This window comes from Aythya marila (assembly GCF_965140915.1).
Source record: "Aythya marila genome assembly, contig: HAP1_HAP1_SCAFFOLD_235, whole genome shotgun sequence".
Classification (NCBI taxonomy): domain Eukaryota; kingdom Metazoa; phylum Chordata; class Aves; order Anseriformes; family Anatidae; genus Aythya; species Aythya marila.
This window is the reverse complement of record NW_028136791.1, coordinates 178,513-244,000: the sequence shown is the minus strand read 5'-3', so window position 1 is coordinate 244,000 and position 65,488 is coordinate 178,513. Positions and strand designations below refer to the sequence as shown.

The 65,488-nt window shown below is 47.1% G+C and overlaps 3 protein-coding genes across 9 annotated transcripts; 2 read left to right on the top strand and 1 right to left on the bottom strand.

Moving 5' to 3' along the window:
- The first annotated feature begins 5,609 nt into the window (after positions 1-5,609).
- On the top strand, positions 5,610-21,990 carry LOC309891460 (major vault protein). Of its 4 annotated transcripts, none has more exons than XM_082785826.1 (17): positions 5,610-5,765; positions 6,491-6,666; positions 7,161-7,356; positions 8,425-8,548; positions 8,627-8,758; positions 9,753-9,847; positions 10,752-10,988; positions 11,684-11,809; positions 12,283-12,441; positions 13,364-13,614; positions 18,115-18,312; positions 18,871-19,009; positions 19,481-19,692; positions 20,329-20,445; positions 20,742-20,868; positions 21,158-21,346; positions 21,738-21,990. In XM_082785826.1, exons 2-17 carry the CDS (start codon positions 6,548-6,550, stop codon positions 21,879-21,881), a joined length of 2,565 nt encoding a protein of 854 aa, XP_082641952.1. In that variant the 5' UTR covers positions 5,610-5,765; positions 6,491-6,547; the 3' UTR covers positions 21,882-21,990. The 4 variants fall into 4 exon arrangements, with proteins under 4 accessions (XP_082641952.1, XP_082641953.1, XP_082641951.1 ...); XM_082785827.1 differs by lacking the exon at positions 5,610-5,765 and adding an exon at positions 5,884-6,017; XM_082785825.1 differs by lacking the exon at positions 5,610-5,765 and adding an exon at positions 5,884-6,017 and having other exon boundaries at positions 6,287-6,666.
- An 8,961-nt stretch (positions 21,991-30,951) lies between these two features.
- Positions 30,952-45,884, bottom strand: LOC309891461 (medium-chain specific acyl-CoA dehydrogenase, mitochondrial). The gene is made up of 12 exons (XM_082785829.1): positions 45,766-45,884; positions 42,809-42,908; positions 42,453-42,550; positions 42,275-42,344; positions 40,762-40,862; positions 40,594-40,674; positions 38,737-38,867; positions 37,428-37,536; positions 36,476-36,616; positions 36,303-36,398; positions 35,413-35,661; positions 30,952-32,280 (listed from the first exon to the last, which is right to left on the bottom strand). Exons 1-12 carry the CDS (start codon positions 45,787-45,789, stop codon positions 32,209-32,211), a joined length of 1,272 nt encoding a protein of 423 aa, XP_082641955.1. The 5' UTR covers positions 45,790-45,884; the 3' UTR covers positions 30,952-32,208.
- Positions 45,885-46,041: 157 nt separating this feature from the next.
- LOC309891462 (uncharacterized protein) lies at positions 46,042-57,480 on the top strand. 4 transcript variants are annotated; one of them, XM_082785830.1, is made up of 6 exons: positions 46,048-46,154; positions 46,602-46,659; positions 47,302-47,413; positions 53,510-53,645; positions 53,721-53,806; positions 54,985-57,480. In XM_082785830.1, exons 1-6 carry the CDS (start codon positions 46,140-46,142, stop codon positions 54,986-54,988), a joined length of 411 nt encoding a protein of 136 aa, XP_082641956.1. In that variant the 5' UTR covers positions 46,048-46,139; the 3' UTR covers positions 54,989-57,480. The 4 variants fall into 4 exon arrangements, 1 of the variants encoding a protein (XP_082641956.1); XR_014319509.1 differs by lacking the exon at positions 47,302-47,413 and having other exon boundaries at positions 46,042-46,154; positions 53,517-53,806; XR_014319510.1 differs by lacking the exon at positions 47,302-47,413 and having other exon boundaries at positions 46,042-46,154; positions 53,510-53,806.
- The last annotated feature ends 8,008 nt before the right edge of the window (positions 57,481-65,488 follow it).

The window sequence follows — 65,488 nt, the reverse complement described above, 5'->3', positions numbered from 1 at the left end:
CTGATGAATTTCTGAATATCATGATTTGTGTGTGTTTCATTGCACACTTGGACCTTTGTCTGTGCAGTTTCTATCCTTGACATTATAGAACCCAAATTTGAAGGCACCATTTGACATTATAGAACTCAAATGTGTAGGCACCATTTGAACTAAATTCTCCAAATCAGTTTCATTTTTGCACTTTCTCTGTGCAGTGGCTCTTTGTCATGCGTGACAGACCTACGTGTAATAGTCTGATGGAGAATGTAGGCAAGGTACAGGCGATACATTTGTAATTTTTTTATGTACATCTCTCATCTGCATTCAGCGTAGGAGTGCTGGAGTCAAAATTCTCTCTTCTGTGAATTTTCCTATTCCTGCTTGCTTGACAAATAGGTTGTTTTTATTGGGGGGTTTGAGCTTATCCAGGTTTGGCAAGATTGCTGAACACATCTAAATAAATATTTATGTGCCAGGAAAAGTGACAATTAGTGTGCCTGTTCTGTGTTTTTGAGTAACCTTACCCCTTCATCATCTGGTGAGACTCATCCCAAACTTCACTGGGCATCTGGAAATAGACTATTCCAAGGCAGACGTCTGAGTCATTCATAGCTCCTGGACGGATGGCAGTAAATCAGCAGCATGAAATACTCCTGCCTCTATATAGTAAAGGAGCTGCACTATAGGTAGAATGTTGGACTGAAGGCAGCCCTTGCTGCTGCACACAGACATTCCTCAATAAATGAAACTTTGTTGATTTAATATTTGTTTGTCTGACTTCAGGAATAGCTCCTGACACGCACTTGGTTGGACTCAAACAGTATTTTGTCTGGGAATATGCCCTGAGGAACAGCCACACCCCAAGTTTGTCCTGTTGCCCCAAAACTGAGAGACAAAACCTGCAATAAAAGTGAAGGGCTTGTAAAGATGGCAAATGAGATGACCAGAAGTGCACCTTGCTGTCTGTCTCTCTGGATGCTCAGAATCAACTGAACTCTGAAGGAAAGCAAATGTGGAATTAGTTCTTACAAAAAGCACACTTAAAACTCCTTGTAAGTTAGCCCACAACAAAACTCTTCATAGAGTTTGTTTGTGCAAAGGCAGTGCGGGAAGTGCAAAAGATAAAACAGACCTCGCAGCTCACACTAAATAAATATGTCACTGAGGAAAAGGATGTTACCGAATTCCACAACTGGGTGATTTAACAGGAGAAAATTGATCTTGGAGGATCTGCTGTTTCAAAGTAGCAGATGCCACCTCTGCAGACTGTGAAGCTTAGGTTAGGCATTGCAAACGGGCAAAATTTAAATCCAGTAAAAAAGAAGTCATGTGCCATGTGGACACTCTAATATAGCTTATGTGACTCACACAGAATATCCTACAAAATAAAATAATAATAATAATAATAATAATAATAATAATAATAATAATAATAATAATAATAATAATATAATGAAGAGATAAAGAAGTTACAAAAAGAAATCAAGAAACGAGGGGAGTAGGAAACTCCTAAATTAGCAGGACAAGAGGACAAGAAACCATCGTAATCAGAAGAGAGGAAGATCTTAGAAGCCCACAAAGCCTGTTTACAAGCCTCACAACTAGAGATGGAAGTTGGAAAAGTACGAGATTTAGAAACAGAAGTAAGGACTTTACAAAATGAGCTAGGGAAACTATAACAGCAGCTCAGAGCAATGTGAAATAAGTCATGATCAAAGGAATGCAATCATTGCAGGTCCAAGAGAAAAACTTTATTTGCGTGAAAGGTTAATAGCTGATATGAAGGCATCACAACAAACAGCATAAACAGCAAAAGAAGGCATTGAGTACTTCAGCCTTTTTCTTGTTGCTTGTCACTCATTCCCCAGTCCCATCCAGTCCCAGGCCAATGTTTTTCTTAGTCTTTCTTTTGCTGTTTATGTACTTGCAGAAGCCTCGCTTTTTGTCCCTCCCTGCTCAAAGCCCTCACTGCCTCAGTCTTTACTGAAGAGACCAGCTTATAGCAGCTGGGACAGGTTTCTGAAGGTTGGAAGTGAGCAAATGTCAGTTCTATCTTCAAGATAGGAAAGAGGAAAGAAAGATCCAGGGAAATAACAGGCCTGCCAGCCCCACCTCTATCCACAGAAAGGTGATGGGAGAAAACTCTCCTGGAAGCCATTTCCAAACACATGAAGGAGAAGGCGGTTGGGAGTACTCAGCATGCATTTACCAAGGGGAAATCAGGCTTAACCAAACTGATAGCCCATTACAATGAGGAGACTAGCTTGGTGCTGAAGGGGTGTGTATTACATGTGTACCTCCACACGTAAGGCTTTTCATACTGTCTCCCATAACATCCTCATAGAGATGTTGACAATGCATGGCTTAGACAAGGAGAGACTGATGTTGGTAGAAAAATGGATGAACAGAAGGACCACGAGGGTTGTGATCTGCAACTGAAAGTCTGATTGGAAGCTAGTAACTAGCTGTGTAGATCAGGGATCAACACTGTCTCCAGTCTTTTTAACATCTTCATTAATGATCTGGATGATTCTAGACAAATTCTGAATGAATTCTTTACCCTGAGGGTGGTGAGGCACTGGCACAGGTTGCCCAGAGAAGCTGTGGATGCCTCATCCCTGGAAGCATTCAAGGCCAAGTTGCATGGGGCTTTGAGCAACCTGGTCTAGTGGGAAGAGGGCTAGAATTAGATGATCTTTAAGGTGGCCTCCAACCCAAACCATTCTATGATACTATGATGGGACATGCCTCCTTTGCAACTTTGCAGGTGACACAGAAGTGGGAGGAGTGGCAGAAGCACCTGAGTGGGACCACAAACATGATGAAGAGACTGTAGCATCTCTCCTAAGAAGAAAGGTTGAGATAGCTGGGACTGTGATAGCCTAGGGGGGGATCTTATCAGTGTATATAAATACTTGAGTGGAGGGTGCAAAGAAGATGGAGCCAGGCACTTTTCAGTGATGCCCAGTGCCACGACGAGAGGCACTGGGATCAAACTGAAGCATAACAGGTTCCCTCTGAGCCTTGGGAAACACTTTTTCACTATGAAGGTGACTGAGCACTGGCACAGGCTGCCCAGAGAGGTTGTGGAGTCTCCCACCTTGGAGATATTCAAAAGCTGTCTGGACATGGTCCTGGGCAACTGGCTCTAGGTGGCCCTGTTTGAGCAGGAGGCTTGGATCAGATGACCTCCAGAATTGCCTTCCAACCTAAACCCTTTTCTGAATCTGTGTCTCATGTCCAGTTTACCCTGTTTTCTGTTTCTGAGGCACCTAGGTGACCAGGGTGCTAACATGCATGGCTCCACTTATATCCAAGGAATCTAGGTGTCCAGGTTTGCCCTCTCTTTCAAATCACCTCAGCTTCTGTCCAGGGGATCTAAGGCATCTGAGAGATCCAGACATCCATCTGCCTCCTGCCCTCTAAACAGCCTTGACATGGGCCTGGGGACCTCAGAGTACAGGGAACCCCTCTCCCCAAAGCCCCTCAGTTCATATCTGGAGGATCCAGGCATCCTAGAGATGCAAGGAGGGCATACCCCTTCCCCCATCACCCCTGGACCCAGGGTGTCTGGATGCGCTGTAGCCCCTGCACCCAGGGACACAGGAGCAGGCTGATGCCACTGGAGACAGGCTGGAGGGACCTGAGGTTGATATGGGTGTCCCCCAGGTGCTGGGCAGGTTGGCATGCAGAGAGGAGAGTGGCAGTAGGTGGCATCTGTGTCACCCACTTGTCACCTGCTGTCACCCCTTTCACCATTGTGATGCGTACGTCACCCATGCCAGCGACGTATCACCTATACGACCTGCGTATCACCCACTCACGTCTAGCACTGCAGCCACCTGCATCACCGAGAAGCTCAGCATCCTAGCCAGGTCCTCCACCTGCAGAGCATCCAGGAGTGTCCCGGGGACACCTGCAGGTAGCACAGTGACCCTGGGGGACACTCTGGTAGTGCAAAAGGGGTTACAGGCACAGCGAGGAGGGAGATAGAGTCACAGGGATGATTGATGGTGGGGACATAAGTAAGGCAAGGAACCCCAGGGGCTGGCACTGGGTGACGTGGGGAATATGGAGAGACACCAGCTGACCCAGAGGGTGACAGGCAACCACTGGATATGGTGTGGGGTACACCAGAGGACCCTAACATAGGCTGCCATGGGACATGCCAGGGACTCTGGGGGCTGGCATGGGGTGAACCAAGGTTCCCCGTGCAGTGCTAGAGAATATCATGGAACACATCAGGGGATCCTGGGGTGACACAGAGGGCACCATGGGGTGGCATGGGGTTACCCAGGAGCCTCTGCAGTGGCACATGGTGGCCTAGGTCACACCAGGGGACTCAGACCTCAGGGTATAACAGAAGGTGATCCTGAGAGAGACAGAGTGTAAGCTTGGGACCACAGGGATGATGTGGGGCAAGTCAGGGTAATACAGGCTTACAGGGGTGACATGGGATCCCAGAGGGTAACACAAAGCAAACTGGGGGACGCCGGGGCAACCAACAGGCCAGCTGTGGCACCCCAGGGTGACCCTGGAGGTAGCAGGGTGACACAGGGCACCACAGTTGGTGACACAGGCCGAGCAGGGATGCCCTGCCCACACTCACCACTGCACCCAGGGGTCCCTGCTGCTAAGCGTTTGCAGCACTTGACCCTGGGCCCCTGCCAGCAGGTTGGGGTGTAGGGCCACATCCCAGGGGGTGAGCCCTGGGGACACAGCAAGGGCCCCATCATTTATGGTCCCTGTCCCCAACCACCCTCCTGGGTGTCCCCACACTGTGTCCCTCTGTCCTCCCCTGTCCCTGCATAACCGCCTGTGCCCCTCCATCCCCACGTTCTCAGCCCGTGTCACCCTCCTCTGCCCCCCACTGAAGCCAGGGTTAGAAGAATGGGGCTTGTTTAATCACATTAATGATTTCTAAATAAAGTAATCATTATTGTTAAAGCCAGGGATGGAAGAACGGAGGCTTGCCTAATCACATTAAAATAGACATCGCTGAGTGTCTTTGCTTACTGCTGTGCAAATTAACCAAAACAAGGAATCTCGGGGCCCCTCACAGAGGACGTTTCCTGACAAAAATGGGGAACGTGTCTCAAAAAACCAGCTGAGACCGACCGTGTGGTTTGGGCAAGAGCCAAGGAGCAGCTGAGTCTGTCCAAAGCCGGAGGGGAGCAGCTAGTGGCGATGAAGAGGAGTTATCAGCCTTCATCCCCACGACCCCCCTGATGACCACTGCGATGGCACTGCACAGGCGCAGAATGGAGGAGTTTAAGGAAATAACTTCTTGGAGCTAATTTTAATACAAAGCGGGGATAGGTTATGAATATGCATAGGCGTAGTGGGAAACTTCCTGCGTGCCTAACTTTTTACTGCATATCACCACAGCAAGTCGCTGCTTTATGCCTTTGGGACACGCCCGGCGCCGAAATAAACCGCATGCCTACTTTATAACTCATTTGCTTTGAGTTGTAGAGTTTTTCCACAAATCACAAACCTCCCCCCCCCCCCCCCCAAGCCCCTCCCAATGAGAGAGGAAGGGGGCAAAGGGAGCGGCGCCTGCGACCGGCAAAATGGCGGCGGCGGTCGCCTAGCGACGGGCTGGAGCCTGCCGGGGGGGGGCCCGGCCCGGCCCGGCCCGGCCCGGGGCTGTGCCCGCTGCTGGAGCCAGCCCGGCCGTGCCCCGCGGCCCCCCCGGGGTGTGCCCGGAGAAACGGGGAGCCGCCCGGGGCAGATCCGCCTCGGGGAGCGGGGGCTGCCCTGCGTCAATCCGCGTTTACCTGGGGGTAAATCCGCCTTGGTAGGGGTAGGGGGGGTGGGCACGCCCTGCCTGGGGTCAGTCCCGCCGCGGGTGGGGGGCAGATCCCGGCCCGTGGGGCGGCCCCGGTGGGCTGGGCTCTGCCTTGCGTGCAGGGCTGGGCCAGGGCAAAGGCAAAGAGCTCTTCCGGGCTCCCTCCGCTCCGCCGCCTGCTGCTGTGCCCCAGGGCAGATCTCCTGACCCCCCCCCCCCGGCGAGCTCATCTCCTTCGCCGCCCCAGGTGAGGTCTCCTTCTGCCCCGCGACGGGGCCGTCTGCCCGGCAGAAAGCTGTCCTGCCCCGGGGCGAGGTCTCCCGGCCATTTTGAGGTGCCGCAGCCCGTGGCGAGCTTACCCGAGGCACGGTGAGCTCGTCTTCCCCGTGGCGAGGTCGCCCAGCCCACGGTGTGAGCTCGTCTTCTCCCTGGAGAGGTCCTTTTGCTCTGCAGCGAGCTCATCTGCCTCCTGGAAAGCCCTTCTGTCCCATGATGTAGTCTCTCACCCCACCGCAGAGCCCGTGGCGAGGTCTCTCAGTGAGCCGTGACGTGGTCTCCTACCCCACGGCGAGGTCTTCTGCTCTCCTGGCAATCTCATCCACCCCGTGGCAACTTCATCTGCCCGCCAGGGACTTCACCTGCCCCAGGTTAAGCTTTTCTGGCCTGTGGCAAGGCCTGCCACTCCCACGGTGAGCCACAGCAGGCTGTTCTGTCCCACAGCAAGCTCGCCCGTCCCCGTGGCAAAGTCTCCTGTTGCACGGCGAAGCCTCCTACCCGATGGAAGACCCTGTGATCCGCATACCCCCCTACCACTATGTCCACGTGCTGGACCTCAACAGTAACGTCACTCGTGTGGAGGTTGGGCCCCACACCTACATCAGGCAGGACCACGAGAGGTGGGTGCTTTGGGGCAGTCTCCTTCCTACAGCGAAAGATGTGGATGCTATGGCGGGGGGGGCAGCTGTGGGGTGGGAGTGCCATGCTGTGGTTGGCAGGACTACAAAACATTCGTGCTATGGGGTGGGGGGGGATTTATGTAGCTACAGAGTGATCTGGATTTACAGGGCTGTGAGTGATGTTTGAGGAAGCTCTGCGGGGGCTCTTTAGGACAGTGGGAGGTGTTGGGGGTCTCTATAGGACTATGTGGACTTCATGGGCCCTTGGGACGGGGAAGGTGTACAGGGCTGCAGGGGCTCTGTGGGGCTGTTGGGGGTTTTTTGAGGGTTCTGTAGGATCGTAGGACCTCTATAGGACCGAGTTGGTTCCATAAGGCTGTAGAGGGCCATAGGAGGGCTGTGGGGCTAGACTGGGGCTGTGGAGGACTTGAGGGGTTCCATAGGGCCCTGGGGGCTCTGTAGAGCTGAGGGGAGCAGTGTGGGGGTATCCACAGGGTGGTGTTTGCGCCCAAACGCATGGTGATGGTGCCCCCCCGCCACTACTGTGTGGTGCTCAACCCCGTGGCCCGGAGCCCTACGGGGGCTGTGCTGGTCGATGGCGCGGGACAGGTCCGTCTGCGGCACGCTGACCTCGATGTCCGCCTGGCCCAGGAGCCCTTCCCCCTGTACCCTGGCGAGGAGCTCCAGCAGGTACCTGTAACACCGCCCTCCCTGCAGTGCCCCCCCCAGGCCCCTGTAGCCTTCCTGGTAGTTACAGACAGCCACCCAGCTCTTGTAGCATATGACAGTCTTCTATAACTCTTAGCCCCACCGTGGCCTGTTATAGCTTAGTTGCAGTTTGCTGTGGTCCCCTATAGCTGCTTCAGCTATTTTAGCCCTTCATGACCCCTGGAACACCTCTAGCTCACCAATGGCTCTCTTAGAGTTCCTGTAGCCCACTGGGTTTTTCTGTAATCCTTCCAGCTACCTGCTCATGTATTCCTGCAGCTCTTTAGAGGCTCCTCAGCACCCCTGTAGCTCCTACAGTTCATTTGGCACCGCTGTACTTCCTCTGCTCCCTCCCACTCTCCCACCCCCTAGCCTCCTGTAACTTCTCTAGACTCCACAATCCCTCTCTGTAGCACATCTCTGTAACCTTCCATGGCTACCCATAGCCCCTAGAGCTCCTCTAATCCCCCTCTTGTTTCTCACAGCTCCTATAGCCCCTATAGTTCCCCGTTCTCTTCCATACCTGCTCTAGCCATCTCATGGCCCAGAATTTATCCTGTAGCCCCCTCCCCCTCAGTGTGTCATCCTTGTCCTTGCGCTGAGCCTGTGTACCTCTCCCCAAGGTGTCCCTGCATTGTTTCCAATCCCTTCAGTGTGTTCTGTCGCCAAAGTGTCACTCGTGCCCCTGTACTGTCCCCATCCCCAGCCTGTCGCCCACATCCCACATGGTGAAAACCTGTGTCCCAGTCCCCAGGGTTAAACTCAGGTCCATCACAGTGACCCCCATGTCCACCATTTCCCTGCAAGGACCCTTGTACCCCCCTTACCCTCACAGCCCTGTTGTGACCCCGTGTCCCCACCTAGTCCACAGTGACACTTCCCATCTACGTCTCCTGCAGTGACCCCTCTGTGTCCCCGTGTCTTCTACTGTGCCCCCAGGACAACCCCTGAAAGCATCCCTCTCACCCTCCACATCTGCCACACCTCCACTACGATGCCCATGCCCCCACGTTGTCTCACTCAACTCTCTTCTGACACCTGTGTCCCCAGGGTGTCACCCCACTGCAGGTGGTGCTGGCTGACACCGCCCTGCACCTTCGGGCCCTGCTTGACTTTGAGGACGAGGATTCTAACAAGTTCGTAGCAGGCGACGAGTGGCTCTTCGAGGGTCCTGGTGAGCAGGGACACCTTCCTGAGGACCCCCTGGGGAGAGCTCAGGGAGCTGGGGGCTGATGGTGCTGCCTGCATGCAGGTACCTACATCCCCCGCAAGGAGGTGGAGGTGGTGGAGACGCTGCAGGCCACTGTCATCGGGCACAACCAGGCCATCCGCCTGCGGGCACGCAAGGAGTGCCTCGACCGTCAGGGCATCCGCCGCGTCACAGGTAGCACTCGTGGACACCCCGTTGCACCCGGTGACACTCCAGGACTCCCTGGTAGCCACGGCGGCTTCCTGGGTTCAGCCCTCACTCAGTGTTGGCTGGCTCAGTGTCACCCTGTGCCTCTGGTGTCCCCCCCTCAGTACCCAGTGTTGCCTGAAGGCAGCCCTGGGACACCACACCCCATACCCTGGGATCCTCTTCTCCCCCTCCAGCCCCTCTGTGATTCCCATGTCACCCTTCAGCACCCATGGGAGCTCTGTGTCATCTGAGAGTGCTCCTGGAGCCTGCAGCACCCCAACCCATCTCCCAGAACTTCTGGGACCCCAAGCACCCCCGCAATCCTTGTGTCTCCTCTAAGCATGCACGCACCTTCTGTGTTGTCTGACAGCCCTCCTGGGACTGCCAGCATCCTGAGCACCCATGGGACCCCTCCAGCACCACTGGGAGCCCTGTGTCACCCCCTAACACCCATGGGATTTCTGTGTTATTCAGAAGCACGCCTGGGCACCCCTCCCCATGCTGCAGCATGTGTGGGACACTTGCCTCATCCCTCAGCTTGCCTGGGGTTTCCCGCATTCCCATTCCACTGTCCAGCACTCCCTCTCACCCTACAGCACCTCCAGCATCCCTGTCTGACCCCACTGCGCCCCTGTGATCCCCAACACATCCATCCAACCCCCCCCCCATAACCTCCCTCCTCTCCCATAGCACCTGTGGGACCCTGTCTTAGCCCCTAGCCCCTCAAGATTCCCAGCACCCACAGGGCTCCCATAACTACCAGTACCTCCAGCACCCTTAGGATTCTCCCATCTGCCCCCTAGGGCCCTTTGCTCCCTGCATCTTTAGGACACCTAAGATCTATAGGATGCTTAGCACCCTTAGGACCTGCATATGCCCAAGTCCCCTCAAAACCCATCCCATCCCAGTCCCCCTGGGACTCCCAGTCCCCACCCTGCCCAGCACTGCAGCATCCTTAGCCCCATCCCTCTGCTGCCAGGGGAGGAGTGGCTGGTGAAGCGGGTGGGTGCCTACCTGCCTGGTGTCTACGAGGAGGTGGTCGACGTTGTGGACGCCTACGTCCTCACTGACAAGGTACCTGGCATCGTGACGCTTGCCCGTGGTTTCCCCTGCCCCTGCAGATGACAGGGACTCTCCAGGACCTGAGCCAGTATCGTAGCCATGCCCGTGGTGCCTCTGGAGGTCCCTCTGGACTGGGTTTGGGGGTCCGTGTACCTATTCTCCTGCAACCGTGGGTGTGACAAGGATCCTCCAGGGTGGGTGAAGGGTCTTATCCCCCTGATCCATCATGGCACTGTCCCCATTGCACCCATGGGTGATGAGAACCCGCTGGGGGACCTTCCAACCCACCATGTTGCCATGCCCCCTGCACCCATGGGTGTTGAGGACTGTGTGAGGGGCACTGTCCCCCTCAGCTATGCTGTCTTTGTTCCCCCTGCCTCAGGGGGTGATGTGGACCCTCTGGGTATCCTGTCCCCACCAGCTCACCATGACCCTATTTCTGCTGTACTGATAGGTAACAAAGACCTGATTTGGGGGTCCTGTTACATGCTCCGGGCACAGACAGGTGTTAGGGACCTTTCAGGATGGGTTTTGGGGTTCTCTGTCCCTGTTCTCCTGCACCCAAGGTGGCAAGTGACCTTCCAGGATAGGTGTGGGGTACCATCACCCCCCTGTGCCCCCTGCACCCGCAGGTGACGAGGCTCCTTGGGGATATGTTTGAGGGTCCCATTCCCCCTGCTCTGAGCCCACTGTGTCCCCTTTTTCCCTGCACCTGTGGGTAACAAGGAATCTCTAGAGGGTCCAGCCCTGCTGCAATCCACCATATCCCTGTCTTCCCTTCACCCACACATAACAAGGACCCTATGGGACGAGTCTGAAGTCCCATAACCCTGTCACCTTGCCCACACAGGTGACAAGGCCTGGCGGGGCCAGCTTTTGGTGTCCCATCACCCACTGTTGTCCTTCCCTCCCGTAGAAAGCCCTGCACCTGCGAGCTGTACGGACCTTTGAGGATGCACAGGGCCGGGTGCGCCGCACGGGTGAGGAGTGGCTGGTGACGCAGCAGCAGAGCGAGGCCTACGTCCCAGAGGTGTTTGAGGAGGTGGTGGCTGAGGTGCAGGTGACGACGCTGGGTCCCCGGCAGTACTGCGTGGTGCTCGACCCCGTGGGGCCCAACGGGCAGCCCCAGTTGGGCCAGCAGCGTGTGATCAAGGTGGGCACCCCAGGGACTTGCAGGTGACCTAATGTGGCCTTAGCTTCTCCACAGGTAGCAAAGGTGTGGTCCTGAGCAGCTCTAAGACATAATGTGCCCCTAATGTATCAGCGGGGGACAGTAAGGTGCCCCAGGGGTTCCAAGTGTGGACCTCAGGACCTGAGGGTTGCCCCAAGGGCCACACAGATGCCTCTGAGGGAATCTGGTATATGCATAGGTGTCCCCAGAGGTCTCAAAGGTGGCCCCAAGGGACCCTAATGCATCTCTGAGGCATCCCTTAAAGTCCCAAAGTTATCCCTGAGGGATCCTGGCATGACCCCTGAGGTGCCCCGAGTGCCCCCAAGGAGCCCATGGGTGGCCTTGATGTACACGTAGGCATCCCCAAATATCTCAGTGGTGGTCCCAAAGGACCCTACAACACCTAAATTAACCTTAGTGTGTTGATGAGGGATGCTAAGCTTCTACAGCAGCCCATGGTTGGTCCCCAGGGACTTGAAGTTGTCCCTGATGTACCTGTATACTTCCCTGAAGGTCTTAAAAGTGGTCCACAGGGACCCAAAGGAATCCTTGAGGGGCCCTAATGCCCCCTTCCATATATCCCTGTACTGTGTGTCACCGTACCCCATGCCCCTGCCCCGTGTCCTCACCACATTGCCATTCCTTGCCCTGCTGGTGACACATTCCCACGTCCCCAGGGGGAGAGGTCCTTCTTTCTGCAACCAGGCGAGCGGCTCCAGGATGGCATCCAGGATGTCTTTGTGCTCTCTGAGGATGAGGGTCTACTGCTTCAGGCACTCCAGACGATCAAGGACACCAGTGAGGTGACCCAGGGGGCACCCAGGCTTGCAGGATCACCTGGAGGCACCTGGGAGAAACTGGGGGTCCAGGGAGCCTGGGATGCCCGGGGCAACCAGGAGTGATTTGGGGACAAAGGGGACAACTGGGGGACCCACCGGTGGCTGGATGTCATGGGGGATGGTCGAGTACCTGGGGGCAGGTGGGTATGTGGGGGATGTCTGGGGGATTATGGGGGTCTCAGGGGACACTTGGGGGGACATCTGTCTTTATCATTGGGTCCCCAAGCCAGGTGGGTGGCAGAGGACAATGGGAGGGGGTGCTGTCCCCAAGCTGGCAGGCTGTGGGGGTGCTCCCTGTCTCCATGCCTTCAGACTGGCTGGTAGCAGAGGGCCATGAGGTGTGCGTCTGTCCCCATGTCCCCAGCTAGGGGTTGGGTAGGGGGCCGTGCGTCCCTGCGTCCCCAGGCTGGTTGCTGATGGTATCCCCACATCTCCAGGAGGGGACAGAGGTGATACGGCGCGCAGGTGACCGCTGGCTGGCCCGGGGCCCCCTCGAGTACGTGCCGCCCGCCGAGGTGGCTGTGCTGGAACGTCGCCAGGCTGTGGCCCTAGCTGACAACGAGGGCATTTATGTGCGCGACATCCGCACTGGCAAGGTGCCTGCCCTGCTGCTCTAGCTCCCCTGGAGCTCGTAGCTCCCTGTAGCTGATTTTCCTGTGGCCTCCTATAGCCCATAATGTCTCCTATAGCTGCCTTATAGCCTCCTTTAGCTCTCTGTGGCTCCCCATAATCCCATTACTGCTCCCTGTAGACTTCTAGCAGCTCCTTATAGCCCCCAGTAATCCTTTGTAGTCCCATATAAACGTTTCCCACTCACCCACAGCCCTCTATAGCACCGTGCAGCCCCCACGGATGCCTTTAGGTCCTCCCCATTGCCCTCAGTAGCTTCCTGTAATGCACGTAGCTCCCCGTAGTTCTCCAAATCAGCCAGGACTCCCTATAGACCAAGTAATATAGTGAGCTCACTATAGCCCTCCACTCCCACCCCCAGTGCTCCCAGTTCTCCTGCCAGTGTTCCACATTCCTCCAGTGCCCCCATATCCCAATCCAGTATCCCCAGACCCTCTCCCAGTGCTCCCAAAATCCATCTTAGTGCCTCCAGCTCCCTTCCCAGTGCTTTCTATAACCTACCCCAGTATCCCACAGACTGCTTTCCAGTGCTCCCAGTATCCCATGTGGCCCCAGACATGCTCCAAGTGCACCCTGGACCCCCTTTCAGTACCCCCCGTCACCTTCCACAGTCCATCCCAGGGCTCCCAGTATCCCATATATCTGCTTCCAGTGTGTTCAAACCCCTGTTCAGTTCCCCCAGACCTTCCCAATGTCCCCAGACACACCATTCTAGTGCTCCCAGTGTCCCTTATACCCATCCAGTGCCCCCAAACTCCCAATGCTCCCAGTGCCCCTCCTAATGCCTTCATACACCCTCCAAGTGCTTCCAGTGCCCTCCAAATCCCTTCCCAGTGCCCCCAGCGGCCGTCCCAGCCCAGCAGCACCATGAGGTGGGTGTGAATGCAGGTGCGGGTGGTGACGGGCCAGACCTACATGTTGACGGAGTCCGAGGAGCTGTGGGAGAAGGAGCTGCCCCCTGGGGTGGAGGCACTGCTGGCCGAAGCCCGTGGAGACCGCACTGGCCTGGATGCTGGGATCCCCTCCTCCTCGAGCCCGGATGCTGAGGTCCAGCACCGTGACCGCACCCGCGCTGTCACCTACCAGGTGCCCCACAACGCTGCTGTGCAGGTCTACGACTACCGGGAGCGGCGGGCACGGTGAGCACCTGTGGTTGTGGGCATGGCGGGGCAGGGACGTGGTGGATATGGTGGGGGGGACGCAGGAGGAAGATTCGGGCACGGAGGTGATGCAGAAGGTGGTGCTGGGTTTAGATGATGTTACTGTTGGCACATCTGTGGTAGGTGGCCCCACTGACCGATGCAGAGCCCAGTGTTGGTGGTGCCAAGCCCCAGGGAGCAGGTGATGGTGTGGGGACTTGTGTGTCCTGGGCATGTCCTAGGCACGTCCTTATGTTGTGGGTTTAACCCTGGTAGGCTGCTTGGCACTTGGCACCACGCAGCTGCTTGCTCACATCCCCCAGTGGGATGGGGGAGAGAATTGGAAAGGTGAAGGTGAGAAAAGCCTCAGGTTGAGATAAAGTTTGGTTGGTAAAGTAAAAGCTCTGTGTGCAAGCAAGAGAAATATAACAATGAGTTCATTTACTCCTTGCCATCAGCAGGTGATGTTCAGCCATTCCCAGGGATCATCAAGTGTAATGGTTACTTGGCAAGACAGGTGCCAGCATCCCAGATGTCCCCCTTCTTCCTCCTTTCTCCCAGCTTTTATAAAATACAAACTTTTATGACATCATACGGTTTGGAATAGCCTTTTGGCCAGTTGGGGTCAGCTGTCCTGGCTGTGTCCCCTCCCAACTTCTTGCCCACCCTGAGGCTCCTTGCTTGCAGGGCAGCCAGAGGAGCTGAGAAGGCCTTGGTGCTGTGCAGTTCGGCAATAGCTGAAACCTTGGTGTGTTATAAACACTATTTTGGTCCCAAATGCAAACCACAGCACCATGCAAGCTGCTTTGAAGAAAATTAACTCCATCCCAGCCAGACCCAGTGTACTTTGGCATGTGACCCTTTGCTTGTCCTTGACAGGGTGTGAAGTCGTGCTGCGTTTCGAGTTGGCCATGCAGGGCCCTGGGGACCAGGTGACAGTGTAGGGACTTGTAACACATCCTTGGCAGTCTCTGTCACGTAACTCCTGTCCTTGATGTGTGATCCCACAGGCTGGCGATGGGCCCTAAGGAGCAGGTGACAATGCAGGGACCTGCATGTCATTGCATGTCCTTGGCATGTAACTCATGTCCTTGGTGTGTCATCAGCATGTACTGGCCCAGGATAGTGTTAGGCCCCATTCTGGTGGTCCTGAGCCCTGAGGAGCAGGTGGTTCAGGAACCTACCTGTCATTGCGTGTCCTTGGCAAGTGGACGGTGTCCATGGCATAAAGTTGGTGTGTGCAGGTACAGGGTAGTAATAGGCTCCAAACTGGTGGTACTGGGGCCTAGGGAGCAGGTGATAATGCTGGGACACTTGGCATGGCATGTCCTTCATGTGTCTAGACCACTCATCTCTGTCTCTGGTGTGTTGTTGGGTGGTTCTAGGCCCTGAGGACTGGGTGACAGCGTGGGGACCCATGTATCCTAGCATGTGTCTGCAGCATGTCCTTGGGTATGATCCATATCCTTGGCATATCTGTAGCATGTGACCCTGCAGGCTTTTGCTGGGCTCTGAGTTGGCGGTGCTGGGCCCTGGGGAGCAGGAGCAGGGACCTCCATGTCATGGCATGTCCTTGGCATGTGAGCTAGACAGAGCCTGTTCCTAGCAGATTGGTATGTGCAAACTCTGAGGAAGGCAAAGGCTGGAAGCTGGAGATCTCTGATGCCAAGAGGAGTTGTCCTGCTCCCCAGCTTGCAGCTGTGTAATAAGTTTGCTGCTCTCAAAGCTGAGGAGTCAGGATCTGGCTGTGTTTTCAAATGAAACATCTGGGCAGACTGATCCTGAGCCATGTAGGAGCACTGGGAGGAACTGGTGAGTGATGCTGGTGGGCATGCTTCAGGGGATGGAGGCAACCATTGGTCAACCTGGTCTCTTTTGCTGTCTGCTAGGAGCCTGGATCCAGGATGCTGTGGAAGGACTGCCAAAGCTAGTCCAACCCTCTGGACATGATTATGGGGAAAGAAAACACACTTTCTGGGAAATGAGCACATTGGGGAGCCTCTTCTGAAGGGTCTGTTTCCTAGTGCATGCAGCATTGGGGTATCAACAAAAGGAGTTAGAGATCTGTGTTCAGTTGCAGGATATGAATGTCAAAGGCAGCCATGGTTGCAGTAACCCTGAGATGGTGGAGTTCAGGCTCCTGAGGGGAAGAAGCAAGACAAAAAGCAAGATCACAAGCCTGGACTTTAGGAGGGCAAACTGGCTTCTCCAAAGACCTGCTTGTGAGAGTCCTATGGGATTCTGAAAGCTTACCTCCTCCAAGCTCAGGAGCAGTCCATCCCAAGAGCAGGAAGTAGGTCAACAATGTCAGGAGATCTGCGTGGATAAACAAGCCTGGCCAAACTCACACACAAAAAGGAAACATACAGAAAATGGAAGCAGGGACAGGTAACCTAAGAGGAAAATGGAGACACCGTTCAAGCATGTAGGGTTGCAGATTGGAAAGCCAATGCTCAATCTGGCAATGGATGTCAAAGGTAACAGGAAGGGCTTCTACAAGTACAGAAAGGGCAAAAGGAAGACAAAAGAAAATATGGGCCTAGTGCTGCATGAAGCACGGGACCTAGTGACACAGGATGTAGAAAAGGCTGTGGGAATGAATGCCACCTTCGCCTCGGTCTATATCAGACACACCAGTCTTCAGGTATCCTAGGCTCTGGAGACCAGGGAGAAAGCCTGGAGTAAAGCATGACCTTGGTGGCAGAGGATCAGATTTGAGGATACTTAGGCAAATTGGGTGTATATATAGTTCCATAGGCCCTGATGGGGTGCAACAACAAGTGCTGAAGTAGCTGGCTGATGTCATTGCAACACCTTGCTTGGTGATCTTTGAATGGTCACGACAACTGGGAGAGATGACTGAAGAATGGAGGAAAGCAAGTGCTACACTTTCCTTCAAGGGCAAAAAGGAGGAGCCAGGGAACTACAGGCCCGTCTGCCTCACCTCGATCCCTTGGAAGGTGATGGAGCAGCTAATCCTGGCAACCATCTCAAGGCACAGGAAGGACAGGAAAATCATCAGCGTGGATTTACCAAGGGGAAGTCAGGCTTGATGAACATGGTTGGTAGCATTCTGTGATGAAATGACTGGCCAGGTAGACAAGGGGAGACTGGTGGATATGGTCTGCCTGGGCTTCAGGAAGGCCTTTGACACAGTCCCCCATAAGATCCTTACAGGCAAGCTGCTGCAGCCTGGGCTGGATGAGCACAGAACAGGGTGGACTGAAGAGTGGCTCAGCAGCTGAGCCCAGAGAGTGGTGACCAGTGGCATGGAGTCTGGTTGGAGGCTGGTAACTGGTGGTGTACCCCAGGGATCAGTACTCACTCCAGTCATATTTGACACCTCCAGTAATGATCTGGACAGTGAGGGGGCAGAGTGGATCCTCAGCCAGTCTGTGATTTATACAAAGCTGGGGGGAGTGGCTGAGATGCCAGAGGGTCCTGCTGCCGTAACACAGGAGGGTCTGGACGTGGATAGGCTGGAGAACTGGACAGGCAGAAACCTCATGGAGTTCAACACAGACAAGTACAAAGTCCTGAACCTGGGGAGGGACAGTCCCACACACCATATATGCTGGGGCTGCCCAGCTGCAGAGCAACTTTGCAGAAAATGTTCTGCAAAATGTGGTCCTGGTGGACACAAAGTCCAACATAAGGCAGAAATGTGCCCTTGCCACAGTGACAGCTAGTGGTTGCATTAGGCAAAGTGTTGCCAGCAGGTTGAGGTAATGCACCTCTCTGCTCAGCATTGGTGAAGCCACACCTGGAGCACTGCATCCAGTTCTGGGCTCCTCATTACAATAGAGACCTGCCCATCCTGCAGAGAAAGTCCAATGAAGGGCCACAGAAATGATGAAGGGCCTGGAGCACGTCTCCTGGAGGAAAAGCTGGGGGAGCTGGACTTTTGAGCTTTGAGAAGAGAAGGCTTGGGTCTTATTAATGTAGATAAATACCTGAGTGCCGGGGTGGTCAAAGAAGAGGGAGCCAGGCTATTTTCAGTGGTTCCCAGTGCCAGTACAAGAGACAATGGGATCAAACTGAATCATAAGAGATTCCCTCTTGCTTTTTCACTATGAGGGTGACTGAGCACTGGCACAGGCTGCCTGGAGAGGTTGTGGAATCTCCCACCTTGGAGATATTCAAAAGCTGTCTGGACATGGTCCTGGGCAACTGGCTCTAGGTGGCCCTGTTTGAGCAGGAGGCTTGGACAAGGTGATCTCCAGAGTTGCCTTCCAACATCAACCAGTCTGAGATTCTGTGGTTCTGTGATAAGTCCTTGGTGTGTCCCCATCTTGTGATCTGTATCCTCAGCATGTGACCCATGTCCTTTCCATGTTCTTGTTACAACACAAGGGAGTGTTGGGCTCCAGTGTGACTGTGCCTTCACCCATGTGTCACAGCATGTCCTTGATGTGCCAGGGTGGTATTGGTCTCCGTGGTGCGTGTGACAGTGCTGGGACCTATGTGTCATGGCTTTGGCATGTTCTTGCTGTGTTGCAGGGTGGTGCTGGGCCCTGAACTGGTGGTGCTGGGTCCTGGGGAGCAGCTGACGGTCCTGTCCCTCTCAGCAGGCCGCCCCAAGCGGCCCCATGCCCGACGCAGCCTCTGCCTCCGCCTTGGCCCTGACTTCTGTGCTGACATCGTGACCATCGAGACTGCTGACCATGCCCGCCTCCAGCTCCAGCTGGCCTACAACTGGTGGGTGAGGCTTATGTTGGTGGGCCATGGGGATGGGTGATGAGGGTGGGGGCCTGGAACCATCTCAGGTAAATGGTGTGGGATGGGATTGAGCTTGAGGCTTGGGGACATGGCTAGGGGCTGGGGGTGGGGTTGGATTTGGGATAGTCTTGGACACTGGGGATAGGGCCTTGAGCCCTGTGGGGTCAGGACTTGGGCTGTGGGGTCATGGTTAGGCTGTGGGTGGCATTGGGGTTATTGGGCAGTGATGCTGCTTGGGCAGGACTGGGCTAGGAGGACAAGGAGGAGGTGGGGCAGGATCTGGTGGAGGCACTGACAACAATATGGGGACAGACCAGATCCTGGGTCATCACTGGGGACAAAACCTTTAGTTAGGGAGCATGTGCTAGAGCCAGGAGGTGCAGCTTGGCTGTTGGGTAGAGACTGATGCTTTGGCCTTTGGTTGGTGGTTCTGGGACAGAGGTGGGTTATGGCAGTGGGAGTAGGATCAGGCCAGGATCAAGGACCAGGGTGGGAGCACTCTGGCGTGGGAGAGACCTGAGGACACTTTCCTTGCAGGCACTTCGAGGTACCAGAAGAACCGAAAGATCTGGGGCGCCTCTTCAGTGTCCCTGACTTTGTGGGTGATGCCTGCAAGGCCCTGGCCTCCCGTGTGCGTGGTGCTGTTGCTGCCGTCACCTTTGATGACTTCCACAAGGTCTTGTTGGTCATACATATTTTCCCTTGGTCAAGCCCAAGTACCCCCACTTTCACCTGCATCACCAGTGCCTCCACCCCCTCCTCCTGCCATGGTACTCTGGGTCATTGGTGCACCATCCTGTGTCACCTATGCCCCCACATGTCTTCCTATGTTGCATGTGTGACCATGGTCCACTCAGATTCAACATCCCCCCCCAACCCCCCAACACTACGTGTGCCCCTTCTGTGTCACTCGGCATAACCTTGTGGCTCCTGCATATTACCCTGGGTCTCCGTTGTCCCCCTGAGCCTCTGATGTGCCCAAGAGTCACTGGGGACATCAGGAATTTCCCAATGTCCCAAGAACTCAAACAGGCTGTTCTGCTCGGCTCTGTTTGGCATCAATGAAGCCCTGTATGTTCCCCAGTGTCCCCACTGCCCCAACGGCCTCAACATCCCCAAGTGACGCTGATGTCCCCAATGTCCCCAGAACTCAAATCGTCTCATCTGCTCAGCTGTGTTTGGCTTCGATGAGAGTGGGCGTTTGCGGGAGCAGCTCCGCTTTGCCCCCAATGGGCTGGTGGTGACAAGCGTCGACATCCAGAGTGTGGAGCCTGTGGACCAGCGCACCCGCGATGCCCTGCAGCGCAGTGTCCAGCTGGCTATCGAGATTGCCACCAACTCCCAGGAGGCTGCTGCTAGGTCCCCATGTTTCCCCATATCACCTCATGTCCCATGTCTTTCTCCAGTGCACCTCACAGTTTGCTGTTAGGATCACCACTAACTCCCAGGAGGCCAATGACAGGTCTCCCTTGATTCTCCAAAAGTCCCTCCATGTCCCCAAATGTTTACTTTTGGCTCTCCATATGCCCTGTGTTGCCATATCCCCGTTTGTCTTCCCCACATCCCTCATGTCCTCAAATGTCCTCCATATCCCCCATGTCCCAAAACTTCCTTCCATGTGTTTCCACATCTCCTACATGCCACATACCCTCAGCATGCCCTGTTTCCCCATGTTCCCAACATGCCCCATATCCTCATTGCCTCCCCACACCCCCAGTTTCCCCCATATCTCCAGCGTAGCCTGTGTCCCACCCTGTCCCCAGTGTCCCATACATCACAGAATCACAGAATTGTCTAGGTTGGAAGAGACCTCAAGATCATCGAGTCCAACCCCTGACCTAACACTAACAGTCCCCACTAAACCATATCCCTAAGCTCTACGTCTAAACGTCTTTTAAAGACCTCCAGGGATGGTGACTCCACCGCTTCCCTGGGCAGCCTGTTCCAATGCCTAACAAAGGGATACATCTCGCATCCCTTGGTCTCTGTCAACAGGCATGAGGCAGAGCGCCTAGCGCAGGAGGCCCGAGGACGCCTGGAACGACAGCGCCTCCTTGACCAGGCTGAGGCTGAGCGGGCACGCAGAGAACTGCTGGAGCTCGAGGCTCTCAGGTCAGCCATCTCCTCGTTATGCACTGCCCTGGGGGCTCTGAGGGCTTCTGCTTGCCCACAGGCACCGGGTTCTTCCACCTTCCCAGCATGTACTGAGGTCTTCCTCAGTGGGTTTGGGTGTACCGGGGCCCTCCATCCCCCCACAGTGTGCTGGGGCTCTGCAGCTTTCCCAGGGTGGTCCTGTGGTCCTCCATCTTCCCGAGGGCACTGGGGTGGAGGTGTGGGGCTGGGGGTGGAAGGTGCGGTGGGAGGGGGTGCGGCCCGTGGCGGGCACGGTGTGTGACGCAGCCCCACAGCGCAGCGGTGGAGAGCGCGGGGGTGGCACGCGCAGAGGCTCAGGCCCGGGCGGAGGCTGCCCGCATCGAGGGTGAAGCTGCCATCCTCCAGGCCAAGCTCAAGGCTGAGGCTATCGCCATAGAGACGGTGCGTTGGGGGCGGGGCCTGAAGGGAGGGGGTGGGGCCTGGTGGCAGGGGGTGGAGCCTGACGGAAGGGGGAGGGGCTAATTGTGCCTCAGGTGGCCTGGGGTTGGGGAGGAGCTGGGATGAGGGGGTGGGGCTGTCCTAGGGGGTGTGTCCCATTCTAGCCCTGCCCCCTATGATGGGGCATATAACCTATGAGCAGCATGCCCATGGGCTCAGTGGGAGGGGCCTGTGGTGGGTGGGCGTGTCTTCCAGCAAAAGGGGGCGGGCCCTATGCATTCTCCACCCCCAGGAGGCGGAGCTGAAGCGGCTGGAGCAGGTGCAGGCGCAGGAGGTGCAGGCGCAGCGGGCCCGGGCGGAGGTAGAGGCGGCACGGGCCCAGGCGCTGGCGGATGTGGAGGCCTCGCGGGTGCGGGAGGTGGCCAAGGCCCTGGGTCCCGACACCATTCGGGACATCGCCCGGGCTGGGCCTGAGCTGCAGGTGAGTAGGGCGTGGCCTAAGAGGGGGTGTGCCCTAAGAGGGGTGTGGCCATTTTGTGGGAGGCGTGGCATCAGGTATGGCCTCTTGGAGGGGTGGAGGCTGCAGAGGCTGGGCTCTGGCTTGGGGGGGTTGGATCCCTGGGAGCGGGTGGGGCTTTGTGGGTGTTGAGCCTTGGGGGGCAGGCTGTTGGTAGGGGTCTCCATGGGGCGGGGTCTCCATGGGGCAGGTCTGAGTGGGGAGGGGTCTCCGTGGGGCAGGTCTGAGTGGGGAAGCGGCTCAAGGAGGATAGGGCTTCCAGGAGGCAGTGCCTGCTTGGACTCGCTGGAGAGGGTATGGTCTGCCAGGGTTGTGGTGTGCTGGGAGGGATGACCAGCACTGTGCCCATCTCCAGGTGAAGCTGCTGCAAGGCCTGGGACTCCAGTCAACCCTCATCACCGATGGTGCTGCACCCCTCAACCTCTTTACCACTGCCCGGGGGCTGCTGGGCCTGGCAGCTCCTCCAGAAAACTCCAATTCCCCAGCCTCTGCCCTCTGAGGACCCAGGCATTTGGGCCTTCCCCAGAGACCTGGGTGTCCTGAGCAGCTGGAACCTCCCATCCCTCTTCATGTGTTTCGTTTTCTCAGAATAAAGCAAACAGATTGCAGCTGTAAAGTCAAAGTGATGGTGGGGTTGGGGGCAGTGACATCAGAGTGTGTTTTGCAGGGGATGACCACCTGTCATCATGCTTCTGTGTTCTTTTGTGGCTGGGCAGATGAGCTTTTATCACATAATCTGACATTCTCCCTCTCTCTTGTTAAAGAACAAGAAAGAATTGTATCATTTTCTCTTCTAGCACAGCAGTTCTCAGCCATTTGTTTCATCTCCTGGGAAGGATGCACTCATGGAGCAGACTTAGTACTACTGCTAAGTACCTTTAAAGGGTCTTATAGGTCTATAAGATGGGTCTATATTTCCCTAGCATGCTGCGTTTTACAGTCCCACTTCTCTGGAAGGGAGTTGCAGGATCAGAGTTGCTGCACTTGTCAGTGTAATCCTACGTAGTCTTGGCTGGACCTGCAAGGATTACCCTTCTGTTGCTTTGCTTCAGTATCTCTGGTGTCTGGTCACACTAATTGGTAAGGGCATGTGAGAACGTGGAAGGTTTATTCCAGCAGGTTTATCTTGATCAAGGACTTCTAAGTTAGTAGACAATGACCAGAAACAAACCTGAACAGTTGTAATAAGTAAGAGAAGAGACAGGATGTGGGACTGTTGAATCAAGCAATGGTTTGAGTGAGGATTTCTGGATCAGGCTGATAAGAAAAGAAAGGGGAACAATATGCAAAATGCTAAGGCACAGACCTGACAAAACGAACATGGAGACAATGACAAGAAAAAAAATCACTCTCAGTCACACTAGTTGATGAGCTATCAAAATACTTCTAGGTGGATCAACATGGACTTTGCAACAGATAAGACTGTAAACCAGGGGGACCCTGGACTGTGAGGGATACTGGAAACTGCAGAGCACTGCAAACCCATGTAGGAAGTGCAAGTTGAAAAGGAAGCAGGAGGAACATAGAGGGGGCAGGCAGAAAAAGTGTAAAATGGTGGTTCACAGGCAAAATGGGATGTACACTTGTCTGGTTTGCATCTGATCACCGCAGTCTGTCCTATCTACTTCTTTCTCATTATTTTGCTTTTAACTCAGGGGTGTTTGTGTGTGTTTGTTTGGGTGGACTGGGTGCCAGTCAGACTGGAGGAGTGGGCACCTGTCCTGTGGTGCCACCTACTGGGTCCAGTGGGGTCCTGGCATCAGCTACTGGAGTGACTGGGGGGTCTTCTCCTCCCAGCCATGGGGAGTGAGCATTGTGTGCTCCCAAAGAGCTGCTGGGGGCAACTGGTGTGAGGTGAGTGCAGGCTCTGCACCAGCAGCTGGATCAGGGCCATGGGTCACAGCCTGGTGCTGGCTGCTGGGGGGCCTGAGCATCTGCATCATCACCAAACTGGCCTGCATGGGTGTACATGTGCATTCACCTGCAAACTTTAAGCTGGACAAGCCAGCGAGTAATGGGGGCTTTGGGTCTGGGCTGAGGCGTCAGGCCAGGGAATCAGGTGGGTCCATGCTGCTATGCCCAGGGACACTTGTGGCTGTGGCATGCATGAGGGATGAGTGTGTACGTGTGTGCATTTGCAGTGAGCTTCAAGCTGGATCAGCTAGTCAATGAGTGACCCTTGAAGTGGGTTTATCTTGATCAAAAAGGGGCCTGGAGTCTGGGGAGGGGTTCCAGGTGGACAGAGGAGCCATGCCAGGTACTTGAGGGAACATAGAATGCCTTGGGTTGGAAGGAACCTTAAAGATCATCCAGTTCCAATCCACCTGCCATGGGCAGGGATGCCACCCATTAGATCAGGTTGACCAGGGCCTTGTCCAACTTGGTCTTTGAACATTTCCAGGGATGGAGCATCCACTTCTCTGCACAACCTGTCCCAGTACCTCACCACCCTCTGAATGAAGAATTTCCTCCTAATATCTAATCTAAATCTCCCCTCTTTTAGTTTAAAACCATCCGCCAGTGTACTATCATTATTCGTTCATGTACAAAGTTGCTCTCCATTAATTCACCAGTCCCATTTGAGTATTGACAGGCTGCAATGAGGTCTCCCTAGGGCCTTCTCCAGGCTGAACAACCCCTGCTCTCTCAGCCTGTCTTCATAGGAGAAGAAGCCCCTTGATCATCTTCATGGCCCTCTTCTGGACCTACTCTAACAGATCAACATCCTTTTTGTGTTGGTGTTGCCGGACATGGATGCAATACTTCAAGTGTGTACTTTTCCAACCTTAATGATGCTATGTGGCCTCCCAAGGGTGGAGCAGAGGGGGACAATCCCCTCCCTCCACCTGCTGCCCATTCTTCTGTTGATGCAGCCCAGGATGCAGTTGGCCTTCTGGGCTGCAAGCACAAACTACTGGCTCATGTCAGGCTTTCCGTCCACCAGAACCCTCAAGTCCTTCTCTGCAGGGCTGCTCTCAATGAGTTCTTCTCCCAGTCTGTCCTTATGTCTGGGACTGCCCCAACCCAGGTGTAGCACCTTGCACTTGGACTTGTTGAACCTCATTATGTTTATGAGGGGCCACTTCCCAAACTTTTTCCCAGGTCCCTATGGATGTTTTCCCTTACTTCTGTTGTATCAGCTGTGAGGTGCAGAAATCAAACTTTACAATTTGAGGAGAGTTATAAAGCAGGTATGTTTATTGCAGCACTGGGTGCAAGAGGGATCGCTCCTCCTAGCTTGCACACCAAGGGTTACTGCTAGGGTACTTATATTAATGGAATATATACATATTAATCTCACTTCACCCCCTCTGGGACATTGTCACTGGGATATGTGCTCAGATTTGCTACTGGCTGAATCTGCGAAGGGGAAAGCAGCAGCAGCATCCCCCAGCCTGGGCAAACCCCAGGGCACTGGGCAGGGCCCCAGCAGCCTGGCATGGGCTGTGGTGGCTGCAGGAGGCACACTCTGCACCTCATTTAACACCCTGCAGGCTCTGCAGTGCCTGTGACACAAAAAGTCCAGGCTGGCTTCTAAATGAAAATTTCAGAATTGAAACGTGTCCTAAAAATGGAGTCCCTGTGTGGTGGGAAAACAAAATAAAACAAAAACAACAACAACAAAACACTAATATTTAAGATATAAGAGGTCTGATGAAGAAGTTTACCTAGCAAAAAGAACATCGTTTTCAACCAAAACCTAGCAGTTTGATTATTCCTGTTTTCTGAGCTAATAATACTGGGTGTGACACTCCTACATGTCTAACCAGGGTGTCAATTGTGGCAGTTAACAAGATGCTTAAGGAGTCCACCCCTTCCAGGAATGGGTACTTCCTTCTTAAGATCTAAATGATATTCTGGAGTCCATCCTTCCCAGGAAAGCGCACTTGACTTTGTTAATGTTATAATGTTTTTTCCTTACCTCTTTCCTTATTTTGAAACAGTGTGTAAATCGGGTCTCTGCAACAACCGAGTAGAGAACACGAGGACAGAGAGAGGTGCTGCCATTCTTTCCCTCTGAATACAGTTAATAAAGCTTCTTATTAAATTAATAAAGCTCTGAAATCCTAAGTGTGTTATTATTCACTTGGAGTCCTGATATTCTCCAACACTTTATATGTTTAAAAATGACTCTTTGCAGGAATGAAAACCAGTGAAGAATCAGTACATTATGCCTAATGAGGTGTGAAAATCCAAAAAATAAAATACTGTTTTGCAGGATGTTGGCCAAATAGTGGGCTGGGGAGCACTGCTTTGCTAAAAGGTTCTTTCCAAAACGGAAAGATTGCTTTCTGTACTGTTGGCAATTTATTTCTACTGCATGAAATGACTCCTTTCTAGACCGTCTCCACTTCCTTGACTGTTTTCAACTCATCCACTCCCTTATTACGTCATCTGTCCTCTATGACCCTGTCTTTACAGGTTCCAGCTCCGCCCTTTCTTCCTACACTTGAGTTTGACAGACAGTTCTGCCTGCTTGTGCGTCCTCTCCTCTTGCTGCTGCTGCCACCACATCGGTTGGGGTATTTGATTTTTAATGACAGGTGGTAACATTCACATCCTCTCCTGTAGTTCTTGGAGTTGACTTACTGTCTCAGGATCCTATAATTTCTCAAGATTTAGGACCAAATCCTTACCACAAGATTTCTGGAAAGTACTAAGATTCCCAACTTCAACGTGGTATTCTCTTCATGAAGAAAATGCATTTTTTTTTTTTCCACAAACTTGTCTTTTATTGGAGTAAGTACCCTCAGCTACTTAAAACCTCATCATCCAGCTTCTGGATCCCCAGTTTCTTAAAAGGTAATTGAAGTTCCAGCATATGAACTTCAGCATCTGACTCTTCGTTTTGGGATACATGCAAAAAGGCATATCCCACAAAGTTTTGTGCATTTTTTTTTTCCTCTCCCCTTCCTTCACCTATGAAAGTACTCCTAATTTTCCTTAGTGGCAAAAGGCAACTTGAGCAAAATTAGTACCTGTTTCTTATAACACAAACTATATACAATTAGAGCTTTGGCAACTATGAGGCTGGTTGCTGCCAAGGGTAAGAACTCTTTGCAATATAACTGGAGCAAAGTATTCTAAGTAGCAGAAAAGAGTATTTTGGAAATGTGATGGTCTCATATTATGAAGGAAGCAGCAAGAGAGCTGTCTGAGAATACCAGACTGAAGTCTATGACTTGTAGAATAGTGACCATCTCTTGTGTATTTTTTCTGTGAAAACTTGTTTCTTAGCTTTCCAAATTTGAATATGACTGCACACACCTTTTTTGAGTGTCAATGCCATACTGCCTCCTCCCTGAGTCATCTTGCTGGCTGTACTGGGCTAAACTTGAGCAAACACAATTATCAGTTAATTCTCTGGAATGAGGAAGAGCCCATGAGCAAATAGAGGTGTGAATGGTAAAACTGCTTCTGCACTTCTTGTTTGTGGATCAAGGGACTATGAATACCCTGGGGGCTGCTTCTGTTGTCTGATAAAAAGTTTGGATTCATTACCCAACGTACAATAAGCCAATCGATACGCTAGGTTGAGATATTGTTTATTTCAGAATTGCACAAGTCTGAGTACCATGTGGTTTTCCACAAGGCTGGCACACCTACGGATTTTCTGTGCCACTCTTTATACAATCTCTTATCAATACCTTTATGTTTTTACAATCCCCCAGCCTCTGACTGCTTACATAATTATAAAGCTAACATGACAGAATCATTCTGCACATCTTCAGAGTGGAAGGATTCCTGGTCGGGCTGGGGTCTCACAGCCTAGAGCGTGATTTTTACTATTATAATGAGGGTAGTTGATGATTAAATGGTATTACTTGTAGAAGTTGGAAAGGAACATTTAGAGGTAGCATGCAGTAACTGCTTATTTAAAGCATCTCCATGTAAAGAAAAACTCACCTGACTTGCACACAATTCAGAATTCTGCCTACAATAAATTCCTTCATACAGGACAAAATTAATTATATGGCCTGCCCCACATCAGTAGCATTTACTTTCCCCTGCAAGTCAGAAATGCAACTAAGGTACATCAAGCTCCTTTGTATTCTACCATCCTTTTTAAATACACAAGCTTCAGCAATACGAATGAGAAGACTGTGCTTGTGCAAGTGATTTAGGGCTTGCTAGAAGTACAGCACATGAAAATCTTGTATGTATTTCTCCTAGAATGTAAATTGCAGGGAATGAAATAAAGATTAGTTTTGTCAGCATCAACAAAACCACCTTTAAATCTCTATTGAAAATACAGAACAAAATGCTAGAATACTAGGTTTTACACAATGATAAAAATTAACCAAAAAGATGCCTCTGTACTGTTTTCTTTTCCAGCTGACGGATTATCTCCTCATTCACTTTGTGAATGAGGAGATAATCCGTCAGTCCTAGTTTCATTCACTTTGTGAATGAGGACATAATCAGCTCAAGCGATCTGGATCTTTACTACACATAACAGTGAACAAATCATTTTCAGTTTATGTATAGCTATATATATGCAAATCAGTTCAACTAGTGGTAATTTGTAAATAGCTATACAATTTTAACATCTGTAGTGCCCCACTTGATAATTGCAGGGCAGTAGATTCTCAGAATACTGGAATTCTTGATCAGCCTTAAGTATTTGGGTTCTCTTTGGTATCTGGGCAGAAGTAGAAACAATTGTTTTTAAAGCAAGACTGACTAGAGCTGCAGATTTTCTTTGGTACACTTAAACCTGGAAGCTAAACCATAAAAGCTACATCCAGCCTAAAACCCTGAGCTAAAGCAAGTTTTAATCAAACTGATTCAAGAACATGATCTTGATTGTTGGATTTTGCAATTCTGTGATTATTCTGGTACACTTACCTGGAAGATGTTGACTTGCGGAAAACGGACTCCACAATCAGTAAGATTGTAAAGCAGGTATGTTTATTCAGCGCTGGGCAGCACAGGGGTTAGTCCCGCCAAAGTCGTGTGCACCTGACACAGCAACTTGTCTTGGTTTTATGCAGTAAAGTGTTACATATGCATGAAGTTTCACAATACACCTATACATATTCATAACCTGTCCCGCTCCATATTAAAAGTAGTTCCAAGGAGTCATTTCCATAAACTCCTCCCATCTGCGCTTGCACAGTGTATTCTGGTGGTGGTCATTGGGGGTCAAGGGGATGAAGATTGATGACTCTTCCTCGTCACCGCTAGTTGACCTCTTGTCTCTGTGCAGACTCAGTTGCTCTTTGGCTCTTGTCTATCCGCAGGACCAATTTCTTAAGATAGGCTCACACTCTTATTAGGAGACTAACCTTGGGGCCCAAGGCTTCTTGCTTTAATTAATTTGAACATCCTAGTTTCATGCTGTCTATCACTTTATCTCTACTTGATAAGATTCACCTAACTTCCTCTCCCAGTTCCCCCCTTTTCTAAAATTTAGTAAATTCTTTTCTAAAAGGTTAGTGATTTATTGTATTCTCCTAACTCCCTCTCTCAATGTGACAAGGCCCTTTATACATACAGGAAACTAAATGGTGTTTTTGGACTAAGAACGTGCACAAGACAAGCTGCTTAAATTTACCATGAGACTTTACGATCATTAGCATTTGCTAACACTTTTCAACTTCGTGTCTCTAAAGCTATATTCAGTTATCATAGAAGTATTTCCTAGTACCATCAGTCATTAATCCAAGAACTACACATCTCTAATACATCAATGTAAACGACCTTACAGTGTACCCCTGCCTCCTAGTGCTGGATTAGAATTTGGAAAAGGAATTCAACTGGACAGCTCTGAGAAGCTCAAAGGTTGGAACCTAAAGAAACTTTAGCTTCCTGGGTCTCTGAGTAATTCTAGAGCTTAACTGGTGATAAACATCTACTTTAGATACGATAATACATGTCAACACTCATCAGGGATCCAAGAAAGCAATATTCTTCTGCCCTAAAGGTTTCAAATCCAACACCTTAATTCCTATATACTTTCTTCCAAAACCAGGATACTATCTTATTTTTTTGTAACACCATTTAAACATTTCTTCCATGAGATGGGACTGGAGATGCAAGTAATCAAGCAATTTTTTTAGAAGCTTTTGAGTATTGTTTTCCACCATGGTTTGCATGAGAAGGAACAGGAAAAAAAGGCATAATAGATGGTTATAAGTTAAATTTATAATGCTAGTCACTATGGTGAAAAAATAAGACTGAGAATAAATCCTTTTTCTCAGGGGGGAGAGTACAAGCCAGATAACTAAAATGCTCATCAGACTGGTATCATTTTTTTTTTTTTTTCTTTTTAACGTAAAAGCAGATCTGAGAACAAGAACTGGTTCCTACCATATTTCCTTTGTATAGTACTAAAACGTAGACGTACTGCACTTGAATCATACATATTACATAAATGCATAGCTTATATAAATACCAAGTAATTAAATATTATAAAATACAGTAATTATACAGTAATATGTGCATCTATATAGACACATACATATATGCATAGATATATAAAAATTAAAACAGTACTGGGCTTTCACCTCAATGTGCAGAGAATTTTAAAAATCCAAAGGAAATCATTTAAAGTTCCAGGAGAACCTGTAGCCAGAGTATTACAAAATTTATCAGGAGTGCAAAGTCACCATTATGAACTTTAAAGCATATCATTCTATAATTTGATTTATTTATTTTAGAAAGTGATAGGACTAACTCCTGAAGGTCTGTCCATTAGTGTTTGTTTTTAAGTAACATACTGAAATAGTTTTTGTTATTGCTATCCAAGAGTACTTGTTTTCTAAGTTTGCAATCATCAAAACCATTGATTAGAAATTGCTTTTCTGCAATTTACCTAGACAGCATTGACTACACAGAAAACAAACATCTGACCTGTGTTGGCATTTATCCCACCACTCTCACTGTGACGTGATGTGACAAATACCAGAATCTGTCATCTGTTCCTTCAGTGCAGCTGTCCCATCTGTCTGACATTTAGCAGCCCTTTGACTGTCTCCTGTAGCTCCATCTCTCTCTTATGCTGGGGAGCCCAGAGCTGGATATGGCACTCCAGATGTGGCTGAGTAATTTTTCCAAGAAGTCCAGGGAACATGCGTTCTGCCAGCACTGCCCAGCAGAGTCTAGCCAAATTTCAAACAAAACACAAAATTCTCAAGAATTCCTCTTCCTTTGCTGTTCCTGCTGCAAACAGTTAAGTGCATACACTGATGGAAAGGAATATACCTTTAAATACATTGAATCTGAAATAAAAATGATCACATAAGTCATTCTTACGGAAAAGTTTCACTTTGACTTGAAGTGAATCATCGTGACTGAACATTTACTTAAGCAAGTGCACCAGTCAGAGAGGCTGCATTCCTTCAAGCCGCATACCGTCACTGCTGGGTTGGATCTCAGTCCTCAGAACAGTCGTCATGCAGGCAAAGCCTTCACACTGCTGAACTGCAACAGCCATGCAGCTGTTGTGGGCAGTAGCACAGGAGGAACTGAGGTGAAGCTATTTGCCTGTTTCAGACGCTGGACAACTTATGCAAAATACAATTTAAATGATGTGGCAAACAAAATGAATAAAACCACCACGCCTCTCTGTTTAAAATGAGGTTTTATTCGAATGCAGCAACGGCTGTCAGAAATAACATTTTGATCATCTAACTTTACAGTGAAAAAACATTGTGTTGTGAGGTTCTCGTTTCTTGCCCTTTTTGTACTTGGATTTTTGGAGTAATATTCAAATTTAGAATAGATATATTATAAATGAAAATATGGCAATGTTTATTAGAGGTTATTTTATGTGGCATTGGTTAAAATTAAAAAGTTAAAAATTGAACAATCATTCTTATTTATGCTATAACAAAACCACATAATTACTTTTACCAAAAGCTGTCCATAACACCCAGCTGTAACGCAGATGTCTTGCACAGGAGAAGGCACAAGTATTTTCTTCATGAACACAACAGGTTTCTTTGAAGAACAGAGATAAAGGCTTTCAATGACATTTTTTTCAGTGCTGGATTCAAGTGAATAACGTGGTTAAGAAATTGAAAATAAGCCCTATTATGCTGTGTCTTTTGAAAACAAGAAGTAGGTTTTGTTCATATTGCTTCAGGGACACACATAAAATATAGACAAACTACAAATAGTAATCCTGTCTCTGTTTGAGAAAAATAATAGTGCAGTGTGTTCTAATTTATGATAATACATGCTTTCGAATGGTCCAGAAATTAATATTCTTTTTTTTTTTTTTTAATACAAATTTCTAAAGGCCAACAAAACCAACATGCTATCGTATTTATTTTCAGCGAGCTCTAGGTGACCTAGAGACAATCTGCTGCAACATGGTATTCCTGAGGAATTAGAATAGCATTTGTAAGTAACTATTTCCCTGAGATTTATTAATTTGATATCCATCCAAATGCCAATGATAAAAGAGACGGAACAAATCTGTATCATTATAAACAATACAGAAACTCTCCGTATTTAATTCCTCATGCTGAATTTCCACATGCTGAATGCCTTCACTGACCAAAAAAAAAAAAAAATCTGAATTTTGGTAACTTTTAAAATCAAATAAATCTATAAATTTTATAGGGAAGGTTTTTTCCCTTCCCCCATCAAAGGCTGAATATTTGAGTGAAAATGATTAAGTGGGGAAAGACAACAATCAATCACTTTGGAATTCAGAGGGAGTGGATGGGAAGAAGTAGTGTTTAATAATGTATTCAATAAAAAGATTTTTAAGGAAAAGGACTTTTTTTCCACAAATTTTCCATTGTATTGAGAAACACACTAAAATCCTCTTCCATGAGAACACAGAATACTACCATAGTGCCACACACATTTCTTTAAGCCTTAAATTTGCTAACATGTTCACGAGCTATGATCATCCTTTGAATCTGAGCAGTTCCCTCATAAATCTGAAAAGAAGAATTGAAACAATGTTAGATGATCATTCTTAAAAAGGTTTAAATTGATCTTTCTACACTTTTAAACCTCCTTAGCATACTAGATTACAGTGTGGATTGGAATGTTAAATCCAAGAAAAATAGAACTGAAAAATTCCAATGTGATTAAGTAACTACATTTGGCTAAATAAAATAAATCATACACAAGACACTGAGAGACAGTCTCATATCCTCTCATCTAAATTCAATAATTTTCTCAGGCAAATAGACATAGGGAGCCAAAAAAGATCAAGAAAACGTGTTATCTGAGGAAGAAAATACATAGTTTAGGTTTTACAAACTAGGTTTTAAAACAATGGGTGAAGAGAAGATGACTTGTGCTGAGTGTTGTATTTTTGTTGTCTAGCCTTTCAAGGTCACATCAAGCATTTGCTTTGATTCATTTACTTCCATTTCTTCTTGTTAACTAGTACTCTCTCCAATACAGTATCCCTTTTTTTCCTGTTCTTTAACCTTACATTCTTGCATCGTCTTCTAGAAACATTCTGCATCATCACCCTGTTTTACATGGCTTGATGGCAGGAAAGACAGAGATGCAAAACACTGTATATATGAAGCTCTAATGCAGTAAGAAGACTCTATGCTCCACAGATATACTGCAACAGGATTTGAGGGTGGAAGTAACACAGCTTAGGGATTCAAGTGTTTCAGTTCCCAGGTCTGCCAGAACTTGGTTTGCCGAGTTGCTCAAATTCAGGTAAATTCACTTTCTGCAGTCATAAAACAGGGACAGTATTCTCAAGAAACTTACAAAGCTTTTTGGAAATAGAACCACTATAATCTGCAGTCACATTAGTTTTTTGCTTCAGAGGAAACTTTTCATTCTCAAAGGGAATCATCGGACTGCTGCTGCTTACCCTACAATGATCCAGGTTATAGAGCAGATTTAGTTTGGTGAAAGTAGGTGCTTTTTAGAGCAAACTTAACTGGAAACTCTACTCCCTCTATACACCAAATATGGTCCAAATCCTAATGAAGCCAAAATTGTCTAGGCCTATAACGATTTACAGATTTGTTTACAACTTACAAGCCTTTACAATTACACACATAATGGGGACATTCAGTCCAAGTAACCAAACAGGCATGCTGTGAACTTAGCCTCTCCAAACTGGATATAGTGTAGCTGGAGGGCATTCAGCAGCTATTCCTGCAATCTGCTAATTTCCTCCTATTGTACTAAATTACTTGCTGATGAAGACAGCCATGGAACTCAAGTGTAAAGACATCAAAACTCTCAGTCTGCTTAAATAAATGCAAAAGAGGTTTTGGCTTATAAGCAACGGAAGCAGCTTCTAGCACCACCTTCAACTGAAGGGAAGTAGTAGAACTGTGTAATACTGAGAAATATCAAATATATGGAAGAAAAGAACAAGTGGAAAATGAAGTTTTATACATGAAACCCATGGCTAAAAGCATGTACCATGTGGAATTGGGCCATAATATAGTAAAGCATAATCAAGAGACATGGGCAAAATTATTCTAAAGACAAAATCCTTCCTTGTATTCTTTTAACGGATGAAGGGAAGCAGAAAAACAACAAAAAATAATACTAAATCTTATTAGATTGAACAATTAGAAAAGTCTACCTTGACATGCACCTGTGATGGATCAGTATAATAGAAGATCTAAATAACTAGAATTCTGTAAAATTAATCTTAACTTTTAAATAAGCTTCCAACCCTCACAACATCTTTCTCTAGAAAAACATAGAACCTGACAGAAAAAAAGCCCAAAGTAAAATTAATTATATTACTCATTCATCTTGCTTGCAGGACTGCAATTAGTACTAAGGACCTTTAGATTCCAGAGTAGTAGCTGTCTTTCCTTAAACAGAGAAAACCAAAATATTGGCTAGGGAGAATCATAGTTTTCATTTTAAAGTCAGCTATAAGAGAAATGCTAACTACATAGGATCTTAAGAACGACAACTGTTATAACTAACTAACCTTTCAGATTATGGTTCACATGCATTTCTTGATACCTATTCTGATAAGTTTTACCTAGCCGCTATTACTATCAGAAAGAGGTGAAAAGACTACTGGTTTTGCTGAGCATAATTAAAACATTCTTGCTGAATAAAGAACTGCAGCATAACATATCCCAAGACAAGAATTATGACATAACATGGAATAATTTCTCAGCAATAATAATGCAGAAAAACCTGGGAATTATGAGTGACTACAGGCTAAACATGAGTAAGTATAGGTTTGGTTTGTTGTTAAAAACAGGCTAATCGTTCCAGGTTGTGTCATAATTCTGTTAATACAACATATGCAAGACCACGATATAGTCCATGACACTCAATGTTGGTGATATATCAACTGAAATATTCTGCCTGGGTTATGCTACCAAAGTTTCAAACATAAGGTTTGGGGTACAGCCAGAAGCAATGAAGAGACTGGAAACAGAAAAGGAAAAAATAAAAAAGTCATTCAGCATGACTGATGAGGAAAAAGGTGAAGAAGCCGCTGTAGTGTTCTCTTCTAGACTAAGATAAGAAAAACGTGAGAAGCTCCTAAAATGTCATTACCAATCAGTTGTTCTGCATACTGTCTTTGGATCTGAGGTGTAAAAGGAGATAATTTGCAACAACTGTTATTTGAACTAGGTATCAGGCTGAAGGAAAAGCTAAACTATAGGCAGGCACCAGTCTATGATACATATGGAAAATCAGAGAATTTCCAGCACCGAAGGTTTTCAAGAACAGCATCATACATAAACTACACCTACTTATAGAATACCAGAGGAAGTATTGGTATTTTGAGTAGTGTTTTCTACAGTGTTTGATTCCAAAATGAAGAAGATTCCAAATGAAGAAGAGCCTAAGAATTTCAGAGTTACCATATACGGAAAAAAACACACCATTAAATTTATTTGTTACATGTAGGTTAAGCTGTTGATCTAGTGCATAGTATGCAAGAATTTGCCCAATTTGAGTTTCCCTTTTTTTAAATTGAAGGATACTTACTGTCATTCTAAAAAATTATTTCATATGTGTACATCAAGATTTGAAATAAGTAGCCATTAGGTATTTCTATATAAAATTTAGGCATTATTGTAGAGATCACATTCTCTTTTACTTACCTGGTAGATTTTAGCATCCCTCATTAGTTTTTCTACAGGATATTCAGTATTAAATCCATTTCCTCCAAAAATCTGCACCGCATCTGTAGCTACTTGGTTTGCAATGTCACCAGCAAATGCCTTTGCAATGGAAGCATAGTAGGTATTTCTGCGGCCAGCATCAACTTCCCATGCAGCTCTTTGGTAAGCCATCCTAGCAAGTTCCACTTTCATTGCCATTTCAGCAAGCATGAATGACACTGCTTGGTGCTATGAATGATGAAATACACTAGATTAACATTGCCTGCTTAAGATTCTGTGACATCCAAAAAGAATATAATCTTTTTTATACACTAATACCTTCAACAAAGTAAATTGTACAAGATGAGTTCTACAGAATATGGATCAAGCTGTCATAATTCTGTGTTGAATTAGACTTTTAAGGTTTTCATTCTAAAATTCATTTAGTCACAGGGATTAAGTACTGAATTATGAAGTTGTGTTTCAGTATTTATGACATCTTATTTAGCTAGCTGTTTATTTAAATTTCTTTAAAACTGGTAAATTGTGTGATTGGTAACATATTCTAAGTTTTTATTAGTACTGTGTATTGTTTCATATAGCTCAGAGAGGCTTATACCTTGCCTGAAAATCCCTATTTATTAGTATTGAAGAACTTACGTATGTCTTGAGAGTTTAGAAGAATTCCTGGAGTAACTGCATGGCTAGATTTACTTAGATGTCACTGACCTATGTATTTGAGAACCTAAGCAATGGCAGAGATACAGTAACTCATACCCTAAAAATCAAGGAACAACCCTGAAAAATCACTAGTAGTACATCTACTGTACTGATGTGAAAACATAGCTTATATAAGTGAATACGTATGAATAAATATGTAATTAACTTACTTCAGCAATCACTTTCCCGAAGGTTTTTCTCTCCAAAGCGTATTTAGTAGCTTCATCGAGTGCTCTTTTTGCTAACCCAACAGCACCAGCTGCTACCTGAATTAAATACAGCACAGAATAAAAACAAAAAAATTCCTATTACATTTTATAAATAAATTATTTTTGATACTTACAGGTGGTCTGGTCTTATCAAAAGCTCCCATTGCGATTTTAAAGCCAGCTCCCTCAGCTATTAATACATTTTCTTTCGGGACTCTCACATCTTCAAAGACAATACCTCTCGTATCTGAGCAGCGTTGACCCATATTCATTTCCTGAAAAGAGAAATTTACGGAGGTGCAACTAAGTTGGATTTTTCTAAGGTACAACACATTATCTTGCTTTAGTTTACTCAAAGCATAAGGTAAGCTTCTCCCCTCCAGCTCCTCCCAGACACTTCAATTTCATCTAAGAATTACCATATACGTGACAAATAGTAGTTCTGCATTTACAGACCAGCATGCCCTTTATTTGTCTAAGCTGGGCAGTTTATCTTACGCCTATATAAAATTGATTCTGTAGCTACAATCACTCACGTGGTCTTTCTCAAGTTCAACTGTATCATTTGAGGTGGGAAAGGAAAAAGTAAAGAAACTAGTATGCAGGCAGTAGAAAAAAATAACTGTAACAGAAACACACACACAAAAAAATAAAATGGAGTTTTCAAGTTTTCAGATTCCTTCCTTTTTTCCCCCTATTTATTTAATTTGCACCAGAACCTCGTGAGCCTTCCTTGAGCAGTAGCTAAAATTAAAGCTCACTGTGTAATTATGGTTAAAACTGTCCACCTTCTTTTTTATCCTTTGACGGCGTATTTCTCATCTACTGGCATTGATCAATAAAATGGTTCTCAAAAGATTTTTTTGCAGCTATTCAAAATCATTTTCTTTTAATCCACTCTGAATAATTCTTTATCTGACTGAGTAAAATTATGTCTTATGAATAGTTTATGTTGTGAAAATGAAAAGATGACAATGTGAAAATGTTCAGTTGCGTAACATGTTTTCTTTAATTGCAATTTGTTGTGATTTGATTTAGAAACAAATAATAACCCCTGGTTTGTCAAGTAAGAGATACTTTCTTTACCTTTCTTCCAATTTGGATTCCAGGGCTATCTGCCTCCACAATGAATCCAGTAAAAGCTTTGCTTGCAGGAACTTTTGGATCTGGATCGGTACGAGCAAGCAAGAAGTACCTAGTGTAAAACAAAGAAGTGGAAACTCAGTTTATCCTCACAATTAACAATGTGTGTGTATATCTATATATTTAGTGTCTCTAGCATGTAATAAATCTATAAGAAAATTAACAATCCATTCTTCTTGCCCCTTACAAAAATAAACCGACAGTGTGCAATGGAGAGAAGTGTCACTGCATCTCTTACTGCAACATTCAAGATTTAATAAAATTACTTAATATAAACATGCAAAGATTCTCCACCTTCTCCACTTACTTTAAGTCTTTATGGTATTATCAGTTTCACGAACAGTAAAAAAGAAACCTGTCACATCACATATTTAAAAATGAATTCTTAGGAGATACAGTGTTGCACAGAAAATGTTATCATCTGATTTCAAAGATCTTAATGTTATTCTTCTAAGTTGTAAATAAGTATTTCAATTAGAAATTAAACAGCTGTAAATCACATTCATGGTGTTCGGTAATGTCAAAAGATACATGTAGCTGGTACATTCTCTTTGATAGTTCTACCTTTTACAAGGAAATAAATAATTAGAAAATTCAGCTTTATGAGTCAATGCACACAGCTTTTTCACTTCAATTAAGACAATTTATGTGTTGGGGATGAGTGTGGTATTATGTGAGACATGATGAAAAGAGGTCTATATTGTCAAGCATGCTCCACAGACACACCACCACAGCAATATCTGGATTCTTTGTCTGTTAGAAAATGTCTTCCCTTATGAAAATAAAATATAACACCACAATCCAAGAGTGTTTCTAGCCTCACTAAAAGTGAGAGATGTTTTGAACAGAATCAGTAGCAAGTGATCTCGATCACTGCACCTTCAAAGTAAAGTAGTTGGTAATATGGGCTTCCTGAGTATTTTGCAAGTTAAATCACACTCCTGCTGTCCTCCCTTGAAGAAAAAGCAAAATTATTTTGTTTGGTAGCATCAAGGTTTAAGAGGTATTCTTGAATGTATAGTTGCCATATCATCACTTAATTTCCTTTTTAAGCTTTGCACAGCCCTGAGAGTCTTATACCTTATGCTGATACACTAATCACAGATGCAAAGTTGTATTGGGGTGAAACATAATGAAGACTTGGATTTACAACAGAACTTTAAAGAAACACTAATATCTAACTTTGGGGAAAAAAAAAGCCAGTATAGAACAGAATAATAGAAAATGTAGGATGAGTCAACTGTTAACACACCAGTTTGCTTTCCCACCGTTTGTGATCCACATTTTCTGTCCATTAATAACATATTCATCTCCTTTCTTCTCAGCCTTTGTTTTTATACCAGCCACATCGGAGCCTGCTCCAGGCTCTGTTACGCAGTAAGCCTAGAAAAAAATAAAATATAAAATCTTGAGGAAAAAAGTTCTTTCTTTAGGAACCATATTATTGCAGACTATGTGCACCAAAACCACATAGTAAACCCTAAAATATTATACAAAAAACCCTACCACAAAAAGCAACAACTATTACCCTACAAAAAACCTACTACCCTGCAAAAAACCCTACTACCAAAAGCAACAACTGTCAAAGCAAATATGGGTTAATTTTCCTAATAAATGCATATTTTAAATAATTTTTAATGATCATAGAATGGTTTGGGCTGGAAGGGACCTTAAGGACCATCTAATTGCAACACTCCTGCCACAGGCAGGGATGCCACTCACTAGATCAGGTTTTCTTCACCCTTTGAGTGAAGAATTTTATCTAACCTCTAACCTAAATATCCCCTCTTTTAGTTTAAAACCATCACTCCTCATCCTGTATTATCTGAGTGAGCAAAGAGTCTCTCTCCAGCCTTTTTAGAAGAACCCTTTCAGTATTTCAATATACAGGCCACAATGAGGGAGCCTTCTCTTCTCCAGGCTGAACATCCCCAGCTCTCTCAGCCTCTCCTCACAGGAGAGGTGGTCCAGCTCTCTGATCATCTTTGTGGCTCTCCTCTGGACTTTTTCTAACAGGTCCACATTTTTCCTGTTTTGGGGGCCCCAAACCTGTACGCAGTACTCGAGGTGGAGTCTGACAAGGGCAGAGCAGAGGGGGACAATCATCTCACTCGACCTGCTGCTCACACCTCTTTTGTTGCAGCCCAGGATGTATTTGGCCTTTTGGGCTGCAAGCACACACTGTTGAGCCTTTCGTACACCAGATAAACATGATAAACAGAAACATTTTGTAACTCTTAAGTCATCAATTCCTCATACTTCACAAACTGATGTAAAAGCTGAGGATCTTTAAAATTTGCAAATAAGAGTACAGTGTAACATTTTATACCTACTGTGTTCTTCATTTTATGGGGCTTATTTATTCAGGTTGTAATGCATTGCACATGACTCTTTCTTTCTCTGTAACAAGTACTGCTCATGTCATATGAATATGTGCTTATATAAGCCTCTTTTAAACTCCCACACCTCTTCTTAGATTCACAGAAGCTTGTAATTGTTCAGGTAGGAAAAGACCTCTAAGGTCATCTGGTCCAGCCTTTAACCTAGTACTGAAGTCCACAGCTAAACCATGCTAAATTCTATATCTACACGTTTCTTGAAGACCTTCTGGGATGGTGACTCAACTACTTCCCTGGGCAGCCTATTCTTATGTCACATAATCTTTTCAGTAAAGAAATTTCTCCTATGTCCAACCTAAACGTCCCCTGGTGCAACTTGAAGTCATCTTCCCTGTCTTATCACTTGGTGCTTGGGAGAAGTGCCCAATCCCCACCTCACTACAACTTCCTTTAAGGCAATTGTAAAGTACAATAAGGTCTCCCCTGAGCCTTCTCTTCTCCAAGCTAAATGACTCCAGCTAAACAACCTCCTGAAAGGGAAATAATTTTTTTTTTTGGTAAGTGATTAGGATGGTTTTCCAGGTAATATCTTCTATTTTCTCACTGTTCGCATCAAATTTACTATTCCTTGTCTTTGAATAAATGACACAGTGTATTTACATGCAAAAATAGGCTAAATTTTAAGTAGATACCACTGCTTTCTTTCAAAAAATGACTAATACCGATGAATGTAGGTTAGGAACATTCTACAGTGTATAAGTTATACTTACACACATCATTGGTTCTTCTGTCATTCTTCCCAAGTATTTTTTCTGTTGCTGCTCATTTCCTGCAATGATTACTGGCATTTGCTGAAAGAAAATATTTATACTATTAATCTGCTTTTTTAAAAACGCACAGACTTCAGTTTAAAGGAGGTAAGAAATGACAGAACTTACCCCTAGGGAATTTGCTTCAATGGCAGTTTGAACCCCTGTGCATCCATAAGCTAACTCTTCCGTAATAAGGCATGCTTCAAAACTGCCAAGGCCAAGACCGCCTACAGTTGAAATATTTAATTTACTAAAATGATTTTAAAGTGGGACATACTAGCAATTTACATAAATTAACTATCAAAAACATACTGCCCCGTATACACTTGATTGTGCGCTGCGTTTGATCAGACATCCCACACCAACTTTTTAAATAAAGTTTTGTCAGAATGGTAAGAGATGATTGGAAAACTACATTTGACTGCTCCAAGGTTGCATGATTGATATGGGGCATGTTACACAGAATGGCAACAACTGTTTGACTACTTTACATTTGAGAATGTCCTTTAGAGTTCTTAGGAAGCAGAGAAGTGACCACAAAGGCTCCTGAGCTACCATAGCTCCTATGAATACCGAGTTATTCATGTTAGTCAGCCAACCAATCTTGTAATCTGTTTCTGACAGAAACCGACTTTGGGAAGTGCTTCGAAATACAGTAACAGTGCAGCAACATTTGTTCAAAATACATGCTCCATCCTCTAGGTGTCTCCCTCAGCCTGAAGTACTCTTGGTATCCTTGTTAACGCTAACCCTTGACAGACTTCCCTTCAGTGATTTTGCACTCATCTCTTTTTAACATAGGTAAATATTTTAGCATCAATATCATGCAGCAGCTATGAGTTTCACAAATTAACTACACACTGCATAAAATGAAGGGGATATAGAGATTTTAACTGTTCAGCAGATGTGACCAAGGAACGACCTGTCTGGAGAATGGGGTAGGCTGGCTGGGAGCAGGAATGCCAGGGACAGAGCAACTCTGCCACAAGTTTCTCTTGGTACCGTGATGAGAAATGCCACAGCTTTGTCTTGTAAAAGTGCTCAGGGGCCACCTTTGGGCCGTGGACCTGGTCTGGGGGGTGAATATAATGCAGGGCTAGCATGTTCCATGCTGATGTTCACAGTGATCAGTGCTGGTGCAGGGGCCTATAACAAATGGGCTCATGATGCATCTTGGCAGGCTCCTTGTAGTGGCAGGACTTCATCCAATGCATTGTTCATTAAATCTTTTTACATTTAAGGAAAAGCATGTGTTTAATTCACACTATCTCCTTTACTTTACTCAGAACCTGCCATCTGCTGACTTCACTGATGCCTTCTAGTTGTATGGAAAGGGATGATGAGCTATCAATCCCTTTTCACACTCTTCATGACACTGACATTTTAGTTATTTCTCATACAGAAGCTGTTCTGTATCTTTTGCTGTCTTTATCCTTTTTAGGAACCCCTTTCACTTCCATGATAGCCTTTGAAGATGGAAGGCTCAGACTATATAATGAATAAAACAGGAAATTAAAAGGTTAAACTTAATTATTCAAATATGCAACTGTTTATTTTATACAGAATCCCTAATTACACATATAAACACCTCCAAGTCCTTTTCTTAGTTTTATTTTACAGATTAAAAATATTTACTTACCGCAGCTTTCTGGTATGTGTGAATTTATAAGACCAAGTTCCCAAGCCCGTTTTATGAGTGGAAGAGGATACTGAAATAAATGAGGAAAATCACCTTCTGATTAATCACAACCAACATTTTAAATTTCATGCAGGGTAATATAAAAATCTATTTTTCCCCTACTGTATGATAGATTTACCTCTCCAGTTTTATCATATTGTGCAGCAACAGGAATAATTTCCTCCAGAGCAAATTTACGAGCAGTAGCTTGAAACTCTTTCTGTTCATCAGTAAGTTCTATTATAAAAAAGAAAAAAGAAGTCACAAATTCTACATTAGCTTTAATTTTGCCAGTTGTCAGAGTAGGGGAAAAGAAGAGTAGTGTCATTCCTCTCAAGACAATCTAAACCACCACTTCCTGGGCCTCTCTAGTAACCAAAAAAATTCAACTTTCTCTTCATACTGAACTGCAATACAGTGTGTTTTTTTTTTTTTAAACTAACTCTGCAATTTGTCCTTAGTTGCTGCACTCCTTTCAAAGAATGTGATACCTACCGAAGCTAAAGCCAGCTCCAGGTTTGCCTGTATGGACATTTTGAGCAGGTTTACTAGAATGTGATCGCCATCCAAGCCCTGCAATGGTTTGGAGCATCCGCTGAAGAGAAACAGAACAGGAGATATAAGACATTGATAGCTCAAGTCTCCTAAAGCTACTAACCTGATGGCAGCACAACTTTAAATATAGATTCCCTGTTTAGAAAACAGTATCGCATCAGGTACAATACAGTGACTAACATGATCTAGAAGAATTCCTGGCTACCTTCAACTTTGTTCCTGTGGTAAGCTGATGCAAACTGATGGCTTACATCAACATGGGATCCAAGACAGCACTGAGCTTGTGTGAACTGGTGTACCCATTTCTAAGATTGCAAAATCAATTATTTAAAAATAACTAAGCATAATATAGCACGTCTTCTTTAAAGAACATAAATCCACATGTGAACATGCTCAGAGACATAATAATACATATATTTTGAAATGTACACTAATCAAGCCAGAAGTTATTGCCCACTACTAAGCACTCCACCTATCCAGTGTTTACCTATGGTCAGGATTAGTATGATTCTGAAAACAACAATCTACGTAATAAACAATAGGTATCAGAATATTTTGACCTAATAATGCCCAAGATTCCCTTCTAGCAAGTTGCAGTAATGTATATATACTTAGTGATTACTGTTGTAGTGGTGTCATCGCGGCCTGCATCAGAACTGGCATGGCCAACAGGACTGGGGAAGTGATTGTCCCCTTGTACGTGGCACTGATGAGCCTGCACCTTGAGTGCTGTGTACTCCAAGAAGGACGTCAGGGTTCAGGGGCATGTTCAGAGAAGAGCAAGGAAGCTATAAAACACATCTTATGAGGAGTGGCTGGGGGAACTGGGGTTGCTTAGCGTGGAGAAGAGGCTGAGGGGAGACCTCATCTCTCTCTGCAACTACCTGAAAGGACATTGCAGATGTCAGTCTCTTTCATCGTGTGACAAGTGATTAGGTTAAAAAAAAAGTTTGATGAGACCAGTCACTTATTTTGTAGCATTAGAAAATTGAATTAATCATAATAGTACAAAAATATGTCAGAATTTGTATTGGAAACTCTAGAGACAGGAGCGGAATATAGCTGGGTAGGCTATAAGTAGTTAAAAAACAAAGTAGTGGTAGATGACTGCTCTTAAAAATAAGAATGCTACGCAGAGAAGGTTAAAAAAGCAAACATGGGTATCAACAGAGTGAAAAGAGGTATTTTTAAAGCATACTGAAAACATCTATAAAGTTGAAAGGTGAAGAAATGCTGGAAGACGAGGCATAGGACAGGGGAAGGTATCACATAACTGAATACTTAACTATTAAGTTTATTCACAGTTCGGGATTGTATTTTCTATTAGGCAATATATTACTCATTTGGAGTTTTCACAAGCCATAGCATTGCAGAATAGTAGCATGATATTTTACTTACGTTTTATGCAACTGCTACCACTGTTGTAATATAGGATAACAAACAAAATCAACAAGCATCTAGACGAACCTCAATCATTCAGAATTTTTTACACCTTCCTTTATCTAGTAGAAGCCAAGATGATGATGACATTGAGCAAAAGCTAGGTACTAGAAATCACCTTTTTTTTTTTTTTTTTTTTTTTAAAAGGAGCAGCCCTTGATAGTCATACACAGCTTTTTCACCAAAATGTTTTGTCTCAATTAGAAAAAGTACTGAATTCAAAATAATGCTAAGGGTGACATCCTACATAAAGGAAACAGTGAAATTCATCCCAGAAAACCTATGTCTGTTGGGGTATGCCAGATCAGCACGGAAGGTTCTGCAGAAACACCACAGACAGACACATGGAAAGGACAAGGTGTGATCCATCCCTGGCTGTGGCGCAAGCAATCAAGTGACAAAGGACCACAGTTTGTAACCTGTAAGAATTTGGGTTGCCACCTATTTCATCCGCTTCCCTGTTGGACTCGGTGGGACAGCTGGATTCAGTGCCAAGGTGCTAGCGATGCTCACACAACTCCTACAGCTTTCTGCAGCCAAAACCGTGACTGTGAAGGTGATGTGTCCGGAGGCTGAACTCGGAACACCGATGTACATGGTGCATGGTCACTGTCTGTCGCCTTCCTATGGCTGGAAGCTCTCTGCCTGGTGCCCTGAACACCCGCTGGCCTGGCACGCCACCCGCCCTGGCTGCAGGCCCAGCCCAGCGGTCATGCCTCAGCACTGACCCAGGGCCCTTCAACTTTTACCTACTTCTGGAAGTGGGGAAGCCAGGAAAAGGCCCCTGCGAAGGCTTAGCAAGGTGCTACCTGAGCCCTGAACCACCTCCACCCTGGAAATTAGGAGGTGCCGGTGGGTCAGCAGCTTTTGATGTATACAGAAATCCAGGTTTATAAAAGCTCAGCCCTTCAGAAAAACAACCTTTCTCCACTGCTCAGTAACTTCTTTCCATGTAAGCAGTGTTTCAAGTTTAGAGAACTGCAGCACTTCAGAAAACCAATATTTATGTACTGCACATATAAAAACAAAAACAAACCAACATAAGCAAAACAAACAAACAAACAAAACAACTGTGTAGGCAGCACAGCTAGAAAAGGCACTGTATGAAACACTCTGAACCGTAAGCCCTGACGCTTAGAAGCAGGAAGCAAAACCCGTTTTTTTAATTTTTTTTTTTGTTTGTTTGTTTTCTAACGGCCCTGCGTGTGCAGCACAACAGCAGAGAGACACGAGCAGCGCTCCTGAGATAAACGCTGCCAATTCATGGCCGAGACGGCAAAAAAACAAACAAACAAACAAACAAACAAAAAAAAACACAACAAAACAGAGCAGGGCGCGGACTTCAGCCCCGCACGGCTCCGTCCTCCGGGGCTCCCGAGCAGCCCCGAGCCCTTCAGACCTCCGAGGCCTCCGCAGCCCCCGGCCCTGCCCCGCGTCCCCCCAACCCCGCCGCTCACCCGGGTGGCTCCGAAGGCAGACATCTTGGCCAGGGCCGCGGAGGCTCCCAGGGGACGGGGGGGGCGGCGCTCCGGGGGCAGCGGGGCCGCGGGGCCGGGGCCGGGCTGAGGCGGGTGACGGGGAGAGGGGCGGGGAGGGGGCGGCCGGCCCGCAACGGGGCTGGCCACGGGGGACGGAGCCTCTCGTCCCTCCCCTCGGGTAAGGGGGAGTTTATTTCCCTCTCTGCTCGTTACAGGCAGTGTGGGAGGCGCGTTTCGGCTACCAAATGGCTATCTGGATGCAGTCTCCTGCCAGCCGCCTACGTCTTCTTCCTGCTAGCAGAGCAGTCCCGAGGCCTGTTTCACCGTGTTTTCGTCCCTCAGGGAGCGACGAAATGAACTTTGCGAAGGTGTGCCAGGAGCTGGGGCTTTGCAGGGGGTAGTTCTGTGGAAGCGTAGCCACAAGTGCTCTCAGTCCTGGCTGCGCGTTAAAGCAGCGAGCTCTGAGTTATTATATTATATATAAAGCAGCGGTGTTCTTGCAAACATCTGCAGTAAGGTAACTGCAGAGTGCAAAACACGTTCTTTTGAGTAGCATCGCTCCAGTGTCCTAAAGCAGAATAAACGCTGAAATAACACTTCCGAGAGAAATGGCTACTTTGATTTCTCTATTAACGTTTTTTTTCCTATTTGAAATTTTAACAGAATTACCAAAACATAAGGCAGTTTTCTGAAAGCTGGATTTTTGCTAACCTTTTATTTTGAGTAACAGTTTAAAGTAAAATGTTGAAGGTATTTTTAGCATCGTTATTGCCTTGGTTTGCTCAATTCTTGATTGCTTGTTTTGTGACTGCCAGGTATGGCTACTGGTTTTGTACTCAGTACAGCAGAAGCACTTCACTAGGAAACTGGCTGGTAAGTTACTTTTTTGTCATATAGATGAACTGTTTGAAAACAAGCTGATTGTAATCTTGCATAGGCTTCATACTCCAGGCCTTTACTGAATGAAGGCATGTAAGCAGCATTGACTTAGTGCACAGACTACTAATTTTTCACTCCAGTATCACTGTTTTTTTTTCTGCTGTACTTTAAGGGTAGATGAGTAAAAGGTATAGGCAAAATTTATAGCTGTATGTTATTTAAATATTTCTTGAAGATTTTTATATCTTTTTCCTGTTTTATATCTTGTTTCAAGTACTTTATACCTCTGAATCGTATGTCAGTGGGACTTTTAAATATAAGCACACAAGTCTGTGTTGTGTGTTTTTGTAGGGTTCTGTGCCATAGCTCACATTTCCCAAGTATGGTGTGGAAGATTGATTACTGAGCAGTCCACTTACTAGTATTTTGATGGCAAAGCGACAGTAGGGGTAATGTAGGCTGGGTTTTAAGAGGCATTTGTATCTATCCTATCCTGAGTTGTAAGACCATAACATTGCATTTAGTAACATCTAGTATATGTAACATTCAAGAACTTAACTGTCTAAATGGGTGTTGACATGAGATGCAACGTTAACAGTAATTTTGCAGTCAAACCTCTATAATTATCTTTGGCAGCTGTAGCAAAACATGAAAGAAATCCTACCTTAAGGCACAGGAGTTCAGTTTCCAGAACAGCTGATGGAACTTCTGCCCACACACTGAAGACAGGAATCAACAATGATTGCAGGTATCCTGTCTTCATAGGAGAGGTGCTCCAGCCCTCTAATCATTTTTGTGAGCCTCCTCTGAACTTGTTCTAATATTTCCATGCCCTTGTGCTGGGGGCCCCAGAGCTTGTGGTGGTTTTACCTTGCTAGGCAGCTAAACTCCACCACAACTGCTCTCTCACTCCCACATCTCAGAAGAGAAAGGGAAGAAGAAAGGAAAAAAAACAACTCACGGGTTAAGATAAGGATAATTTAATTAAAGGGAAAACAATTAAGATAAAATTGTTTTTAAGGGAAAATTAATTGAACTAAAGGGAAAAAGAAGAGGGGACAAAAGAAAAAAAAGTCCATGTGGAAGCAGAGAGAGAGGAAAGAAATTACTCACAAATTAATCACTTCCCATCTATGATTGATTCTTGATCATGTCCCTGAAGCAGGGCCTCCATACACGTAGCTGTTGTTCCGAGACCATACATTTTCATAACAAGAGCCCGCTCCTCCCCACTCCTTCCCCTTTCCCACCTTTTATTGCTGAATGTGACATCATATAGTATGGAATATCCCTTTGGTGGGTTTAGGTGCCCTGGTGATGTCCCCTACCCCCAGCCTGCTGGCTTTTGGGGGGATTGGAGGGAGTCCTGGAGCTGTGCCAGTATTGAACAGCAATAGACACAACACTGGTGTGATACCAGTGCTGTTGTAGCTACAGGTGCAGAGCACAGCCCTGTATGGGCTGCTGCAGGGAACGTTAACTCCATCCCAGTCAGACCCAGCACAGAGCTGACCACAGGGCTCCAGGTGGGGTCTCACGAGAGCAGAGCACAGGGGGAGAATCACCTCCCTTGACCTGCTGACCATGCTGCTTTTGATGCAGCCCAAGGTACAGTTTGCTTTCTGGGCTACAGGTGCACGTTGCCAGCTCATGCTTAGCTTCTCATCCACCAATGCCCCCAGGTCCTTCTCCTCAGGGCTATTTCAGTCCTTTTTCTGCCCAGCCTGTGTTTGTGCTTGGGATTGCCCTGGCCTAGGGTTCAAGGACAGAGTATTTATTGATGATACAGTGATTTTTTTTCCCATTTTTTCTCCACTCTCCAAATTTATTCCAGTTTAGAAGTTTGCATGTGTATTTGCTAGCAAACTTTAAGCTGGACCTGCCAGCGAGTAGCAAGGCCCTTGGGTCTAAGCTGGGGTATCAGGCAGGTGGTGAGGTCTGTGCACTGGTACTGCCAGGGGGACCCCTGAAAGTGGTGTGCATTGGGGGTGAGTGTGAATGCTACATGTGTGCAGCAAGCACCATACTGGACCAGCCAGTGAGCTGGGGACCTGTGGGGTAGGTCAGGGGCTGGCGACTGCAGGAGTTGTGGGTGGACAGATGGGCCATGCTGATGCTTGGGGACCTGCAAATGTATGCATGTTTTTAAACCCTGAGTGTGTTTGTGTACCTGCACTGATGACTGTCTTCCCCTGCCAGCCAAAGAGAAGGGGACTTGGCTGGCTGTGTGTCTTGTTTTACCCGAGTCCTGCGTGTAGGTGCTGTTGAAGGCAGCTCGTGTGACCAGCCGTGTCACTGTCCTGTGTGTCTCTGGGGCATGTGCTCAGCATTGCTGCTAAGTGAACCCCACGAAGGGGAAAGCGGCAGCTGCATCCCTTACTTTGGGCAGAGACTCCAATTTTTCAACAGTTGGGATGGAAAAAAAAAAAAAACAGGTGTTTATAGAACATTGGAAGGACAAGAAGCGATGCAAATGGCTCAAACTGCAGGCCTAGTGATGGGATTTGTAACTGAGGGGTGGGTAGGGGGAGAGGGAATGAAAAGAGCCACTCACTGCAGTAGGTTGCAACACCTCCTGTAAAGAACAGAGCATTTGCAGCTATCAAATTGATAAATTATATTGGCAGGAGAAAACCTGAGAGAACAAGTCTAAGGCTGAGCTCTTTAGGATTTGTGAGGAATCAGGTAGAAAAGGGAAATGCACCACTGCAAAGGAGTAGCCTCACCTTACAGAGATTTAACTGTGACGGAGCTGAGCAGTAGGGCTGAGTGGTGCAGAGGACATTGCTGAGTGCTGGGGAACAAACATCACAACTCTGCAAGTAAGGTGCTCACGGGGACTGTACATCCCTCTTTACACAAACACACATCCCTCTTGCAAATGAAAGGTGACTGGACAGGACAGCCCAGGGTCAGTGTGATTGCCAGTGGCACAAGAGGTGCTTGTCCCCAGGGATGATAAAATAAACTCCTAACCAAGGAGATACATTATTTTTTCCTCCCCTAAAATTCCCCTTCTAGAGATCCTTAAAGACTGCCCATGAGAATGACAACCTTTTGAGCAGAGGGATGGGCCAGGTGACAGTTTCAGTGCTGTCCTACAGAGCTCTCACCCACGCCCCAATATCAGCCCTAAAAGCATCCACAGCAGCAACACTTAGGGTGTGTGTTTGGGGGGTCAGTGCAGGGGAAGGGGCTGAGATAACATTCCGACCCCTCTGCCAGAGAGCCAGAGATATCAGGCTCATTCACCAAAGCAGCATGAGCACTGCTTAAAATGTTAATTCTGCACACCCTCTGAATTTGCTACTCAGCCCACGCTGGCTGAGATTAGATGCAGTACAACTCCCTGGGAGGCAGGAAGCCCCTGCAGGGAGCTTGGGAATTGCTTTTCTATCTTTTTTTTTTTTTTTTTTTCCTCCCCTGAATGCTGCTGTCACTTGTACAGCCCTTCTCCTTCCTCTGGCTGCCGGCCTGCATAGGAATGCAGGCAAGTCCCTGCACACTCCTGACATCTCCACTTGCTGAGTCTGCTAAACCTTTTGTAATGTTCAATCTGCTCATTGACCTGAGGACAAAGGAAAACGTACAGCACTAGCCTGCACCCCACAGTGGTCTTGGAAGTAACTGTAAATCCCCCATAACCATGGGCAAAGAGACCTCTCCACCAACACGTGCCATGTGACACACCTCTAAATCCAGTTTGTGATTCACAGGCCAGTTATTCTTGTGGCAAGGAAGGGGAAACTGGGGGGGGAAGGGTTAGACTGGGGTGTGTAGAAAGGGTTACCTGCTGTGCCCTGCCCTAATGAGTTACCTGTTCTCCTACAAGCTTGATACTGATTGCTTTGTGTCTGCCTAGAGCTGCAAACTAGGGCCTGAGCACTCTCCTGGAATGCACTAGGAGCAGCAATCACCAAAAGTCCTGATTTGAGGAAACTTCAACCTAGGAGATGAGAAAGTCCTTTTTGTCTCCTGAGGCCTGGAGCCAATCTAATGCTTGCACCTCGCCTGCCAGAAGCCGTGCTGTGCATGGCAATGAAGGTCAGGATGGTTCTAATGATGTGTTCAGATGTGTTTTGTTGTAAATTATCTATTAGCTGCTGCAAAATGTAATGGGGGGGCTTTCATTTCTCTAGTGGAGGATGGGGGTCTTATGATCTTGACAAAGCTTTAGTAAAACTGTGTAAATCTGTCCATGGGTCCTGTTTCTTTCATGGTCGTGGAACATCCCAAGTCATTTTTGTGACAGAATTTGGCTCCCCAGGTGGGACCGCACTGACTGACTGCATCCAGAGTCTCCGGGGATGGTCTGGGCTGTGAACTGGGTAAAAATCACCTAGTTTATGTCTCTAACAGATGTGGTGGTGGTAAGATAAAACTGTAAATTCACAGAAATCTTGCAGAGTGGTTGTGTGTTAAAATTGTAATTCCACATAAATCCTGAAACTTAGAAATTGGACAAGATATAGTGAGTGATTGATGCTCCACTAGCAGAAGTTTTGGAAAATTGGAATAAAATTGGTGGCATCTATAGGTTGTCTAAAAAAAAGGTAGTGGAATTTTGTCAGACACCTTGGCCTGCTATGACTGCATTAGGGACTGCAGACTAAGGGTGGCCAGGAGTTGGCTGTTTTAGCATAGATTGCCTAAGGTTGTTGTGATTATTACTGCAGGACCAATCCCCTGCCCTGGTATGTTTGGGCAATTTGGAGAACTGAATTGCCCAAACAAAGTGGTCAATTTAAATAAAATGAGTCATAGGGTGATAGAAAAAAGGCGTCAACTTACAGTGTTTTGTCTATGCAAGTTCAAGCAACTGCTGCTAGTGGTGAAGGTGTTTCTGCTGTGCTGCTGTTGCCTCTGGATCCCTCCTCTCTTGCTCTCTTGTTTTGCATCCCTGGCTGTTCATCCTGCCCTGCCAGCTCTGCTAAAGCAATCACAGAATCACAGAATTTCTAGGTTGGAAGAGACCTCAAGATCATCGAGTCCAACCTCTGACCTAACACTAACAGTCCCCACTAAACCATATCCCTAAGCTGAGGTTGTTCTCCCTTTGCCTGCCATCTTCCTTTCACCCTCCCTAGAGGATGCATTGGCATTGTCTTTGGTGCAGGTGCCTTTTAGTGCTGCGCTGGGTTAGTAACTGCAACAGAGGCAGCAGGAGAAGGAATGGCAAATTGGACAAAGGTAAGAGGTGGTCAGCAAGGATCAGAGTACACCCCTCTGCTTCCAAATGAGGTTGGAGAAACAGCTGTGAATATTTGGGGAAATAGATCCTGAAACAGGCCCTTGGTTGTCTTATTGTTGGTAGATCAAGCAACGCCAGATAACAAGAAATATTTTACTAAATATACCCCAGGATGGCAAGGTAGAACAATAGAAGTAATGAGCATAACCACATTTGTGTATAATGGGAGAGATGAGGATACGAAAAAGCTAGACAAAAGAGGAAGTAGCAGGAGCAAACGGCAAGCCTTCTGGCAGCCGTAATTGGAAGGGATTTTAAGAGGAGGCAAAGAAATAGTAGAAACCAGAGAAGCAGATATCAGAGTAGAGGCTGAGCGACATTAGAGGATTGCTGCAGTTATTCCAAGCAATCAGAGCACTGGAGAATGCCCAGGAATCTCAAGGAAGGGGACTTAGAATGCAGGTTAGGGAAGCCTGATAGAGCAGGGGACAATGAGAGGAAGATAAGCAAAGATATTTTTAGATCACAAACCCCAGCACTGGGAAATGAAACAGGAATATACCTCCCAGGTGGATCCCAGGAAACGATAATAGATACAAACATTGGAAATAAGGTTATTCATGTTTACTTGATACCAGGACAACTTATTCCACAGTAACCGATGTCCCAGTGGGCTCAGATGTAACAGGAAATGTAAATGTCATAGGTGCAGAAGGAAAGCAGGGAACTGTTTCAAAGATAGAAGATGTGATGGGCCTGCTATTAGTAGACCAATTCTTTTTGGTATTAGAATCAGCGCCTACAAATTTATTAGGGTGGTACTTATTCTGTAAATTGTGAGCAGAATTGGTATGTGATCACTCAAGGTATAACTGTAAAACTTCCAGGAGAAGATGTTCCAACAATAATGTTTATGTTCTGGCAGAAAATAAACAAAATCCCTGAGGAGCTGAAAGGCATACAAACATCTTTGTGGGCATGGAGTTCAACGGGTATGGGGCTACTAAAATCAGCAGCCCCAGTTACATTGAAAACTAAAGGAGGAAACTTCCCCCCTTAAAGCAATACACATTCCCACAAGAGGCTAAAGATGGAATAAGGCTGACGTGTGAAGAGTTGTTGAAGAAGGGAATTTTAACCCCTTGTAAATTTCCTTGTAAAACAGCATTATTGCCAATAAAGAAGCCCAAACGTGCCCCAGAAGGAAAGCTGGTTTTTAGATATGTACAATGATTTTCCAGGCCATGGATAAGAGCCTGTGGGAAAATACCTGAACCATTTGTGGCCTGCACAAAAGCAGATGACTGAAATGGACTTCAGATTTGGAGAAAGCTTTCATAATCCTGTAAAAAGTTTTGATGTCAGCACCCACACTCAAGATGCCAAATTACAGTAAGCCGTTCCATTTACTTGTGCACGAAAGGAAAGGAATGGCCTCTGGGTCTTGGCTCACACTTTGGGAGGGCAGATGTACCCAGTGGCTTACTGTCAGCCCAGTTGGACCCAGTTTTTAAAGGCATGGCAGGAAGCATTGGAACAATAGCCTCAGCAGCACTGATAGTAGAAAAACGTCAGAAGATTATGTTAGGACTCTAAACACCCTACGTGGCGTTGAATTGATGTTAACTAAATGTGCTTCTTTATCTATATGAGTTTTCAGAGACTCCACAAGTACGAACTGCTGTTGATGACAGTAGATAACATCCTCTTGAGAAGATGCAAATCCTTGGACCTGGCAACCTTGTTACCATTGGTGGATGAAGGGGAACCACATCATGGCTGCATAGAGGTAACCTAGAATCAAGAAAAGATGACCTTTTCTTGATCTGTAAGACCAAGGTGAGCTCTTTCTTGATCTTGACAGACATTTCAGATCCTTAGAGACCTTAGCCTGCCAGCTCCAGACTGGACTCTATCTGTAGATGGATTATCTTACTACCTGGAAAGAAGGTAAGGAACGGGGTATGGCACCGTGACCCAGAACAGATTGCTAACAGCAGAGCGTATTTCTCCTAAACACAATGCTCAAGCAGTTAAGTTAATAACCCTGACATAAATCTGCAGGGAAGCAGAATGGTAAAAAGTGACCATCCATGTGTAGTAGAAATATGCTTTTGATATCTTCCATGCTGCAGGACAGCTGTGGAAACAGAGGTTTCATGACCTCTAGTGGCAGACAGATAGTAAATGCTGAATAGATTGAGAATTTGTTAGCAGCTATTAACCTTCCACTTTGAAGAGATCAGTGTGATGCATCAGACAACCCACAATAAAGAAAAGACTGATTTATAAAAAATAGGCACCAATGCAAACACTAGAGCCAAAGCAATAGCAAGACAGCCTTTGGGAAAAAATCATATATCAGGAGACTCTTCCTAATTTGCTAATTTTATATGAACAAATAGCAAAAGAAGAAATAGAGGAATGGAAAAGACTGGGTGCACAGATAGATAAAAGAAGAAGTAAATCAGGTTTACCAATTTTGGCCAAAAGGTACTTGATTACAATGGCAAAAATCCATCACCAACTAAATCATTTTGGACATACAGCATTGGCAAAGACAATTCTGAAAGGACTGGTGTGCCTCAGGAATTTATGTTGCAGCAAAACAGGTGACTAAAATTTGCCCAGTTTCTCAGGTATACAGTTTGAAGGTGGACAAGGAGGAAAAGACTCTTGGAGACAAACCATGGGCTACTTTCCTGTTCCAAAACCTGCAAGTAGATTATACAATGTTGAAAACACATTATGTGCATGTCAAAGGGATACAAATATATGTTAGTAATTATTGACTAGTCAGGTGTTGCAAATAGATTTTTACACAACTTTGATTTAGCAACAATCTAAGATTTATTAATACTTTTTATGGTAAGTCACAATATTAGATTGTATTATTCTTAATAGCACTTAATGTGCATTTAATCATCAGCCAATTTAACACAATAATTCAAAGGAATTTGCTACAATTGAAACTGTGACTTGGCTAACGGTTTGAGAATGGCAAGGTTCATATGAGACTTACTGCAGGGTATTGGGAGGGGGAGGTCTAAAGTCAGTTTTGTGCTTAGAATCTTCCTCCATTTTTGGTAAATTACTCACTCTTCTCCCTCATTGGCCTTTGTCTGCAGGTGAGCCTTGACATTCAAGGCGTCAGCCCTGAGAGACACCCCACCTCAGAAGTGTCCCAGCTTAGGGACACTGAGGGTCACAGCCTGCTGTGATCCCTGGAGAGCTCCATAATTTCTCCACGGGGAATTTCAATGGGTACCTGCTTTAAGACAGTACCCCCTTTGTTCATGGTCATGGCTTTGAGCATGCACTTGGTGCTCTGATATTGATGTGCTGTCTGGTTCAAGGAATGGTCGCATCAAGGCCTGCTGTGGCTCATAAACCCAAGGAAGACTTACTTCAAGTGCAGGAGAAAAGCATACCTACCACAATAGGATGCCCCAAAGCAATCACCTTTATGGAATGCAGAGGCAGGCAGTATAATAAGATACTTATTAAAAGATATGGTGACCAGGCTTGGAATTCCAGAAGAGGTTGATTCAAACCAAGGGAGCCATTTCACAGTTCAAGTTTTAAAAAGGTGATACGAAACATTAGGCATCACGTAACACCTGTATACCCCATATCAACCACCATCATCAAGGACAGTGGAATGAATGAATCAGAGCTTGAAAAATACTGTATTTAATACTTGTGCAGAAACCAATCTGAAGAAGACAATCATTTTAATGCATACAAAGTAGAGGCCAAAAGAGATAAGATTAATGCCAGCTGGAGTATTATTTGGGAGATATTTTCAGATTCCAAATAGATTTTCAGATTCCAAAAATTCTTATGTAGCTGCAAAGACTATCTTATGGGGAGGGGGTGAAAGGTTGACTCAGTATGTGTTTATGATCCACAAGTACATAAAATCTTCACAATACCAAGCTCAACTACAGCAACCACTGTCTTCAGAAGGGAAAATGCAGCCCTATGAACAAGAAGATTACATAAAAAGAAAAATCAGTTAAGCCCAAGGTGGGAACAGCTTTCTTTCAGGGGATATTGTTGACTTCTTTTTCATCAGTACTTGTAAGAGGGAAAAGCACTGGGATGCACTGTTCTCATATGAAATTTGGCAAGGCTGAAGAAGTTAAAGTTCCCTTGAAAATTATATTGAAAAAAAAAAACAAAACACCAAAAAAACACAAACACAACAAGCAAAGAGAAATAGAGTCACAGAATCATAGAATATCCTGAGTTGAAAGGGACCCACCGAGGATCATCCAGTCCAATGCCTGGCACTACACAGGTCCACCCAAAAATTCAGTGCACAGTCCAAACGCTTCTTAAACTCCAACAGGCTTGGTGCAGTGACCATGTCCCTGGGGAACCTGTTCCAGTGCGCGACAACCCTCTCAGTTAAGAACCTTTTCCTGATACCCAGCCTGAATCTCTTCTGTTGCAGCTTGACACCATTCCTGCGGGTCCTATCACTGGTCACTAAAGCGAATAGATCAGTATTGCTTTCCAGCATCTCATCTCCCAGTCTGTACATATAGCCCCATCCCAGTTGCCCCAACCCTTTGCCCCATCCCAGTTGCGGATCCAGCAGTTGCTCTTGTTAAACTTCATGCAGCTGGTGGTTGCCCAACTCTCCAGTCTGTCCAAATCCCTCTGCAAGGCCTTTCCACCCTCAACAAAGTCAAAAACACTGTCCAGTTTAGTATCATCAGAAAATTTACTCAAAACACCTTCTAGTCCTGTATCCAAATTGTTTATAAAAGCACTGAAAAGAACTGGCCATAAAATGTAGCCCTGGGGGATCCCACTGGTGACTCACTGCCCGCCTGATGTGGACCCATTTAGCACAACCCTTTGAGCCCTACCAGTCAGTCAATTGCTCACCCATCATATGATGTTTTTTCTTTTAGCTGTATGCTGGACATTTTGTCCAGTAGGATCCTATGAAAAACTGTGTTGAAAGCTTTACTGAAATCCAAAAAGATTACATCAACTGGGTTCACTTGATCGGCTAGATGGGTGATCTTATCACAAAAAGAAATCAAATTTGTTAAACCAGACCGACCCCTCATGAACCCATGATGACTGGGATCAATGACTGCATTGTCCCCCAGGTGCACTTCAGTAACTCCCGGGATAATCTTCTCCATAATTTTACCAGGCACTGACATGAGACTGACAGGCCTGGAGTTACCAAATAGGTGGTTCAAGATAAGTAAAATAGATCTGTCATTAATTGTAATATTGTTGTGTGTGGCTAACAGACAGAAATGTCAGCCCTGCTTACAGCTCTATGCCATTGATTTAATTATGGCAATACAGGCATAATGCACTTGGATTGCTAAATTCCTGATCATAAACCAAAGTCTTGCTCTCCGAAGGACTTGAATTTAAGCCTGCACAGTGTGCCTGGGCTTCACAATACCATTCACTGCAGCAGATATGGGATCTGGAACAGAGGATTGGAAGAGAAAATAGTAAGGTTGTAGTGCTTAAAATTGAGAAAATTTCCAGTATGTATCTGGAACAAAGCAAATGTCCATAGTTGCCCAGACCAGAAGAAAAACATCACTCTGCATGTTTGTTCCCCAGCTTCTGGGGTTGGGATGGCAGCAGCCAGCCTTGTGTGTAGTTCTGAGTTCTGGTATGGGCCTGCAGAAACTGTGCATACATTGAACCTTCCTGGGCTGGGGGAGCAATGGGTTGTCCCAGGGTAGGACAGAAACCCAGGCCCTGCTGTGCTGGTGTGCCATGGACTCCCCCCCCCCCCGCCCCTAACAATGCTCACCCTCTCCCTATTCTTTTGCATCCCCCACTCCCCTTTTTTGCTTCCCTCTCTCCCTTTTCCTCAGGCACCCCCTGAGGGGGCTGAGGGAATGGCAGTGAGGGCACTGGATTCAGGGGTGCCAGAGATCTCGGGGTTACCCAGGCTGTGGGAGATGATTGTGGGGGCAGCCCTAAGGCAACAGGGGCCAGTGGGGGTGATTGTTGTCCCAGGGGGGTCTCCTGACAGGAGCTGTCAGTTGTGGGGACACCCAGGAGCCATCCCAATGCCTGAGCCCCCTGGTTCCTCAGGGGCAGCTGAGGCAGCCGTGTGGGGCTGGTAGACCTGGGCTCTGCTGGAACAGCACTCAGAGCGCAGGCAGAACACGGAAAGTGACAAACATGGGTGCAAACAGTCTTCTTGTGCTCTAAGGACAATTCTTGGCTCAGAAGCACCATTTCAAGTTGTTGTTTTTTTTTTTTTTATTTATTTTTTTTCACACCTGCTGGCTCTGGGGTCAGCTTTTTCCCCATGTGGTGCAGTGCACACTACTTCATCAGTCCCCCTCAGCAGCACTGGCTGCTGGCTCCTCCTGGGGTTCCCCATCTCTCACCCTCCCTGAGTCCTCAAAGTCCTGTGTTCACTTGGAACCACCATCATCCTCAAGTTGGCCCTCACGACCCTTGATCTTTTGGATGAGGTAGGGATTGGTTTCCTTCAGCACATCAAGGAACAGGTCCTTGCAGTTGGTGTCCCAGCTGGGCATGAAGCTGTAGAGGAGGCGCATTTTCTCCTGCGGGGTGCTGTTTGCTCGGATGCAGTTGTACTGCTCATTAGTCAGAACACGCATGTAGAGCCGATCCAGAATGCTGTCAACAAATGGCACACACTGGATCAGCTCCTCTCGGTGTTTCTCCACAAAATGCTGTCCTGGTGCACAGGCTGGAGATGTACAGAAGGGTGAATGGTTGGGTGCTGCTGCCAGCTTGGCAGGAGACAACCCACCAATGTTAATACTGAAGGTCCCGTTACTGCTGTCCCTTGACCCTTAGGGCATAGGTGGCATGGAAAATTAATCCATCTTGTATCTCCCACTTCCACTAAGATTTTGTGCAGGAGAGAGAGATATCCATAACCTCAAAGCAGATCTCATCCTGGTCCTCCTCACCCTAGACAGAATCTATTTCTAGAGATGTGCTTTATAGGCTACAACTCTGAAGTGCTTTGGGGCTTTGATATAATCCTCTGGAGCTGTCGGGGACACCTTGTGTTTGCAGATAGGACAGAGTTGTGTCCAGGGACACTTCCCTCTTGGAGCTAAAGTGGGACCTCCTGGGAGTCTCCTAGGGGACCATCTGGATGAGCAGAGGGACATCATGGAACCCCAGTTCTGCACTGACAGGAGCCAAGATGCACCAGCTCAGAAGACATCTGCATGTAGAACCCTGAGCTGTGGTTCTTTGGTGTTGTAGTGAATCCTGAAGCACTGATGAAGGGGACACGAGTCCACAGATTCTTCTGCATTATGGCCTCATGGCCCTTCCCCTTCTGGCAGTCTGGGATGTATTAGGGAGAATGAAAGCAGTCATGAACTCACCTTTATGTCTGACCTGGAGAGCAGAGGATGGCTCATGCTCCAAAAGTGAGGGACCTGCATGGGTGAGCAGCAGAGAGGAAGATCTCAAGTTAGGTGGAAAGCCATGGCTGGCATTCTGTGGAAATAGCTCATGTCCTCATACTGTCCCATTGTCCCTGGCCTGGATATCATACTAGAATCATAGAGTTATAGCACATCCCGAGATGGAAGGGACCCATAAGGATCATCGAGTCCAACTCCTATCACCACACAGGTCTGCCCCCATTCTCCCCTGAGATGTCTGCTGAAGGGAAATCTGCCACCATGACTGAGGAAACGCTCCTTCCACATTTGATGTCTTCTCCTTGGCCCTCCCTGCCAAACCCACACACCCCAAAAGATGAACAAACCTGAGCATGTTGGAGTGGAAGAGGTGGCCAGCTGCTTGATGTCACCTGGAGGAGAGACAGAAGGAGAATGGAGAGTAAGAATTGAAGACAGGAGGATGGGACATGCACTATTTGATGTCTGAACATCTGCACCTGAGCATGTCTGCACCATGCTCCCTTCCCAGGCCAGGGGACTGAACACTTGGACATCCTCCAAGCCTGTCAGAACCTGTGACACAGGCCTGCATCCTGCTCTCCCTACCTGCTCTAAGGAGGGTGTCCCAGAGTGGCCTGCAGTCCCTCTTGCCATCCTGGACCACCTTTGTCAAGGTGAGCTGCATTCCTTCCTCCATGTCCTTGGTGTAGATCTCAGTGAAGAGCTGACGTCTGTCCAATGACAGGTAGATGAATTTCAGCTCCTAGCAGAGTCAGGGTAGTGTGTCAGGATGATCCATGAGAACACTATTGTTCACCCTGGTCGTGAGGTATGAGGCTCACTTACTTTGGGGTTTATCTCTGCCCTTGAAGGACTGGATATGCGATACCACCTGTTAAATCTCAGTGGTCGGATGGTGTTGGGAGGTTTGTTCACCAAGACCGAATGTCCATTTCTCTTCTCATCCTCATCCACTGCCTGCAAAATTGTAGCATAGTGACTTGAGAAGTGGTGACGGGAGTGCCAAGAGGGCAGGGAGACAAAGTGCTAGTCTGATTGCTCTGGTAGAACTCAGCTGAGGAGGAAAAGCTACAAGCAGTTTGAAAGAGCAGGATCCCTCTGATGCCTTGTGGGACCCTCTTCAACAGAAGCCTTTCCTCCAGGTGATTTCACCGAATGAACCCAGTCTTTTCCTGATGCTCTTGCTGCACCAGAGTCACAGAGAAGGTGTTGTTTAGTGTCCCCTGAGATAAACTGTCTCTCCAGGCCACCCTCTGATGGCATGTTGTTGCTGCTGCCCCTCACCTCTCCTTAGATGACAGGCACACTGCCTGGACTCTGGGGATTTGTGCCCCAGTGCAAGCAGCTAAAGGTTGGGCCTTGCTTCTGACCACATGGCCAAGGCTGTTTTGTGGTCAAGGGAGAGACGTCCTCCCAGAAGCTGTCTGGTAATGTGTGCCATGGCCAGGGGGAGGAATTGCAGTCTGGAGGCACCTGTCTCTCTTGACTGCATAGAGGATGTGCACAGGTGACCTGGGTGTGTACCCTGGGAACCAACAAACTTGAACGAACAGAATCAGAGTCACACTCACCTTTTCCAGGCCACGATGGTTGGGGATTAGGTAGAGGTGAAAGGTGATGTCTGCAGCACTTAAGACCTGATAGAGGAGTACAAGGGAATGGACGGGGATGAATGGCAATATGTCAGAAAGCACTATGACACCCATGGGGGAAAAGCTGGGGTCCTGCAGCACAGCATGGAATGGCTTCACCCTTGTAGGCTTCTCCAGGAGTAGGTTCCCATCAACAACGTGGGCAATTTGCATCCAGAAAGTGTTTTGCTTCCCCTCTGTCAATGGACAAAATATGTTACAGATTGGCTTGCCCCACCAGGGCAGCCAGCCAGCAAGTGGGTGTGTGCTCCTGTAGGGCCTTTGCTGTCTCACCCACCAAGCCATCATCTTTGCCACAGTACCTCCAAGACACAGGAAGTGTGGGATATAAATGGCCTCTACAGTGCCTGGTGGGGCATGGATGTCGAACACGGGGCCAACCTCCATCCATACAGGGGGGATCCCTGAAGCCAGGTGACGCTCCCAGAAGGAGTACTTGTACTCAATGCTGGTGGCCATCCTCACCAGGAACTCAAGGTCTGTCTCGACACAGCGGAACAGACCAGCCCGAGGAAAATGAGCTCTGCAGAGTGGTGGAATGAGAGGAGAAAGGAACTGTCAAGTTAAACACCAGGCTGTGGGATCACCCTGCCCTTTTCCTTGGAGTGTCCTGCTTTGAGGCTTTCCTCAGCACAACTGCCCGATGTGTAAAGACATGGCAGGGATCTGCCCTGTAAAAGCACTTGTGTCTCTCTGTTGCATGGATGTCTTCCTCTGTTGGAGGCTTTCCTGGCCTAGAGATCTTTAATTGGTATGAATTAATCCCTTCCACCTCCAGTAAGAACTGGCCCATGCTTGTAACTGTTTGTGCAGGGCAGAATGGAACACACCCAGCCACCAGGTGCTTACCTGTATATCTCCTTCTTCCCTCGTTTGTCCCCAATAATCTCTGGCTTCACTTCTTCTGCCCAGTCCTGAACAAGAATCACAGAATCACAGGGTGTTCAAGGTTGGAAGAGACCTCAGGAGGTCATCTAATACTGTTTCCCACAGCATTCTCTTGGGGAAACGGGCTGCCCATAGCTTAAATGGGTGTACACTTCTCTGGGTAAAAAAATGTCTGGGTGGTTGGGCCCAAAGGGTTGTTGTGAGTGAAGTTAAACCTGGTGGGCAGAGGGCCACAAGTGGCGTTCCCCAGGGCTCAGTACCAGGGCCACTTTTGTTTAAGACTTTTATCAATTATCTTGATGAGGGGATGGAGTGCACCCTCAGTGAGTTTGCCGCTGACACCAAGTTGGGTGGGAGTGCTGAATCTTCCTGAGGGTAGGAAATGTTTGCAGAGGGATCTGGATAAGTTAGATCAATTGACTGAGTCCAATCACATGACATTCAACAATGGTAAGTGCAGGGTCCTGCACTTGGGCCATAGCAACCCCATACAGTGGTATAGGCTTGGGGAAGAGTATCTGGAAAGCTGCCCAGAAGAAAAGCTGAAGGAATAAGCAAGAAGGGTGGTTAGGCATTGGAACAGGCTGCCCAGGGAGGTGGAGGAGTTGCTGTCCCTCGAGCTATTTAAGAGGTGTGTGGATGTGGCACTTAGGGACATGGTTTAGTGGTGGACGTGGTAATGTTAGGTGGATGGTTGGACTTCATGATCTTAAAGGTCTTTTAACCTAAACAACCTTTTAGCCTAAACAATTCTACAGTCTGGTCCAAAACCCCTGTTCAAGCAGGCCCACCTAGAGCAGGTTGCCCAGGACCATGTCCAGAGAGTTTTTGAAGATCTCCAGGGAAGAAGACTTCACAACCTCTCTTGGGAACCTGTGTCAGTGCTCTCAGGCTTTCCTCATAAAAGTGCTCCAGGCCTTTTGTCATCTCCATGTCCCTATGTGGGACTCTCTCCCATAGCTCCGTGGTGCTCTTTCTTGTATTGGGGAAGCTCTGTGCAATAGTACAGCCAGTTGTGTGTCATCTACAAACTTGGTGATGGTATGCTCTGTCCCATTATCCAGATCATTAATGAAGATACTAAACAGGACAGCACCCAGCACAGATCCCTGATGTACACCACTAGTTACTGGACTCCAACTAGACCTTGTGCTGCTGACCACTACCCTCTGGGCCCAGGTGTTCAGAGAATTTTGAATCCGCCTCACTGTTTGCCCACCCTGCCATCCATATACAGCTTCTTTATGAGGATATCAATAGAGGACAATGTCAGAGCTGTGGATATTGTCTTACTGAAGTCCAGGAAGACAATGTCCATAGCTCATCCATTAGGCTGGTGGATCAAAGAGCATGTGCTGGTCTTGGCCCTATGGGCTTCCTCCTGGGTGCTTCTCTGGCTCTGACTCAGGGCCTCAGGCTCAGAAAATGCATCAGGCTTTTGTCCCACATGAAATGAGTCAAAGAGCTCATTAGGATTGTATCCAGATGCACTGAAGTGACTGGAAATGAATCCCCCTTTTCACTTCCCTTTGCTGGTCAACACCAGAGATGGATGTGTACAAGGGTAGCCTGGGAAACCACAATAGCATGAGCAGGCAGAGATGTGCAGACCCTGAGCCCAGCTGCTGGATGTCTTCATGCACTCACATGCTGCCCTTGGAGAGGAGCTCCAAGAAGCTTTTGTAGCCAAGGTGAGGACAGGAGTAAAGAGAACTCAGTACTGCCTTACCTCTTCAGTGCGACATGACATGCAGATGGCACCTGAACATTTGTTGCTGCCCGAACTGGGACTGGTGCTCTTATCAATGTCTCCAAAGAGTGGTAACATGGACACTGCTGCCCCATGGACGCTGCTGCCCTCGTCCGACCAGTCTGTCTTTATAAAGGGCAAGTCCGCAGCTGTAGCTGTCAAGTAACAAGGAAGTGAGCATCCTTTCTCCCTAAGGCCTCAGGAGCTGTGATGGCCTCCCCAACTCCTGAGGTCTTGTAGGAACTTGAGCCTGAATGCTCCAGAGGAGCTGTCCCAGTCCAGAACCCACCTTTACATTTTCCCCTAAACCCCTTGAGATCCTTCCTCTGCCTGCCCTGCGGGTCTATTCATGAAGGTTGAAGCCAAGAGATCCCAGCTGACATTTAAGCCCCACATTTCTTGCTCAGCAGCAGGAGGCCTGAGGAATGGCCTCATCCCATCCTCCCTGTACTTCCATTTCCCAACAGATCCCTTGAAAAAGATGGCTTGGGGAACAGCAAGCAGAAATGCAGCTGAGCTGTAGAAGACACTCGCCACTGCCTGGAATAGCGACATGCTGTATCATGTCGCTCAGCACATAGTATGAAGGAGGAAACCAAAAGCCAAGGACCGTCTGGATCTTTAGACATTTTAAGTAGCATGACTACATAGAATTTGAATTGATGTAGCTGCTGCTCTGGGTAACTCTCCATTCTGCACACAGCTCTTAGGTATTTGGCTGCAGTGTGGATTTATTTTTGTTTATCAGTTGTGATAATACACTTGCCAGGAATGTTTCTGACTTTCTTATCCTGAATGGTACTGGGAAGAGAACTGGAGTGAAGTCAGTGGAACCCTCCCTGCTGTGCGGCATAGCCACATGGAAGCTCCCTTTGTGCTATTCCCTGATTATGGTTGCAAGATACTTTGCTGCCTTTGCTTGTAAACTTTGAGTTTTGAGTGGCTACCCAAAGTGGAGCTGTGATCGTGACCCACCTTGCTCCAGCTGAGGCAAATTTGCCTCTCTCTCCAGCACTGAGAAGGAAGGCAGACTTGCATCCCTCCCTTCCACTGCCCAGGACAGGTCTGAGCTTGGCTGAAGGGAGACATTCCCTGTATTGCATTTCCTCACAAGGATCACGATTTACATTACCTAAGTTCAGCCATAAGCTCTTTGGGTGTTTCGTAGATTGTCATCTCAGAAGTGGAGAGATTGTTCCCTCCAAAGCTTAGTCTGTACTAGACCAGGTCCCTGCCCAGGATGCACAGGGGAAAGGTGGAAACTCAAAGCCAGCTGTGCTTTTGGAAGGGTATGTCTTGAGGGATGGAGGGGACTTTGGGAAAGTGTTGTATTCAGAAAATAAGGAGCTAATAACGCTGATCAGTAAAGAGTACACTCAGCACTTACCGCACTGACGTTTAAGGCCAGACGCCTGGAGAACTGCAGGAGAGAGGAGTCAGTGGTGAGGTACAGAAAGCAGGGTGACCTGATTGCTTCGAGGGCTTGGGAAAGGCTGCTTGGAGTAGAGCAAAGGAGAGACAGCTTCTAAGGAAAGAGATGCAGATGAGCAACAAGAGGAGGTACTTGCTCTGCAGTGGGAAAGCAGCACCTTCCACACTGTCCAGCGCATAGCTCCAGGATGGGGACCACAGGCCAAGGACTGCCTGGATCCTCACCCATCTTGAACATTATTATTGTACCAAATGGGACAGGAGGGGACTTTGGAAGGGTGATGTATTCAGAAAACAAGGGAATGATGATGTTGAGCAGTTCAGAGTTCACCCAGCACTTACCAGCCTCACCCAGAATGTCAGACTGTGCCCAGGGACCTGCAGGAGAGAGGAGTCAGTGGTCAGGTGCAGAAAGCAGAGTGACTTGATTGCCTTGAGTGCTTCGGAAAGGCTGCTTGGAGCAGAACAAAGGAGAGGCAGTAAAAGAAAT

Bases quoted from the DNA above. Each gene is read 5' to 3' on its own strand.
- LOC309891460 (XM_082785826.1), top strand. From the start codon at position 6,548: ATGGAAGACCCTGTGATCCGCATACCCCCCTACCACTATGTCCACGTG. The intron at 18,313-18,870 runs GTGGGTGAGGCT...CTTTCCTTGCAG, and splicing joins CTCCAGCTGGCCTACAACTG to GCACTTCGAGGTACCAGAAG. The intron at 19,010-19,480 runs GTCTTGTTGGTC...CAATGTCCCCAG, and splicing joins CCTTTGATGACTTCCACAAG to AACTCAAATCGTCTCATCTG.
- LOC309891461 (XM_082785829.1), bottom strand. From the start codon at position 45,789: ATGTCTGCCTTCGGAGCCACCCGG. The intron at 42,909-45,765 runs GTGAGCGGCGGG...GTTTCTCTTCAG, and splicing joins CTGCCTTCGGAGCCACCCGG to CGGATGCTCCAAACCATTGC. The intron at 36,399-36,475 runs GTAAGTATCAAA...TATTTAATTCAG, and splicing joins TTGATAAGACCAGACCACCT to GTAGCAGCTGGTGCTGTTGG.
- LOC309891462 (XM_082785830.1), top strand. The intron at 47,414-53,509 runs GTATCCTGTCTT...TATCTATATGAG, and splicing joins GGAATCAACAATGATTGCAG to TTTTCAGAGACTCCACAAGT. The intron at 53,646-53,720 runs GTAACCTAGAAT...TGATCTTGACAG, and splicing joins CACATCATGGCTGCATAGAG to ACATTTCAGATCCTTAGAGA.